We start from the raw sequence: 71,552 nt of genomic DNA on the forward strand, positions 1-71,552 counted from the left end.
TCTAAATCACTGGATTTGCACGCTAATGAATCAGTTCAGAAACAGCGTTTTCCTTACTTTCACTGTCTGCAAATTTTTTTCATCAATGGAACTATGTTTTATCAGTTTGTGTGGGAGTTTGGTCGGTGACATAGATTTAAAAATCTGATTCTTCCAAGCCTACCTATGGAGATTCTTGGTACAATTTATAAAATTCTCAAACGATTGTTCACAGACACAGGAGAAAGCCTTGCATAGGTTACTAATGGTTCATATTTTGGGGCTTTTCTTTACAACTGAGAGGGCTAGCAAATTACTTAATAGCTGAGTTTTCTGATGTACTCTCCAGGAACTGGTACCCTAAATACAGTCCCATTGTGGCAATGCCTTAATCCAGCTTCATATATGTTTTGCATATTATGTTGTTGTCTTCCATTCTTTGTTGTTGTTGTTGTTGTCTGTTTCAAATGCAAGCTGTTCAGGGTAGGAACAGTCATAGAATCATAGAGCTGGAAGAGACCTCAGGACGTCATCAAGTCCAGCCCCTTGCCCAAGGCAGGACCAATCCCAACTAAATCAACCCAACCAGGGCTGTATCAAGCCGAGACTTGAAAACCTCTAGGGATGGAGATTCCACCACCTCCCTAGGTAACCCATCCCAGTACTTCACCACTCTCCTAGTGAAATATCCAGCCTAGACCTCTCCCACTGTAACTTGAGACCATTGCTCCTTGTTCTGCCATCTGTCTCCCCTGAGAACAGCCTTTCTCCATCCTCTTTAGAACCTCCCTTCAGGAAGTTGAAGGCTGCTATCAAATCTCCCCTCACTCTTCTCTCCTGCAGACTAAACAAACCCCAATCCCTCAGTCTCTTCTCATAGGTCATGTGCTCCAGCCCCCTCATCATTTTGGTCACCCACTGCTGGACCCTCTCCAATGCGTCCACATCTTTTCTATAGTGGGGGGTCCAGAACTGGACACAATACTCGAGACGTGGCCTCACCAGAGCTGAATAAAGGGACTGAATCACTTCTCTAGATCTACTGGCAATGCTCCTCCTAATGCAACCTAATATTCCATTAGTCTTCTTGGCTACAAGGGCACACTGTTGACTCCTATCCAGCTTCTCATCCATCCTGGTCTACACTAGGACCTTATTCTGAAATAAACTGGTCCCCCCCCCCCAAGTTTGAATTTATTAACAGTGCATCCATACTACCAACCCTGCTTTTCATGAAGAGTCATGCTAATTCCGAAATAGTAATTTCTAAATAACATTAGAGTGGATTCTCCAGAGCCACTAATTCAAATTTATTGTCTTCTGTGAGGCTAGTCACAGGTCTGCACAGTGCTTTCTGGAGCTCTGAGTCCAAGGTAGTGCATTCACATTAATGAAGCCTGCCTCGGCCTAATTTCAGTGCATCCCCACAGCGAGAACGAGGAAGTTCGAATTTGTTAAATCAGAAGTTTTTAAGTCAAATGTAGTACTTTTGAAATAGTTTCCTAGTGTAGACATGGCCTTTCTAAGTGTTTGTACAAAATAAGGCTCTGATTCCCACTGAAGCCTGAGAGTGGTATTGTTCTGCAAAGAATACTAAAAAATACTTGGCCAGGAGATGGACTAGAAAATCTAATAGATTTTTTTCATCACTAACATCTGTTATTTTAGAGTAGTTTTCTTTGCCATCAGATCATTGTACTGGTACTTCTTGGTGGTGCATTCAGTATTAACGGGTGATGTATATTATCTTCTAATGCAAGGTTCGGCGACCTTTTCAAACCAAAGAGCCAAACAAAATTCAGAACTTGCGGTCAACAAAGAGCCAGCATAAGAATGTCCATATGCATGACTGAAAATATACCACTTAATATAATTGATAATCGACATGATGATTCATAACAGCATAAATGAAACATTGTACTCAGACTTTATTGAATGGGACTTCCGCTGTAGCACCTTTTCACACATTACACATTTTTAAAATTTTGAATTCATTTTCCATTTTAATTTAAAAAAGTTGCCTGTATTTGGGGAATGATGAAAGAGCCATATTTGGTTCCATACTGAGCCATCGGTTGCAGACCACTTTTCTAATGCAAGTATTTATAAACCTAACTCCCCACCCCAGTGTTCAGTTTTCAATCAAATATCCAGTTGAAAAGGGACCCTCACTAGCCTGGTAACAATGAGCAAGTGAGGGAAGGTGGAGGACAGCAAGCAACAGAGGGAGGAAGGATGGAGTGAGAAAGTTGGGACCTTAAAGAAGAGGTGGGACAAGGATGCTCAGTTTTGTCTGATCAAAAAATTGGCAACCCTGCACATCTTCATGCCTTATAAAGTGCCTAAATTGAACTTACCTATCTCATGGGTGCATGTGTGTGTATATATATTCCTATATTCTGAGTCCCTATATTGTTACACTTTGTGTTTAGGTTTGGGGGGGGGGGGGTTTCCCTGATGGAAAACCTACTTTTATATTCTGCCACATGAAAGTACTTTTGCCTTCATGTGTGGCAGCACTGATTACAAAGCCTAGGAGATCTTTAATTAAATCGGTAGAGTTTTGTGTATTTCTTTCAAAGAAACCCATCAAAATAGCATTTGTGGCTCATTACAATTACAACAGTGATGTTATCATACTTGTCTTATTACACTGCTCGTTTCGATCCAAACTCTGCATGCCAGACGTACCGTTTTAACTTCTAGTGTCTCTGGGCAATCCTGGTTTGAGTCACATACGGAACACTGTATGGTATAATGATTGCATGGGCGGAGACGTAACTGACTTTGGAATCACTTAAAGAATAAAGGGCACATTCCCAGCTAGTGTAAATCCATGATCAGACCACTAAAGTCAATGGAAGTGTGCCAGTTTACACCAAACATAGGTCTGTCCCAATATGACAAACTCCAGTGAAGTTACATCAAGGACAGATGTAGCCCAAAGGTCATTATTAAGAGCAGGGTTCTACCCTCTAGTTCTTTTTAGAAGGCTTCAATTTGAGGGGGCCTTCTCCTGCAGTGGAAACTTAGCAGCTGTTTTTCTCCTCATTTTTGCTTTAAGGGGCGTTTAGAGTAACTTTCCCTGCTATTTTCCTATAAATTGTCTAGCTAGGGTCCAGGATGACAGGGACTTGCAGCTCCCGCAGAGTTAAGTATTATTTATATTGGTGTTCTTGAAACTGGAACACGTCACAATTCACATTTGTTTCACGGTCAAAATAAAAAGAAAATGGGGGTGACGGGGCTAGAATTTTACTCTAGAAATCTAGAGTTTTGTAAGTGACTACAAAGTGGATATGTTCCCTGAAGAGCCCCTGCATGGAATGAAGACACTTGTAACTTACAAACAATGAGTAGTCCTGTGAGCTCATGATATTACAATATTTTTGTTAGTTTCAAAGGGTGTGGCTAGACTGCATCCCTCTGTCGACAGAGGGATGCAGATTAGGCACATCGAAATTGCTAATGAAGCAAGGATTTAAATATCCCGTGCTTCATTTGCATAAACATGGCCACCGCTTTTTTCGACACGAATCTTTGTCGACAAAAAATGGCAGTCTAGATGCAGACCTGTCGAAAATAAACCCTTTTTCGACAGATCCTGTAAACCTTATTTTTTGAGGAATACAGGATCTGTTGAAAAAGGGTTTATTTTCGACAGATCCATGTCTAGACTTCTGCTTTTTGTCGACAAAGCTCCATGTCGGAAAAAAGCAGCCGCCACGTTTATGCAAATGAAGCATGGGATATTTAAATCCCTGCTTCATTAGCAATTTCAATGTGCCTAATCTGCATCCCTCTGTCGACAGAGGGATGCAGTCTAAACGTAGCCTAAGGTGCCACAGGACTATTCATTGTTTTTAAAGTTGCAGACTAACACAGCGGTCCCTCTGAGAGTTTGTAACTTACAGTTGAGTCTTCCTAAATATTGTCCTTCACAAGATGCTCATAGCCTGATGGTTTTCAGAAGCGCTGGCTTTAACTGCAGCTGGTCAGGATTTCTGTGAATCTAGCCCTAATTGTAGTTTCAGGTAGAGTAATTGGATAAGATGACTGCATGTACCTTGACTCTACTTGGGATCATTATTCCTGGTTGCATGCATTACCGTGCCTAGCAATGCTAGTGTTCTGCAAACGTCCATTATGTCATTATTATCATGCTCTGTGAAAATGGGATGGGGATCTCTTTGCAGAAGGACATAAAACAACTAATAATAATAAAAAATGCCACAATAGCTCTGGGCAAAGGATAACTCAAGCATTAAAAAGCTTTTTTGGATAATGAATTCCACTGAAAATTGCTGGTTTGGAGACTTAGTCTGGTGCCACTACAGGGAGCAATCCGTCCCTCGCAGCTGTGGCAGAGACGTAGTCCCAAAGGAATGAGACCAACACTTCTTTTCAGATAAACGTTATTTGTTCTTCAGAGAAAGCTTGATCCTGGGCAGCTCTAACTCTCTCCAGCTGTCACTGAAATCACATGGAGTTGCGAGTTGCCAGCACCTCTTACGATAAGGAACAGGGCCCCAGATCTTAGAGGTGTTTAGGCACCTAATTCCTATTTGCATGAGTGGAAGCTAGGCACCCACATACCTTTGAGGATCTGGGCATGGCCCTATCAGAGGTGTTAGAATCCTACGGTTGGAAGAGATCTCAGGAGTCACCGAGTCTAGCCCCCTGTCCAAAGCAGGACCAACCCCAACTCCATCATCCCAGCCAGGGTTGTGTCAAGCTGGGACTTAAACACCTCTAGGGATGGAGATTCCACCCTCTCCCTAGGGAACCCATCCCAGTGCTTCCCCACCCGCCTAGGGAAATAGTTTTTCCTAATATCCAACCTAGACCTCCCCCACTGTAACTTGAGACCATTGCTCCTTATTTTGCCATTTGTCACTACAGGCAGTCCCCGGGTTACATACAAGATAGGGACTGTAGGTTTGTCCTTAAGTTGACTCTGTATGTAAGTCGGAACTGGCATCCAGATTCAGCCGCTGCTGAAACTGATCAGTTTCAACAGCGGCTGAATCTGGACGCCAGTTCCGACTTACATACAGATTCAATTTAAGAACCCCAGGCATCCCCAAGTCAGCTGCTGCTGAAACTGATCAGCAGCTGATTCCAGGAAGCCCGGGGCAGAGCAACTCTGCCTCCGGTTTCCTGTAGTCAGCCGCTGGTCAGTTTCAGCAGCGGCTGACTTGGGGACGCCTGGGGCACAGCAGCTCGGGTGCTGCTGGGTTGGTCCAGTAGCGCGGCCGCTCCTCAGCACTACTGGACCAACCCAGCAGCACCCCAGCTGCTCTGCCCCAGGCGTCCTGATTCAGCCGCTGATGAAACTGATCAGCAGCGGCTGAATCAGGACTCCTGGGGCAGAGCAGCTGGGGTACTGCCGGGTTGGTCCAGTAGCGCCAAGGAGCGGTGCTGCCGGACCAACCGGCAGCGCCCCACCTGCTCTACCACAGGCCCCGGGCTTTGCTCCACGTCTCCCTAGTCTGCTGGGGGGGGGGCACTAGCTGCGTCCTCCCCCAGCAGACCAGGGAGACGCTGAGCAAAGCCGCGGAGGACCCGGGCCGGACCCGCGGCGCTTCCAGATCAGCGCCGCGGGTCCGGCCCGGGTCCTCCGCCGCTTTGCTCCCCGTCTCCCTGGTCTGCTGGCTCCCCCAGCAGACCAGGGAGACGGGGAGCAGCTTTTCTCGCCCTGGAGGAGGCGGGCGGCGGGACCAGGCGTCCTGCCGCTCCAGTCCTCCGGGGCGAGAAAATCCCCGTTCGTAACTGCGGATCCGATGTAAGTCGGATCCGCGTAACTTGGGGACTGCCTGTACTGAGAACAGCCTCTCATTACCCTCTTTGGAACCCTCCTTCTGGTAGTTGAAGGCTGCTGTCAAATATCCACCTCACTCTTCTCTTCTGTAGACTAAAGAAGCCCAAATCCCTCAGCTTCTCCTCATAAGTCATGTGCTCCAACCTCTAATCATCTTTGTTGCCTTTCGCTGGACTTTCTCCAGTGTGTCCACATCCTTTTTGTAATGGGGGACCCAGAATTGGATGCAGTACTCCAGATGTGGCCTCACAAATGCCAAATAAAGGGGAATAATCACTTCCCTAGACCTGCTGTCAATGCTCCTACGAAAGCACCCTAATATGCCATTAGCCTTCTTGGCTACAAGGACACCCTGTTGACTCATATCCAGCTTCTCATCCACTGTAATTCTCAGGTCCTTTTCTACGGAACTGCTGCTTAGCCAGTTAGTCCCCATCCTGTAACAATGCTTGGGATTCTTCCATCCCAAGTGCAGGACTCTGCTCTTGTCCTTGTTGAACTTCATCAGATTATGCTGGTCTATGTGATTGACTCCACACATTCATATCTTCAAAAGTTCTTTAAACTTTTCATATGTCTTAAGACACATCCAGCCCTTTCTGAAGGAATGGAAAGGAAGGATAAATCTGGGGGGTACATCTCTGGGACTGGTGATCAGGGAAACTTGTTCTTGGTCTCAGCTATAGCACTTTTCTGTGTGCCTGAATTGTTCTTTCTGTAAAATGGGGGTGATGATCACTAGCTGTGATTGTATTTACAATGCAATTGGCCTAAGATAAGATCATGGTACTATTGAATTAGGCATTGTAAAAACATGTAGTGAAAAATAGTCCCTTCCTTCAAAAGTTCATACGCTAGATGAGAGAGAAAAAAGACTCAATAAAGTCACCTGCAGGGAATAGAACTCTGCTCTCCTAAGTCCCAGTCCAACATGGCATGGTCTGATCCAGTTTCTTTCCCCCCTACAAATCACTGTGAAGTGGCTGGAGGGTGTTTATAAAAGTAGAGAGTCTTAACTTTATTTTGTAAACGTTTGAGGCTATCCTACGCTATTTCCCCCTGTAATTCCGATTCAGCAGCTGCCTTGAAACTTAACCCTTTCTGCCTGGTGTAATTGGAAGCCTTTCCTCCACCCCACATGCACAACTCTTTCCTTCTCTAACACTGTCTTCACTTATTAAAACATTTATGTATTTAAAAAAAATAAGAAGCCTTGTTGCTGATTCTGTCCTTTTGATGATTATATTGATTTTAATTGTCATGTGTTTCCTTGTATTAAGTTTCCGATGTTCAAGGAAATCCATGCTGGATAACCAGTGACATGTGGGCACAATCAGTCTCAGATAATTTAGTTTTACCACCGTGTATAAACACTGTGCTGAAATTGTCACTCTGATTTAGGTGTCAAATTTTTCCTGTGGGTTTTGCCCCCTACTCTTCCCCCCCACGCCTTTTTTTTTCTTTTTTCCTTCCTTTCTTTCAGTCCACAGCTCCCCCTCTGAAAGGGTAGTGGTGAGCTGCTTTCACCAAAGACTTCACCAGCTAAGTGGCATGCACATTCAGTTTGTTTGAGGCCTGTGAGCCAGCCTGCAGATGCATTCTTGGCTGTTGCTAGAAGTAGTGGCAGTTTCAAAACTGAGATCTTTTTTTCTTCTCCCTCTTGCTTGGGTTGGGGAGCCATTTTGTGCACTGAAAATAGAAGTATCAGTAAGCAGCTCCAAGGGACTTAATCCCCCAGATGCAGATGAAATCAATTAAAAAATTTGAAACTGGCAGCCTCTTATATTTTAATTACACAGTGCGGTGATACTCTGCCGAAAGCAATTACATTGCAGATCTTCCCACACACAGACAGCCCCCGTTGTGATCCATAAAGACTGGTGGTTAAATGAATCAGGAACTGCTATGCTTTTCAAAAATGTATTTTCATTCAGTCTTTGAAATAAGACAAAGTTTCAGCATTTTTGGACAGAAAGTAGGGGGTTGAGGGGTTTTTTTTTTTTTTTTTTTTGGCTCTGCACAATGAAAATTCCTCTTTGCTGAGGGCCAAAAGATAATCTCTATATATTTTTCATTCCTGTTAATTCGTCCATTTCTTTTCCTCCAAGGATGCTCTTCTGCTCTTCTGGCTCTTGACTAGTAAACAGGCGACCATCGGAAAAGATATGGCATCCAATGAACGATGCTACTAAAAAGAAAAAAAATATTTCCCCAGGTTGAACGGGCCTGGAAGCCTAGCCTTTCAAACTGTGGTTGAAGTGTTCGGATCCAGTTTGTGCGAGTGATATCCCTGGCCCGCCCTTCAAAATTAGCCCAGATGAATGGACCCTTTTGTAGTAGAGAAAGAAACAGACAGGAATCACAATGATCTCTTTCTAGCCAGGCCTCCTGTAGCTACGAGAGAGTCAACAACCCTGCCTGCTGCTGTAGGAGAAGGAAAACAGCAATTTCTTAGTGGTTTCCTTGGCATGTTGGGAATTGCAGCTGCTCTCCTGTTACCTCCACTTTGGACCTCAGGCCTGCTTCTTGCCATTAGCCGCCTTCCATGTATTAAAGCAATATTGGAGTTAAAGGGCATGAATAAATAGCATTTCATAGCAAAGGGCTAGCACAGTGGTTTCCAAACTTTTTGGCATCGCGCCCTCCTTTTTCATTTTTGAGAAACCCTCGCGCCCCCCTCCCAAAAAAATAGCAGCAAAACTTGGGGTGGGATTGACGGGGGTGTGTGTGTGTGTGTGGCTGGGTTGCCTCACGCCCCCCCTGAAATTTCTTCATGCCCCCCAGTTTGGGAACCCATGGGTTAGTACATCAGCAGAGTTAATACCAATAGATTCATTGCCCATCTCCAGGTAGGGGAGAGCTGCTCGCCCCCTACAGAGCCTGCCGAGGCAGCAAATTGAGAGAAGAGGGATGACGACTGAGTCCCAGGGTTAGCATGCCCCCCCCCCCCCATCATTTATGTTTCCCATGTGTGCTTCCTGAACAGCATCTCACCACTCCATGGAAAGCTATTCTTCTTTCCTGTTATTCTAAAACTTAAGTACTTTGCACGTGTGGGAAGTATTATTAAATAATAGCTTGGCGGAAGGGCTGCGGTTGGAGTTAATTTCTTCCAGTGCGCAGAGCATCTTGTTACACTTCCCTCAAGAGTGTCTGTCATCACTGCATGGCGTGTGTCGATGCCACTTGTCACACAACATCCAGCCTGTCCCTCGAGAGCAGTGGCAGCCCACGTGCAGCCATGTGTGGCCCTTGAGACATTTTGTTTCCTGTTGCCCACACGTAGGGTTACCGGATTCCGCCGGTTTCCATCCCTATCGTTTTTTTCCCTACTGGTGTTGCTCCAGTGACACACCCCCACACAAAGCCAGGGCACGTGACGTGAGGGGCGGGCTGACTGCTCACAACTCTGTCTGGGAGAGCCGTGCGCTCCCTCCGCGGCCAATCACAGCGCTGCTACGATTCCGTCGACACCCCCTGTAAGTTCTAGGTACGCAAGCGCAGTGAGCAAAATGGCCTTATCCCAGGAAACCATCTTGGTTCCAACAGTCGTGCAAGCCACTGAGATGAAGGAGAGCCACCCGTGCGACCCACTCACTGGGTTGCCCTTTGCTGCTCAAGAGTTAAGATCTGGCACAAGAGGCCGAAGCCACCATGTCTTTGAAATGAATACAGTTTGCACGTCTGTATTTCTGCTTGGGTATCCTTTTAGGGATAAGAAACAGAAAGCTGCTGGTGTGAAGCTACATACCTGCCATTTAAGCTGTGCCGATTCACATCATCTGAAATGCTAACCACACATCCTTAAGGGCTGATGGACATGAGAGCCGCATCCATATAATGAAAATGGCACTAACTCCTGTGTGGATGCTCCCATTTCATTTTAGGAGCAGTTGGGTACTATTCCTGACTCTGCCACTGGCTTGCTGTTTGACCCTGGGGAAGTCACTTGGCTTCCCCGTGCCTTAGTTTCATCTGTAAAATAGGGATAATGATACTAACCTCCTCTGGAAAGTGCTTGGAGTGCTACAGATGGAAAGTTGTATGTCAGAGCTAGGCAGTTTGATTTCACTTAAACCTCTTCCTAGTCAACTTAAGCTAAACCAAAAAACCTTACACTCCTACCAACATAAAAGTGGCCAGATATTTTTTTTTTTTTTGGCCAGATTACATTTGCACTCTAAGTTAGACCACTGTAACTATTTCATCCAGAATGTGTCCTTTGTCAAAGAGAATATGCCCATGGAAGAATATTCCCATGTATTTCCTTCAAGCACTTTTGTAAAAGTAACATGCTATGCAGTTGAGGGTTGGTTTTTTTAACGTAGATTTAATTTTGAAATGAGTTTGTGAAGAGCAGCAATGGGCAACCCAGGCTAATGAATGTTCCTCCTTCATCTCAATGAGCCTCAAGCTTCTTGTAACCAAGACAGGCTCCTAGGGTAGGGCAGTTTTGCTAACTCGGCTTGCGTACCTAACATTTGCAGGGTGTGCTGATGGAACCCTAGCACCTCTTTGATTGGATGCAGAGGGAGCACACAGCTCTCACAGTCAGGCTGTGTCTAGACTGGCCAGGGGAAAATCAGCAGCTTTTGCGGAAAAACTTGCCAGCTGTCTATACTGGCCGCTTGAATTTCCACAACAGCACTGACTTCCTACTGTAAGAAATCAGTGCTTCTTGTGGAAATACTATTCTGCTCCCATTCAGGCAAAAGTCCCTTTTGCACAAAGCTTTCGCGCAAAAGGGCCAGTGTAGACAGCTCAGATTTGTTTTCCGCAAAAAAGCCCCGATCACGAAAATGGCGATCGGGGCTTTTTTGCGGAAAAGCGCGTCTAGATTGGCACGGACGCTTTTCCGCAAAAAGTGCTTTTGCAGAAAAGCGTCCATGCCAATCTAGATGCTCTGTTCCGCCAATCTAGACGCAGCCTTAGTGTGGTGTGCAGTCAGCACGCACCTCAGCTCCCATGCCCTGGCTTTGCATGCATGTCACTTTCATCATACCGGTAGGGAAAAAATTATGTAGATGGAAACCAGCAGAATCTGGACACCCTGGCTACGTCTACACTGGCCCCTTTTCCGAAAGGGGCATGCTAATTTGACAGGTCGTAATAGGGAAATCCGCGGGGGATTTAAATATCCCCCGCGGCATTTAAATAAAAATGTCTGCCGCTTTTTTCCAGCTTTTAGAAAAGCCGGAAAAGAGCGTCTACACTGGCCCCGATCCTCCGGAAAAAAGCCCTTTTCCGGAGGATCTCTTATTCTTACTTCAAAGTAGGAATAAGAGATCCTCCGGAAAAGGGCTTTTTTCCGGAGGATCGGGGCCAGTGTAGACGCTCTTTTCCGGCTTTTCTAAAAGCCGGAAAAAAGCGGCGGACATTTTTATTTAAATGCCGCGGGGGATATTTAAATCCCCCGCGGATTTCCCTATTACGACCTGTCAAATTAGCATGCCCCTTTCGGAAAAGGGGCCAGTGTAGACGTAGCCCCTGAGAGTGGACAATGGGGAACAAAATATCCCACAGGCCACATATAAACCCCGGATGGGCTACAGGTTGCCCACCACTGGTGAAGAGTGTCAGGTAGGCAGACTGAAGGCCTGATGTAGTTTGTTGAACTACCAGTGACATTGACATGGGGACGGATGTGGATAAACAAAAGAGTGTCCCATGGAGAGCAACAAAATTGGAAAAAAAAAGTTTAGTAAACTTGACCTATGAGGAAAGGTGAAAAAAAAGTAGGCATATTTTAGTCTTGAGAGAAACTGACTGGGGGGGGTGGATCTAATAAGTCTTCAAATATGTATAAGGGCTAAATATATGCTAAAGAGGACTGTGACCAATTGTTCTCCATATCCACTGATGGAAGAACAAGAAGCAATGAGCTCCATATGTAGCGAGGAAGATTTGGGGAAAACATCCTAATGATCATGGTAGTTAAGCTCTGGAGCAGCCTTCCAAGAGAGGCTGTACAGTCCCCATTCTTGGAGGTATTGTAAGCACTGACTGGACAAACACTTGTTGAGATGGTCTAGGCCTCTTTGGTCCTGCCTCAGCAAGGGGTGGCTGGACTTGATAACTTCTCCAGGTGACTTCCAGCTGTACTTTCTATGGTTTTATGCAAACATCCTTAGCCAATGCACCCACCACTCTGTACTAGAGAAGGCCCTAGGAATTCAAGGACAAGTCCATGGTCATTGCCATAGTGATTCCCGTGGTGTCAATTTCATTCCACGGGGAACTGGCATGAGACATACTCACCCAACTCATTTCACCCCGGACACCAACAATATTCATATGTTCAGGGATTTGGGTCCCTGCTGACTTGAGCCAGGTTCAGAATAGGGAGCTCGTGGTTATAAGGTTTCTGTCCCATTATCAAATCACCCAGGGTGCTGATTTTGTTGCTAGGGAAGGTCCAGAAGAATTGACTAGCTGGCCTTCTTGAAGTCCTTTCCTGCTCAAGCGGTTGTATTTTGCTTCGTTTGCATGTGTTGCGTTTGTGTGCTATAAAGTGTGGTGTTTCAGGCTAATGCTCTTGATCAAGATGTTTCTAAGGTGGTAAGCACATTTTCATTTGAATGGTGGACTTTAAAATTTGACTTGTATCATCCAAGACATTGCAAGTTGAGATTGTGATTTATTTTTCTTTGCATGGGATTGAAGTCTGCATCATCTAGGGAGACAGGAAACAAAGGTTTGTTCTTTCTAAAGATTTATTTTGATGCATCTGCAACAAGTCCAGGAGAGAACAGAGTCAAAAGCCTTTTGGGTGTGGGCCTGGAACAAAGCACAGTTACTTGAGATAAACAAATAGGGGGAAAAGACTTATCAAAGAAAGAGTTAGCCATACACCCAGTTTCGAATGGTACTTGAACAGACTGGTTAATTTGGTAACTTGCACCTAACTGAAGTCAGATCGACTTCTGCTGAATAGAAGTTCTGGAGACCTGAAGACATAGGGCTAAAGTCATCATCCCATCCATCTGTCCTGTACCACACATCTTCCAAATCTCTAGAAAGTAGCACTACTTTTCGGTGTTGGCATGGAAGATCTAGGATCTTCAAATTAGAATATCAGACTTAATCCTTGGTTCTATACCTCATTGCCACTGATTTATTTTTAGTCATGGGAAAATTATTTAATTCATCTGCCCCTTAGTTCACCCATTTATAAAAGGGGCTAATAATATTTACCTGAAATTGATGTTCATAAAAGGCTTTGGGATTGCTTGAATGAAAGACACTACATACATAAAAATATTATAATATACATGCATGAGACCATTTCTCTGTCTCTCTCTCCCCATTCACTATGGGTGCAACATGTCCTGTATATAACAGGATGCATTTTTTTGTTTTAAATGCAGTCTTTAGTGTCTGCACCTCAGTTTTTTCATTTGTAAACTGATCATGCTAATTCTCACCGACTCTATGGGTGGTCATGGCAACAAATTTGAAAAATCTTTGAGACACTTAATTTGATTAAATCATTGAGTTTATATCCACATTCAGGCTATGTCTACATTGCAGTTCTTTTTTGGAAAAAGGTGCGCAAATTGTGAACTGCAATTTGCATACCTTTTTCTGGAAGAGGCTTTTCCGACATTTGGCCCATCTACACGGGGCCAAATGTGGGGAAAACCTCTTCTTTTGGAAGAGCCCTTATTCCTCATAAAAGGATGAATACAAGGCTTCCGAAAGAATGTGCCCGCTTTTTCAGAAACTTATCTGAAAAAGTGGATGCGTTCCCTGGACGTAGCAGAATTTTTCCAGGATACTGAAAAAATCTGTAGTGTAGACATAGCCTCAGGGAAAGGAAGAAGTAGTGGACCATTCATTAGAACAAGCTTAAACTGACAAAGAAAAAGAATGCAAGGGTAGATATGAGGGTTGTCACCTAATTGGTGACCTGAGAGCAGGGCAGTAGAGTTCAAACAGATGACCAGAGAGGCCAGAAGAGGTATTATGGGAAGAGTGTGGGAGGCCAGTCACAATGTAGTATCCACAGAGCTGGTTTACTTAGGGTGGGTGTGTCTAGACTACAGGGTTTTTAAATCATGGTAAACCTCATTCTGCGAGGAATAACGCCTTTTTTCGAAAGTACTCTTTCAAAAAAAGGTGCTATTGAATGCAACTGTGCTTTTTGAAAGAGAGTATCCAGACTCTTTTTCGAAAAAGTGGCTCGCTTTTTTGAAAAATCTGCTTGTAGTCTAGACGCTCTCTTTCGAAAGAGGCTTGTAGTCTAGACGTAGCCGGTGTGTCTACACAGCAGGGCTTAACTAGAAATAAGCTACGCAAATTGAACTACGTCCATTGCGTAGCTTATTTCATAATTGGGAGTGTCTACACAGCACTTATTTTGAAATAGAGCACTCTTCCTCCAACTTCCCTTACTCCTTGTACAATGAAGAGTACAGGAGTCGGAGTAAGAAGTCCTCCAGCTCTACAGTATTTCGACATTATTTCGAAATAACTGCCTACTATGTAGACACAGACATACAATACATCTACACTGCAACGCTATTTTGAAATAACTAGCGCTATTCTGAAATAACTTAGTCCGAGTCTACACAGCAGGCAGTTATTTTGAAATAGTGTCAAAACACTGTCAAGCTGGAGGACTTCTTACTCTGACTCCTGTAACCCTCATAGTACGAGGAATAAGGGAAGTCAGAGGAAGAGTGCTCTATTTCAAAATATGTGCTGAGTAGTCAAGTATCAGAAGGGTAGCCGTGTTAGTCTGGATCTGCAAAAGCAACAAGGAGTCCAGTAGCACCTTATAGACTAACAGATGTATTGGAGCATAAACTTTCGTGGGCAAAGACCCACTTCGTCAGATGCATGTAGTGGAAATTTCCAGAGGCAGGATTAAATTTTCAGGCAAGAATCGAGATAACGAATAGAGATAACGAGGTAAATTCAATCAGGGAGGATGAGGCCCACTTCTAGCACTTCTAGGATGAGGCCCTCCTCTTGAGCTCGTAGTGGCAAAGATAACAATATTCAGTGGTGTATATTTAGGGTGGACATGGGGGGGGGGGTCTGAAATAGCAAGGCTACTCACTAGGTCTCCTTGGATTGCTGGGAAGACCAGCCCAGACTCTTTAATGAATTCTGATCAGTGAGGACAGATCACAAATAACGAGTCACCCTCCCCCACTAGCAGGGGTGGAATGTTGCACTTTAATCCATCACACTTCTGTTGGACTAGGTGTACAAGAGACTGGTGTACGTTTCTCTTCCTAACTCCTAGTGCATATTGTATCAGGCTGGTAATGAGATGAGCCTCCCTGCTTGTAATAAATACTAAGTTGCAATAAATGTTCATCTCAGAGATCTGTGAGTATGAAGGGCCTAGTGCCACATATATGCAGGGATGTTTTTCCTGTTCTCAGTAGTCTGGAGAAGCTGCTAGATAGAGCTTTTGCAAAACAATATGCAGGAGTGATAAAGAAACACTTCAGTATTTATTTCTGTTAGGCTCTTAACAGTCCTTAATAGTACTCTGGCGTTTACTCTTTATTACACTTTCTTTGGCCCAGTCTACACTGGCAACTTACTGTGCAGTAAATCAGCCCCAAGGTCTGTAACTTTTGTGGTGTCCACACTAGCAAAACACACTATCTACACAGCACCCTAAACTCGAAATAAGACACACAATTTGCCCTATGCAAATTGCATATCTTATTTCGATTCTATTTCAAAATAGAATCAGAGGTATCCTGAAATGGCTACCCTGCGTTTTAACAAGCCGCCCATTATTTTGAAATATTTTTCAAAATAACGGGCATGCTATTTCAGCATCTCTTGTAACAGGGTTAAGGGATGTCTTGAAATAGTTCATTATTTCAAAATTTGGCACTGGGTAGACACACCTTTTTTCAAAAAAACTTCCCCTGTGTCTAGACTACTGCCGCGTTCTTTCAAAATTAAATCGAAAGAACACAGTGGTTTTTTTTCATCTGCGGTAAACCTCATTTTACGAGGAAGAATGACTTTTTTCAAAAGTGCTCTTTCGAAAAAAGGCATTCTTGAATGCAAACAGGGTTTTTTCAAAAGAGAGCATCCAGACTGCCTGGGTTCTCTCTTTCGAAAAAGCGGCTCACTTTTTCGAAAGAAGTGGTTGCAGTCTAGATGCTCTCTTTTGAAAGAGGCTTGTAGTCTAGACGTAGCCCTACACAGCAACATTATTTTGAAATAACGTAGGGTGTGTCTACACTGCAGGGCTTAACTCGAAATAAGCTACGCAAATTGAGCTACGTCAATTATCTGTCTTATATTGAAATACCTGATTTCGAAATAGGGAGTGACTACTCAGCAGATCAGCTCCAGATCAGCTGCCACTATTTTTTAAAAAACCCTATAGTCTAGACACACCCTAGATGTAACCTTAAGGAACATCTTCACTGCACCAAAGGTATCCCAAAATAGTTACCCCACATCTACACAATATTGTTTGAAATAATGGCATGCTATTTCGCCATCCTTAAGGTAAACCTTATTGCTTGAGGGAAGGGACGGCTCAAAATAGCATGTTATTTTGAAATTTGGCACTGTGTAGACACACCAAATTTCAAAATAAGCTATTTCAAAATAGATTCGAGATAAGCTACGCAATTTGCGTAGCACAAATCGCGTATCTTATTTTGAGTTTAGGGTACTGTGTAGACACACCCCTAGGCTACGTCTACACTGGCCCCTTTTCCGGAAGGGGCATGTAAATTTCACCTATCGTAGTAGGGAAATCCACGGGGGATTTAAATATCCCCCGCGGCATTTAAATAAAAATGTCCGCTGCTTTTTTCCGGCTTTTAAAAAAGCCGGAAAAGAGCGTCTACACTGGCCCCGATCCTCCGGAAAAAGCGGCGCTTTGAAGTAGGAATAAGAGCCTCCGGAAAAGGGCGCTTTTTCCGGAGGATCGGGGCCAGTGTAGACGCTCTTTTCCGGCTTTTTTAAAAGCCGGAAAAAAGCGGCGGACATTTTTATTTAAATGCCACGGGGGATATTTAAATCCCCCGCGGATTTCCTTACTATGATAGGTGAAATTTACATGCCCCTTCCGGAAAAGGGGCCAGTGTAGACGAGCCCCTACAGTGCAGCAACTGTGGAGCTAGTGCACACTAAGGGTATGTGTACACAGTGCAGCTCTTTTGGGATACCAGAGGTATCCTGAAATGGCTACCCTACGTTTTAACAAGCTGCCCATTAGTTTGAAATATTTTTCAAAATAACGGGCATGCTATTTCAGCATCCCTTGTAACAGGGTTAAGGGATGTCTTGAAATAGTTCATTATTTCAAAATTTGGCACTGGGTAGATGCACCAAATTTCAAAATAAGCTATTTTGAAATAGAATCGAAATAAGATATGCAATTTGCATAGGGAAAATTGCGTGTCTTATTTCGAGTTTAGGGTACTGTGTAGATAGTATGTTTTGCTAGTGTGGACACCACAAAAGTTACAGACCTTGGGGCTGATTTACTGCACAGTAAGTTGCCAGTGTAGACTGGGCCAAAGAAAGTGTAATAAAGAGTAAATGCCAGAGTACTATTAAGGACTGTTAAGAGCCTAACAGAAATAAATACTGAAGTGTTTCTTTATCACTCCTGCATATTGTTTTGCAAAAGCTCTATCTAGCAGCTTCTCCAGACAACGGAGAACAGGGAAAACGTCCCTGCATATATGTGGCACTAGGCCCTTCATACTCACAGATCTCTGAGAAGAACATTTATTGCAACTTAGTATTTATTACAAGTAGGGAGTCTCATCTCATTACCAGCCTGATACAATATGCACTAGGAGTTAGGAAGAGAAACGTACACCAGTCTCTTGTACACCTAGTCCAACAGAAGTGTGGTGGATTAAAGTGCAACATTCCACCCCTGCTAGTGGGGGAGGGTGACTCATTATCTGTGATCTGTCCTCACTGATCAGAATTCATTAGAGTCTGGGCTGGTCTTCCCAGCAATCCAAGGAGACCTAGTGAGTAGCCTTGCTATTTCAGACTGCCCCCCCATGTCCACCCTAAATATGCACCACTGAATATTGTTATCTTTGCCACTACTAGCTCAAGACTAGTATAAGCTGCTGAAACAAGTATGAGTTATCCAATAGTGAATAAAACTGACACATGTGCTCCATACTTACACAGAAACGAAGGAAATCAATCTATGCCATTGAACTACTCTTTCCCAAGCATCATTGGCTGACACTAAAAGTTGTGCCTTTTGAATATCCTTTGGGCAGTATGTCGTATAATCATTCTCTCTTGTTTACTATGCTGTGGAAGATCTTCAGAGAAGATGATATACCCAACATGCTTGCAAAGTCAAAGCCCCTGTGCATGAAAATTCCTCAGTGTGGGTCAGGATTTTTGGCTAAAAACCTGTAAAGATGAGTGAGGGAAACGGTTTGAGGCAGAAATTACAAAAGCACAAGAAAAGGAAGGCAAAAAGGCAGCTTGTTTCAATGACTTTCTTCCTGGGACTGTGTTAACTTTGCCTTCCCTAATGCACAGCAGAGCTATAAGTGAGTTTAAAGGAGGATGATCATTAATGATTCCTATTCAGTGAGTGGGGACAATTACAGATGTTTTTGCTAAAATGTGACATGAAACCATTGCTGGCTTTCTGTTTTTATGGAGACAATTTGTTTTATCCTTGTTTTATATTATGCATCACTGAAATGATTAACTAAAGCAAGGCCAACCCTGTGTAACTATATTACCTCATGCAATAATCAAGTAGCTAACAAGAACCATAGCAAAATGAACTTAAAGTAATGGCATAAGTGTAGCTTCATGCACCAGATCAGAGGGAGCTGAATCTTTCTTTGCAAGGCAAGAAATTGACTGAAGCTAAAGTTTGCAACCTTGGGTGTCTTAGGCTATGTCTAGACTGCACCTTTTTTTTTTTCTTCAGAAACAGGCACGCAAATTGTGGTCCACAATTGGCGTACCCTTTCCCGATTGTTTTTTCAGAAGAGGCTTTTCCGAAATTTGGCCCATTTACACTGGGCCAAATTTCAGAAAAGCTTCCTCTTTCAGAAGAGCCCTTCTTCCTCGTGAAATGAGGAAGACAGAGCTTTCGAAAGAGTGCAGCCCCTGGTTGTGGTGGAGTTTTTCTAGGATACCTTCAATACAGGCAGTCCCCGGGTTACATGGGTCCGACTTACATCGGATCCCTACTTACAAACGGGGTGAGGCAACCCCGCATTAGCTACTTCCCCCCAGCAGACCAGGGAGACGCGAAGCTAGCGCCCCCCCCCAGCAGACCAGGGAGACGCGGAGCGGCTTTTCTCAGCAGACACCTCAGCTTGAGAATAAAGGACTGTGGGAAGTGAGGTGTGGGAGAATAAAACTGAGCTCTGGAGAAATGTTTGGCTAGAGTTTCCCCTACAATATGTACCAGTTCCGACTTACATACAAATTCAACTTAAGAACAAACCTACAGTCCCTATCTTGTACGTAACCCGGGGACTGCCTGTATTCCGGAAAACTCCATAGTCTAGACATAACCTGATTATGGCACCCAGAGTAAAATTTTCAGGTTCCTAAGTCACTTAAGGGGCTGTTTAAAATGTATGCTTAAATTCATATGTAGACACTGTCTCCAATTCATTTTGTTAGCCAATGCCCAGAAGCTCAAAATGATGGCCTGATAGATGCCTAAAAATGGATGTAGGGGCCTTATTTTAGAACATACAGGTTTGGAGGGGCAGGGAGATTGGAGAGAATGGACCCTAGTAATCGAATGTCCATTGAAATCAAAGGAAAGATTCTTAGCTGACTTCGGATGGGCATGTGGTCAGGGTCTCTGTGAAGAACACCACCTGTAGAAATGACAACACTTCATCTTCAGCTGGAAAGACTCTTGCAAATCAAATCCCACTGGTACAATTGTTTCAGTGCTTCTTATCAGTAGATCTCAAAAGAGGGTCTGCATCATTTATCCTCATTTTACACGTGGGAAACTGAGGCACAGAGCAATGAAGTGATTTGCCCCAGGTCACCCAGTGGACTAGGGCCAGAGACAGGAATGGAACTCAAGCCTGAGTTCCAACCTAGTGCTTTATTTAGTAGGCAACACTGCCTATCACAAAGGCTGCTGGAATTACCTTGTGGATTTCATTCAGAAGTTTATACACACTTTTTGCAGTATTCCTTCAACTCTACATTTATCCACAATTTTGCTTAATCCTGCACGCACCGACGACAACAGAAGTTTTGGATTATCTTCTACAAGTGCAAGATTTGGTCTTTAAGCTTGGTGAAAATAGAGGAAAACTAGGTGGGAAGGAAAAAGACAAATATACAGATAATAATGCAGGGTATGTCTACACTACAGGATAAGGTCGAATTAAGAGCTGCAACTTCAGCTACGTTAATTGCGGAGCTGAAGTCGAAGTACCTTAACTCGACTTTTGGTGCTGTCCACACTGCAGGAAGTCAAAGGGAGAACAGTCTCCCTTTGACTTCCCTTACTCCTTGTGGAAGCAGGACTACCGGCATTGACCTGCATGCCCTTCTCAGTTAATTAGCGTGACTTCACTAGACCTGCTAATTTGAACTCTGGAAGATTGACAGCGGCAGCTTCTATCTTCCCTGTAGTACAGACATACCTGTAGGGTGTCTATGGGAGGTGCCCCAGCAAGTCGTCTTTTTTCTTAAGTGTTATACTAACTACAACTTCTTAGAAACTAAAATTTGAATCAGTGTGGTTAGAGAGAACCTAATTTTAGACCTCAGGGATGATCTAGATGGTGCATGGTCCTGCCATGAGGGCAGGGGACTGGACTTGATGATCTCTCAAGGTCCTTTCCAGTTCTAGTGTTCTATGCTTCGATGATCCCTTATTAATATGTGTCATTTATAATGCGGCTATGCTTTTGAGGCCAGATGGTGCACAGAGTGTCAAACCTTAGTAAATGACAGCTCCTGCGCCACACGGCTTACAGTACTCTGCAACAGTGTACCCAAAATGTCAAAATACTTTTCAAGCGCTCATTCATTAACCCTTTCAACGCACTTTCAGCTCTTCATTTTACACAGTTAAGGAGATTGTATGGATCCGCCGGGACCGTAAAATCTTTTGTCCCAGAGCAAAGCCATGGCAAAATGAAGACTGGACCTGAGAACACTTGACTCTCGGGCCTATATTTCTGCTTTAAGGTACATTTATTTGTAAAATGCACATTAACAATGCACTCAGATAATGCCAACGTGTAATCAAAAATGGACCATGGGGAGGGTCTCTGTAGCTTGACCATATTGAACATATTCATAGTACAGTGAAGAAATGGTCTAAAAGCAATCAGCTGTTGCTCCCAGACAACATTGCCTCGGGGCTGCTGCCAAAGTCAATGAGGACATAATTTATCAGTCACATAAGTGCCAGAAGAGTGGCTCAGAAGCTATTACAACTTGTGCAGCAGACCCTGGAAATATCCCTTTCTGCTGTCGTTGGTCTCCATCACTGAGCACCTCACAGTCTTTAACATATTTGTGCGACAAAAGGAACTGTTGTTACCTCATTTTACACATGGGGAACTGAAGCACAAAAAGGCTAAGTGACATGCCCAAGGTCATACAGGAAATATGTGTCAGAGCAGGGACTTTGAGCCCAGTTCTCTCTAGACTTACACTACTGCTTTAATTAGTGGACCATCCTTCCTGCTGCTGCTGCTGCACCGGTTAATCATCAGAAGTTACTGCTTTTGCCAATTGGTCCCCGTTGCCTTCTGATTCATCCTTGTTTGATTGAGACTAAACCCAGAACCTCATCTACAACACAGAATAGAAATGGTCAAGAAATCCATTAAAATTGGGGAGGAGGGGGTGTTGACAGAAAAAGAGGTTTGTATTTAAATTACTATTTTTTCCACAGGAAATATCATATTTCCTCAAAAAGTTTTACAAATATGTATATTTTCAGTTTTGCAAAGAAAAGTCAACTTTTTTCACTAAACAGGTGAATAAAATATCTTCCATTATTCACATTTTTCCTCCTGGAATAATAATAAATAATAATAATAATAATAATAATATAATTAATAACATTTTCCAAACAGCTGTAATGTAGGCATATAGGGTCTGTTGCTGCAACCCATTACATGCAGGCATCAAGACTATATTCATTGACTTCTGATGTTGATATTTGTTGAACAATGGCCTTCCCATGGACATTAAAACAAAAATTTCATAGAGAAATGTCACATCAAATTATTTTCAAATGATTCTCAGTGTGTCCAGTTTCCATGCAATAATGAAAATGGTTTGTATGGGTTCATGAATTGGACTGTAACTGTTGGTTCCATGGAGAATGATTTTCAGCAATCCACAATCTAACAGGACTGGAGTCAGCTTAGTAAGACACCAAGAATGGCACCAAAAAATACACCATTGTCTTGTAGTAGGAGACACGGCATTGCACAAGTGAGTATCTATGCCCACTCTGTACTCAACTTCCTTTTCTTCTGAGAGAGACACTTTTTCTTCCATATTAAAAGATTTCAAGACATTAGTATGCATAGCTCTCCTGGGCTCTAGCAACTGTAATACCCAGATTGTTTCCCTGAAATCCTAGTGCAAAATCACCCTCAGCTGTCTCCAATGGACTCTTTCCCCAGATCTTATGCAAGTTTCTGTGTGGGTTCTAAGTTCAGGGCAACGAAGGGGGTGGACGATGGAGGAGGACTGGAGACAGGACAGGGACACTTGGTTAATCTTCTTCACAGATAAGATAATATAGCCCCAGGTCTGGATTTACACCAGGGAAACTGAGTGCAGAATTTGGCCATAAAATTCTGCATGTTCCCTGGAAGATCAGCCAGTAAAATTATTTGGAATAAAGAACCTTTCCATCTGTCAATAATGGTTCCCTTTAAAAAATAAATATATATAACCACCACTCTGCTCTGGACCACAAATGATCACTTGCAGTCTCCAAGCCAAACTCAGTGAATTTAAAAGTTCTAGCTAGTTTGTTTCTGCTTTAATTAACCTTGAGCCAATAGTCCCAGTGACTTCAGTAAACCCACTTGGCTAAGACAGATCTGGCTCTGCTGTAGGCGTAGATGCAGTGTTCTAACTTTGTACCCTATTCATGTATTGGCTTGCACCAGATGGCTGGGGGGGCGGGAAGAAAAGATAATATAGCTGGGTGCCTTAGCTATCTCTCCATGGGGAATTCAGCTAGACCACTGGGTGAGGGGGTGATGTATCTTCCCATCATCCTGGCCCACCCAGCCCAGCCTACTCCTTTCACATGACCCACTGAGAGAGTCTTACCTTGATTGACAACCATAGGCTGTCCTTACTCTTCTAACCAAATCCTGGTAGCAGAGACTGCGTGTCTGACCACCCATCCAGTGAAGGAAGAGGTGATCCATGCAAGAAGCCTCCATGTCTCCTTTGGTGGACAGATCTCTGCAATGTAACAGAGGCCTATGGTTAAGGAATGTTGTAGATATATGGCCACAACTATCCTACAAAATTATGTTGGCCGGACTTACATTGTCATACAGCCCCCATAACAAATCATGTATATGTGTGCAACTGGCTCCTTATGTCAGCCGTGCACAGCTGTACCCGGTGCACACTTGTATGGCTTATGTGCTCATTTCGTCTTGCTGCTAGACCTATCAAATCATTTTTCCTCCGTCCACCTGCTGACTATATAACCTATTGTATAGTGTTAATTAACCAGTGTTCACCAGGGTAACCCCTGCGTGTCACTCCATCAGCTGATGTATAATAAATCCTCCGCTTGTTTTCACCTGCATCCAGAGTGTCCTAGCTTATTTCCAACAGTATTGTCTGCATGGACAGCTCCTGAAAGCCAGTAACAGCTGATGTAAGCAACACAGTGTCTGCACGGACACTGCATCGACCAAATGGCATTGACCATGACCCTACACTGTTCAGGGAGGTGATGTGACTAAATCCCTTTAGGGAGGTACTCAAGGCTGAGGGAGCCAGATATAAGTGACAACACTTCCAAAACTAGGTCGATGCAAGGCTGCTTTCCTCGACCTATTCATGTCATGTAGACCAATATTAGAGGCACAGACTTGGTTGAATTATCATAGAGGCGGGATTCCATATTTAGGTTTGCATTGAGACTTAGTTGGTATCTGGTTGCATTGTGAAGAAAGCTGAGGCTTGCACTGGTCATAATGAGTATCCAAACAATCTCCCAGAGCCTGCACTTAGAACCCCCTCTGGCACCTCGACAGCCTTCCCGAAGCTCAGCTCAGAGCCCCTCTCACACTCCAAATCCCTTAATCCAAGACCAGAGCCTGCACCCCAACCCACTGTCCCAACCTGGTGAACGTGAGGGAGGATGGGAGTGGGAGGGAGGATGGAGTGAGCAGGGGTGGGGCCTCAGAGAAGGGTCAGGAAGGAGATGGGGCAAGGGTATTTGGGTCTGAGGTAAATCTTGTATTGCACTTAAATTCAAAAAGTGATCTTGTGCTTAAAAAGGCTGGAGACCCTTGGTCTATCTTATGTGTGCACTTACCTGAACAGGTCAGCCTGTTATTCTGAGACAGAATAATGCCATCACAGTTATCTATCTTGGGTTCTGTCTATGGCTCCATAACATGAATGGGAAACTCTTTAAGGACTTTGTTTAGCAAGCTGATTGCCAATTAATTGTTTCCAGGGAAGACCAATCCAGGTTAAATTGGATTATTATAGAGGCATGATTCCATATTTAAGTTTGTATTAAAACCAGGATTTAATGACTTGAGTATACATTAAAACATCACTGAGCACAAAAACTGAATCGACAGGGTACTAAATACCTTCTGTGTTTTGCTCATCAATCCCTGCTCTGGAGAAAAAATGCACAGTTTCCACAGTACATAAAAATTTGGAAAGTCACCTCTGAAATTGAGCCATTTTCCTTCATTTCCTCGACACAATGCAGGCAAACCTCACCTCACCCCTTCAAACCTATCTTAGAAAAACCATTTAAACAAATCAGATAACAAATAGAAAACATCAGTTTAATCAACAGGGAGTAATTATGGGATTTCCCTCAGACACAACAACGGAGCCATTGTATTCGCCTCTCTGAACAGTCAGCAAATTGTGGTAGGACAAAGCTACAGTGAATTAAAGGCTTTTCGGGAGCAGATACGATTGCTGTTGGTTACTAAAGAACCCATGTCCTCTGAAATCCTCTCTGGTCTGCTTCATGCTAAATTCATGGTAGTGTTTCTAGCCCAGTGTAAAATCTTAAAAATCAGAACCAGAGGGGATGAGGCAGGGGGACTTGCCAGACTGGAGTGACTTGATTTTATGCAGATTTTTCTCATTTTGCATGCTAGTGATTTTCTCTAAGCAGGCAAGAGGAATGCTTATTAGTAGATTGCTAGCACCTCCTTCTGAAGCAGCCAGACTTGGCTGCTGTCAGAGAGGACAATGAAATAGATGTGCTGAGCCAATGCAATATCTGCTTACAAAATAATCGCTAGCCTGGCTTAGAGGAGAGGGTACTGAACTGGGAGTCAGGAGACCTAGTTTCTTATTCCCATCTCTACCAATAACTTCCTGCATGACGTTAGTCTAATCACCAGGGCCTGGCTTTTCAAAGATATCTAGGCAACTAGCATCTGTTGATTTCAGTGTCAATTTATGCGTCTCCAGAACCTTCGAGGATGTCTAGGCTTTATTCTCTCTGTGCCTTGATTTTCCCCTGCAAACTATTGCCATTTAGAATCCTAACATATAATTTGGAAAGTACTTTATTCAGACAGAATTTTGTTACAACGTTGCAGTTATTGTTGCAATAAATATTTTCATAGGTAAGTGATTTACAATTTGTTTTGTTATATAGGACTGGAAGAGTCCTCAAAAATCATCTAGTCCAGCCCCCTGTCCTGAAGCAGGACCAATTAAATCTAGAACATCCCTGACAGGGTGTCTATCGAGCTTGTTCTTAAAATAACATTAATGACAGGGGCTTTCCACTACCTCTTTTGGAAACCTTATTCCAGCATTTACATGTCCTTGGAGCCCTGCACAGATACAAAATTGGCATCTGCACCCGCATCTATATCCGCAATAATGAGCCACGGAGATCTGCATCCACAGCCACAGATGCAGATACCCCTGGATATTCGCAGGGTTCTAGATACAAAATTTGTATCCACATCTGCATCCGTGCTCACAAAAATGAGCTGTGGCTATCCACATCCACAGAGGCAGATACCTGCAGATATAAAGCAGATATCCAATGATTTGGCAGGGCTCTACCTATCCTGCTAAGCAGGATTTTTCCCCCCTATAATATTTAACCTAAATCTTCCTTGCTGTAGGTTAACCCAGTTACTTCCTATCCTACCTTCAGTGGACCTGGAGAACAACTGCCCTTAATATATTTGAAGATTTTTATTACATCCCTTCCTGACCAATCTTCTTTTCTCAAAACTAAAAACATGCCCAGTTTTGAAATCTTTTCTTGGCAGTTATGACAAATCATACTCATTTCTTGGGCTTAAAAATGCCATTAATTGTTTTAATTATAACAGGCACCTTGAATCATTTAAATTGACTTTGGCCCTCAGCCAGTGGCCATTGGAGTAAACGGGAGATGGACCATTCATTTCACTGGGAGCAAACTCCAAGCTACACGGCATCTGCACTGGCAAAGGCTACTAGAATTCTGCAGTAACCTTTTCTCCTCTCTCCGACTTTCCCACTATACCCACAGAGCATGTGTCATTTTGGGACTAGATGCACCTGCCAGTGAAGTTGCGGGCAGGGAGGGAGCAGGGATTATATGTGGTTTTAAATCCTAGGCCAATCCACAGCCTTTGGGAAACATTTGGATCATCCTTCCTACCTGTCTTTCATCCAAATATTTGCATCATACAGGGCCGTGAGTCATTTCCTGACATGCTACATACCTTAACATGTCCTCCTCTGACTGCAGGTCGAGTCCAGACTAGGTTGATGAATTCCCTTGTTTTATAAAATAATTGCTTTGGAAATATGGTCTGTCAATCATAGTGAATTCAGGGGAAGATGTGAACGTGTGGTTAGGAATTGTACTTTATTATGGATGTGTCTTTCGGCTTTTAGGGTCTGTTCCAGAACCCCAGGAAAATCATAGAATCAAGCAATACTAGAACTGCAAGGTACCTTCTGAGGTCACCAAGTCCAGTCCCCCATCTTCACAACAGGGTCTAGCACCATCTAGATCAGGGGTGGGGAAACTTATCCCCGGGCTTGCCTGGATTGGTCCTTGAGGCTTCCCACTCCCCTCAGCATTGGGGGGGCCAATTCTGGTGAGGGGCAGGGTGGGGTTTTTTTGCTTGTTTCTCACTTGGGTGCAGCCCCTGACTGATTTTCCTGTGGGTCAGTGGTCCCTGACCCCCCAAAAAGGTTCCCCACCCCTGATCTAGATCATCCCTGATAGATGCCTAGCTAACCTGCTCTTAAATATCTCCAATGACAGAGATTCCACCACCTCCCTAGGTAGTTACTGGAAAGCTTCCCCCGGTGACTTCAATGACTTAGCGATCCTGGAGCGAGGCAGACAACTTTAAACGATGATATTTCGTTGCGTCTGAGCATAGAATCCGAAAAACGCTGCGCCAGCCTCCTCTTTTACAAATGCTCAGCTGCCCTCGCTGCAAACCCAACAGTGCCAAATTGATCCTCCCAAACGAAAGCGTTTCCCAGCTAAATTGCCACAGGAGGTTGCTACGAGGTAAAGTAGCTAAAAAGTATTTACTTTTTGCTGTATGTAAAGTTGCCGAGGCGAACTAAACCCCACTTTTCCCGTGGAAAGAGGAAAGCTCTAGGAATTCAGCTTTGGTAGTGAATAAAACAGCGCAGATGCAAAGACCTGTGTTTAAGGTTTACTGTGCTACATCACAGGGCTGGCCAGATTGCGTGGTAAAACACGATCATTTTAATCTTCGATTCGATTCAGCCAGTATTTTCTGGCTGAGTATGTACTATAATAAAGCGGCGGGATTTCTGATAGCATAGTGAAGAAAATAGTTGAGCTCAAGCTTAATTGTAGGATAAAATTGCCCCGGGACCATGATTTCTAGCAAAAACTTGTCCGTTTTCTTTGCTTGCTTGTATATGCAAGATAAAAAGACCACAATTTTAGAGGACATGATTTTCGCAGCAGAAGCTGTTTCAGTTTTGGATCTTGTGCAAGCACATTGTTTGCACCAAGTAGGCACATCAATAATAGCAGCACGTGGAATTAACCCCTAGTGTTTGGAATTTGGCCAGCAGCAAATCGGCGATCGGTTTAAGAACAGGAGCCAGGAAACTGACCAGCGAAAAGTCATTGATTAAGTGTGCACATGGCGCATTTTATCTTAAAACCTTGTGGACTATGGGCCATCGCTCGGGAAGGCAACATGTAGCAACCACCCCTTGCAAAAGAGAGGCTGTGATATAGTTCTGGAGTGCTACGTTTGAAAAAGCACCGTGCAAATTCCAGCCAGGTAACCCCCTTTGTTTCTCACACGTTTCCTCCCCGAGCCATGACTTCCTTTCAGGAGAACCACAGCCTCCCCGCACAGACTAAACAATAGCTCGAGAGTTTTCTTTACCAAGAAAATCAACAGTTCAACAGGCGAAAGTCACTGTCACCCTCCAAGCGAGCTGTGTGGGGAGGGGAGAAGCTGGGATGTGGCGGAAGCATAAGGCACCTGTTGAAGGCTATTTACGGATTAGCCAAGTGCTGACAGACAAATTGGCAAGATTAATAAGAGCAATCAGGGCTGTGTGTGGCTGGAGTTGTTGGCTGACATTAATGTGACATCTCTTTCATCTGCTTTTGCCTCACGTTGCATAGCTGGTATGCAGCATCATTAGTGTCGCTGGAAGCTCCAACTCGAATTCAGTGTGATCGGATCCTGGAGCTAGAAGAGGTGCAGCGAGTGAGGGGGGGGGGGGGGAATCCCCATTTGTGCGCTTAGTGGTCGCTTTTATTATTATCAGGAAACCTCCCAGCCTAACTATACTGTGCACGCGGCTAAAGACTCTTTGACACAAATCTGATCGCGACAAGCAGAAGAGGATAGAAACACCAAAAGTTCAAAGGAGAAGTGGTTCTCAAAGCTTTGTTCTTTCCGGAGGGCGACGGGCTGGTGTTTGGGGTTCAACTCGAGACATGCCTGCTGTACTTGGATGTAACTGGAGAAATTATAGAGTTCCCTAGAAAACACGTCCCCGGTTTTAAATAGCCAAACCAAAGGGAAATAATAGAGCCCACCTTTCCAAAAGAGACTTCAAGTCAGTCGAGGTCATTCAGAAAAAATTAGGCCCAGGGGTTTCTACCACGTAGTTTTGGCTGATTTCTGCATCTTTCAAAATAGGTTGTCGTTGCTTCTCCGTCGTTGAAAAGAAAACTCTTAGCAATACATTAGCCTGTTTTTATAATGTATTGTTCAGGGACTCAACCTGAAAGAAAGGGCTGGAGGGATGCGGTAGATCTCACAAATAGAGCATCCAGCGAGGAGCGCCGTTGGTACCAAGTGAAATTAGAAACACTTTTTCGTGAGAAATCTTAAGAAATACAACCTAACAGCTAACATGCAACTGTCATTCGTGGATGAGTTCCCTGGGCTTTTAACACATCTCAAGAAAGCTTTGTTTTCTTCCTTGCCCCTCCCCCCCCAAAAAAAACAATGCACAAGTTTTACTTGCAACTTCAGTTCGACAAAGCAATCTCTCTCCTCCCTCCTACCCCCTCTCCCCCCCCCCCCCAAGGAGAGGTTACTGTTTAGATGTTTTTGTTTTTTTGTTCAGTTACATTCTGGCCTGCTAAAGTTTCACGCTCCTTTCTGAACTTTTGTTGATATCCTCTTCAAACGGGACTTGTTTACACTGGGTATTTTCTTTGTAGTTTAATCCATGAGGGAACACAACAGTCACAAAACATATGGATCTAAAACGGCTCTGACCCAGCCCTGCAATGGCTTCATTTGGAGAACTTTTTGGGCACAAAAAGAAAGCAGGAAACTAGCGGGGGACACACATACCTATACAGAAAAGGCTGGCATAATGTGTGGGCATTGCATTATTTTTTTTTACCTGAAAATGGGGGAGGGGAATCCAATTGATTAAAATAAATCTGCGCGCAAGAGAGCACACCAGGTGCATTGGTGTGAACGCAGGAAACATTCGATTTCGGTGCAGTCCCTATTAAGGTGAGTAGATTGACTGAAAAGTCCACGCGACCAACAGTCTGGCCCTGCAGTTAAGGTAAACCTGGCAACATATTGTGTCAAGTCTTGGACGTCCACAGTTATTACTGTTTCAGGTGTGCTCCTCAAAGGCTGCCTGCTAATATGGCCCCCGGAGGCCAGGAACTCTGATCTCTGTAGGGGAAACTTCTGGAGCAGTGTGTAAATGCCCGGTCCTGCCTTGCCCATCAGATTCGGACCCTTTGACTGCCCCGAAAACGTTGCACATCTGAATGCTTTTCGTGCATCTTTCGTGCCCACTTGCATTGATTCCCCTCCTCCCCCAATCCAGACTTTTAAACAACAGCAGCACCGAAGCTAGTTTGTCCCTGTGCCCTTCTTAAGAACTGAGGGAAAACATCTGATACGGCCTGGAGCAAAACAAAGGCAGCAATAGCCAACACACACACACACACACACAATGCAAACGTATTTCTGCGCAAACGACAACACTCGCATTTGCTCACAGAAAGTGATTACTTACACGGTGCGTTTACCAATCGACCCAGCAGCAAAACTCGAAGCATTCAGTGGTCTGTTTGTAATCTCATCCTTTTTCATTAACATAAACACTACTCAACAAAAATATACATGGCCACCTACTAAGCCAGTAAAGTGAATGTAGAGACCATCTCCTGGCTTTCAGCGAGCATATTAACTGGCCTTCGTGTGTGAATGAATATGTGTGTACATGTCCCTCTCTTAATCATTCTTCCTTAGATAGATTTACAGGATTTTTAAATATATGTAGGCATTCGTTATATACTAATACACACACACATTTATACGCCACAACTGATCCTCAACCCCATCTGCAAAAGTCTAGTTTGGTGTGTTTATTTCTCTCAAGGAAAAAAATTGTATGTATATATATATATATAATGTGTATATAATGTGTATATATGTATAGATATAATGTGTGTGTGCCTCTAACGAAGTGGGTTTTTACCCACGAAAGCGCAAATCTATCTGTAAGTCTTTAAAGTGCCATAGGACTTTATCTGTCTGTCTGTCTGTCTGTCTACACGCATTGACATTCACACGCAGCTACTCAATCCCTATACATCAAAACGTTAGTAGGTGATTTTATTTAAATAAAATCCTTATTCTCGTTCGCATTCCATTCTTGCCCCGCAACTGCGGACGGGTCTAGGATTCAGGAGTCAACGGTGTGTGCAGAATTCAATCTTTTGAGGAAAGCTCCTTTGGGGTAGGTTGCTTTGCTTGTATTAATAGTTCTGGGGAGGGAAACGGATCAGAAACATCTGAAACTGCTCCTTCTGCAGCAAAGTGATCAGGGTTTTTTTTTTCTGACCCTCCGTCTTCTTTCTCCTTCCCCTTTTACAGTTTTGGAGGGAAATTTACCTGTGCCCATGTTTGTCTAATGATATCTGCCTATGGGCACATGCTATTATTCAGCAGAACTTGCAAATACTGTTGTTTTCTTAAACCCGATGAATCCGGCGCGTTCCGTCAGAACCCTGGAGAACACTTCCAATAAATAGCTTCTTTTAATTAAGTGAAATCTGTGTAAATCAGACACCTGGAGTCTCTGGTCCTGTATAGGCTGAAACTCCTTACAACTCTCTGGTATCCCTGAGCTAATTTCGCCACGCAAGACTACTGGTGTTAACCTAAGCACGTCTTTACACCGCTATCACATCTCTCAGGAGAGCTTCATGCCTCTGTGAGTAGGACACAATTTCTCCCCAGATGCCATAACGTATAGACAGCGGTGAGGGTGATTTTTAGACACTTTAAGTGCTTAGCATTTCGCCCCCTGGGTTTTGTAATAAATAGATACAGAGGTGCCTGCGACAATCTGCCTTCCTGTGATTTCTGGTCTCACTGTGAGGCGGTTCTAAACAACTATTTCTCGCTCAGAACAATTCCTTTACGCTGCTTGGAATTGAGCCCTTCGGCTTTCCAAGACATCTTGGGACACTGAAAAGTCTCATCTCCCGTGTGAATCGAACGCTCTAGTTCCCACACCGCGTAATAGAATGGAACCGTCAACAAGATTCCAAAGAGAAGAGGCAAACCCAGGCGCAGCCAGGAGACGGGTGCGGATCATGATTTTACACCCATGATCCATCCATCCATCTCACGATGGCTCTGCTCTGTAGAAACCCCGAATCCAGGCCGCGTTCCAATCACGTTCTGCCTTATCTCTCGCCTGGTGTTGGAAATTTAGTATGATTGAGGTGCTTTGGAGAGTATAGCGAAGTAAAGAGAAGGGAACTGATGTGAATAACCCAGCACAACTTCGCCCTCCAGGGTCGCTTGAAACACAAGCTGAAGCTCATGGGTTAGAAAAGAAGAAATCGGTAGCTTGAGAACCGGCGTAAAAACTCTCTCTCTCTCTTAATGCAATTGTTGGTGGGATTTTCAAAACGGTGAGCCGAGATTATATAATCTCCGGCCACAGGGAGAATGTAGTAGCTATTGCAACTGTGTCTGGAAACGAATGTGGCAATTCAAAGTTCAGTTCATAACCCTCTCTGTATGCGCAGATTGCTAAAACTATTTTAAACAACTTCCAGCAGAAGTTAAAATGTAGGACAGACAATCTCCCCCAATCCTTCCTCAAAGGATACATTTCCTGATCGTCTATGATGTCTTGTATTAATGTTTTTCAAACGTTCATATAATATCATTTCCAGGGGAGAATATTCAGGATTTTTTTTTGTTACCAATAGAAGACTCAGAATGCCAGGAAAAAAATAAACTCAGTGCAAAACATGACTCATGTATAATTCCTACACTGGTCTTATTCCTTGAAGCTATAAACCCAAACTACATTTTTAAGGCAGTTTGTTTCCAATACTCTGACACAGACAAAAAAAAGTAACCCTAAATTTCTGCCTCGCGCTCTTTGACCTGCAGATTTTAATGGGAATAGCCGCAAAATTGCATGTTAAGAACTAGAGGTAAATGTTAAGAACTGGAAATTCAATAAATGGGAAGCCTAGCTCTTTCGTTCTCCAACCACTGAGATATTTCAAAACGTGTGACTAAGGAAAAAGCGATGGAATGTAAGGGTTGGTATTTTTTTGCATGTTCAATACATTTCTCCAAACATTTCCTGCCACGGACGGAAAGACACACAAAATGCAAGCCTAGAATGGGAAAATGTAATCCATCGCGCCCTATAATTAGATTGACTCATGGAGAAAGCAGCGTACTAAGTCACCCCAGAAACAAATACGGGTGTTTTGCAGAAACGCTTGCATCTGCTTTTCTAGATTTCATGTTTCATTTGATTTAACCCCCATCAAAGCCTTTGAAGCTGTTTTCCTCCGGAGTGTAATTTCTTAGAGGGTTCTTTTGCCCTAATTAAAAAAAGCAAAGCATATAGACTTAGCCTGACACAGATTCTTCAAAGGAGATAACTGTGTCGATGATTATTTGTATAGGAAACGAACAATGTGATTGTTCTGTTTCTAAGAAGCACTGCCAAGTTCGATACAGACTGGGGTCACGGGCTTATAATAAATTGTGTCTGTTTGCATAGTGGGGACTTGCTAATAGCACTTCCCTATTAGAATTAAACGCTAAAACTGAACGTTTAATCTTCCTGGCGTTTTACACCGCAAAGCCACCAGCTTTCGCCTGAACAGATGAACGACAAAAGGGAATCAATTCTTGACCTCAAAGTGGGGGTGAAAAAGTGAAAGGTTAAAAAAAAAAAAGCCGGGTTGAAAATAATTTCTACGGGAGGGCCCTGGGTTAGATTCCAATAAAACTATGGCTTAGCCTTAGAGAAAGGAAGGTGAGAAGAGAAAATTGCGATTCCCTAGGTAAGGAGAAGTCAAAAGGCGTTTTGCCTTGTTGGTACAGTAGATAGGCGCGGAGCTCTCCCTTAATTGTTGTCTATCATTTCAATGTGAGATTTGTGATAGAAACAAGAAAGGAAAAATCACGCCTCCTCGAGGGTTAATTGGCTGCATCCTCTAAAACCAGTGCAGTTAACTCCAGGCGAGTGCGTAGTGAGATTAGCCAATTCGGTGTATGCCCAATATACACCCATTGGGAGATATCCAGACTCAGTTGAAATCAGTGGGAATTCATAGATATGAATGGGGCCGTGGAGTTAGCCACTAGCGACTAGGCTGAGATTCGGACCCGGACAACTATTTCCATCTGCCACATTATTCAAAGGGGCTGGGGTGGGGTTGGAATAGAATCGGGATTCGTGTCTGGGTGACCCTTTGCGGGTCCTTCCGCACATCCCCAACGTCACTGTAGCAAAATAATCGGGAACAACGCCGAGCTGGACACAGCTCCTCGCAACTCACTCGCCAGCCCATCCTGGGCGGAGGGGAGAGTGGGGGGGAAGGTGTGTTGTTATTCCCACTTGGCAGACGGGGAAAGTCTGACCCGTGCGGTGGCGTTCAGGAGGGGGCCCGAGGAGAGGGGTTTCATGTGCTTTCCCCCTGCCCCTCTGGCCCCATGAAAGCCAAGGGGGTGGGGGAGAAACATGATTCGAAGGAGAGATGAGGTGTGAACGGGATCCAGCCCACACTAATGCCAATGATTCTCGGAGGACCAGCCTTTACTCCGCTTCCTAGTCCGGTTGACACCCAAGGAAGCACAACTGAATTTCTACCGATGTGTATGTGGATACACGATCCCGGCACCCAGCCCTGCAACTCCTCATTGCAGGAAGAGCCCTGAGGATTCAGGGGAGCAGAGCCTTTAGCTGCGGCGGGGCTAGCGGATGGAGTGCGAGCTATTCCCCCTGCGTGAGGGGTTTGCCACGTAGGCCCCTGCCATCCTGCTCCATACTCTCCCTTGTCTGTTGTTCGGTGTGTTTCTTTCCATTCTACCCACTGCCAATCACGCTCCTTCAAAGAGTCCGAGAAATGTTCCTGCCCCGAGGAACCTTCGCACACATTTCCCCATTACCGAGGCTGGATTCCTTTAGAAACCGGAGTCTTTAAGCTTTCAGGAATCAAAGTGGGCACGAATGACAGGCCCTCTCTTTTGCCCTCAGACAACAGTCGGGCGCTAATGGCTCAGCACTCTGTCGATAGTTCTCTTCCTCAAGTCTAGACAGAGTTTGCTAGAGAGCTTGTGTGTGTGTGTGTGTGTGTGTGTGAGAGAGAGAGAGAGAGAGAGAGAGAGAGTGTGTGTGTGTGTGTGTGAGAGAGAGAGAGAGAGAGAGAGAGAGACCTTCCCTGAGCAGGTGGCTAACTCCGGCCGGTTCCAAAAGATGCCTTGCTTGCTTAGAGCTGTGTATAGTGAGAATTTCCGAGGGATAGCTTTCCTTACGCCCGTTACCAACTTAGGTACACCTGTATTAGACTGGCCTATAGGAAAGAAATGGAGAGTAGAGTTTGCACTGGAATGTATTTTGACAGATCGTTTGGTCCAAACTCTCCTGCTGTTTTTATTCCAAATCCATGCGAGCACAAAAGCGAACCTTACCTAGCAGAGCTATAGCATGCATGTATTTACACGTGCGTTTGGGGAGTGGCTATTTAAAATGCCATGATGAGTTCTTGATGATTGCTAGCCACAGTTTTCTCTATCTGAAGGGATTATTTGGGTTCTTAGTGTATGCGGTGTGTCAAAACTCTGCGATTACCTCCCGGGATTAGTCTAAAAAAGTTGGTATTTGTGCATGATTAATGTATTACAGTTCAATACACGCTATTATCCTTAGCTATTCAAGAAAGTTCATTGTATCAGTTTATTGGAACAGTATAATTCTGCATCCTTCCACACACATCCTTGGGTTTAAGGATAATACATTACAATACACTATAGTAGGTAACCTCCGGAAAGGGAAAGTGGAGAACGGAGTATTTGTTTTAAGGATTTGAATTCTAGTAACGAAAGGTTTTTTTTATTCAGATTTCAGGGGAATTGGTTTCATTCCATGCCGCACATCCAATTTTAGCAGCCCAGAGACACAACTGACATTTTAGAATTAACGCATCTCTTGTCTAGAAATGAGATTTTGTTTTTGAATGAAAGGGGATTTCTGCTGAGCTCCAGGTAACTTGAGAGGTTTTGACGGGACTTCCCCATCCATATTAGCACCTGCGTGTCCTTTTTAATTATAGTTACCGTCCCAGGGAATTATGTCAATAAACAATGCTCCCTCTCTTTCTCTCTCATACACATGCACAAACACACACACAAGTGGGGAGGGGGGAGAGAGAGAGAGATCAGAGTTTGTAATCTCTCCCTAGAGTGCTAGCATGTCAGGGCTCCGGGGAAGATTCATTGACACTCATGGAACTTTTGGACCCAACGTTCCACTTTCTTCCGCTTCTTTCACTGACTCGACAAGAGAGAAGGGCGCTTGACTGCAAAGCCCGCTGGCGGGTCTCTAACGAAAGGACTGCAGGCGGGATAACATTTCCCAGCTATGCATGGACCGGGACTGCCTAATAGTCCATGCGAACCCCACCTCTGCAGCTAATGACGTCCCTATTGCCTTGCATGCAGTGGTGCATGTGCATTCGGGGATGTTCTCTGAGTATGGGCAATCAGTTTGGTGTCAGGAGCAAATCTGGTCATTCGAATCTATTTTTTTCCCTCATCAGCCACATACATATAACGGCTTGTCTTTAACTTTTCAGAGGCATATTGACATTTCGGTATGATTGTACAAACACACTGCGCTCCTGGACCACAATATATAACGTATTGGGAGAACCAATTTGGTATTAAAACTTAGGAAGATTCTAATCATCAAACAGAGCAATTACAGTCCCATATAAACGAACTCCTGGGATTAGTTCTGTAACCTGTTTGGTTATTTTATATTTTTTGGCTCCCACCGTTCTGTTTAATGAACAGAAAAACCAATAGGCTTATTTACCCCCTCCATAGAATGGAAGTATTAATTCTTTTCACTATATATGCATATTAGAAAGCCCCTTTCTCCTGTCGCTTAACCGTGAATAGGTACAAAACAGCGCTTTCTTTTTGGTGCCAATGAAATGGTGCGAGCTTTGTAAAAGGGAAGAGAGGGGAGTTTCTTGTGACACAGCGAATAAACTATTTTCCTTGACCATACGCAAAAAATGCGGCTATTTCCCTAAGACACAAGCAATAAAAATCTTCCGTCGTTGATGCATTTTTACTTTTGCCCTATTCCAACTACCTCGGATGTAGATTAGGGCATTTCAAATGCATTTTTATTGAAAAGAAAAGAAAAGAAAAGAAAAGAAAAGAAAAGAAAAGAAAAGAAAAGAAAAGAAAAGAAAAGAAAAGAAAAGAAAAGAAAAGAAAAATTCAAGCTTCATTCGGGGGGCGGGAGAATATAGTTTATGAAGCCCTTGCGCCCAAAGGATTCATGTTGTTCAGGCGACAAAAATAATCTCCCATCTAATGACTCTAGTGCTGTTTTAACTTCATTCAGCAACCAATTTGGGTCTCCCATTATTTGCCTTCAGCGTGCAGCGCGCAAAGGAGATTACTTATCTGAAACATTCGTGGGACTTGTTTCTGGAAAAACAAGCAAGACAATTGGATGGTTAAGAAAGCTCGCTAGGGTTATAACCGCTCTTTGCCTTGGCAATCATCTTATCGGTGTGCTGCTTTGATCTATGTCAAAATTTATTTCCTCCAAAAGGCTATTTTAACCCTGTTTTGTCAGCGTGTCGCTCTGTCAATAATGCAGCCCCTTTTATGCGTGGCGTGCACGGACGCAGATGATTCTGAAAATAGAGCCAAAAATCACGGGCAATCATGATTTTCTTGCTGGGCTTTTCCGTCTGGTTCGCCAGCGGATTTGCTGGAGAGCACAGCAGGCAGCCCAGAGGAGCAATCACCTGGAAGGAGGTGAACAGGGAGCTACACACGAATGCCCGATTCCGCAGGCTTCCTGGGCACTTTGATTGCAAGACCAGACCTAAAATCACTTTCCTCAAACTATCTGCCCATCAGCAGACCCCTTGTCCCCGGCTGGAGCAGGAATTTGACGCTGCGTTGCAGTCTAATCTCCTTCTCGATCTGAGACTATTCACAGATCTTTGTTTTTTTCTTGCCTCCCGCTGCCTGACAGATCCGCAAATGCGTCCATGCGATAAAGCGCCTTTCACTCTAGAATCGCTCCAGCCTGGAAGTTCTGGACAAAGCTCCTTTTGAATCTGACTGGGCACAGTGGCTAGGCCAGATCTAGCAAAACTGCAGTCTGTGAAGGCTGGGGAGAGGGGACTAATTCGTTGTATCAAGAAAGCACCAGGGAAGGGTCTTGATCTCAATCGCACTAAATTTCAGTGGGGGGACAGAATTGCCTTGGAGAATGTCATCTCAGGGTGCTTTTAATCACTTCCTTGCGGGCCATGGAGGGTGAGGGGATGGGATCTGGACTTTGCAACAAGTTGAGGCTTTTTTTCGGGGGGGGGGGGCATATATAGCGAGGCAGGCAACCTTAGCAACTTCTCAGGGTAGCAATTCAGTAACACCCTTGGCACGCTGCGGAGTTCGCCTGGTGAAACTCCCCTCCCTACCTCCCTACACACATGCACTATTTATGCCGTAGTAGGCTACGCAGTTCTGAGTTCCAGCCAGGGAGAGAGAACGCTGGAAGGAAAATATTCTAAGTTACCCACCCGTTCGGAGATATAAATGCACGGCCATATTTTTAAAGATCCCCTCTGTGGGAAGCGATTGTGAATTGGTTCTAAATAGGAGCGATTGAAGGTTAATATCTCTGAAACTTTGTTTCAGGGAATTTCCTGGCCAGAAAACTCCCCCTCAGCCCCCTCAAAAAAAAAATCTTGAGCGAAAGAGGGCTGTAAATTCCTGCGCTGTAATGTTGTCAAATATTTCATTGAAGAACGTCATGGAAAATGTGTGCTTTGGGGCAACCGCAGGACCAAGCAACGAAAAAGCACAATACTTTTTTTTTCTTGACCAAAGCTTGAACTTCTTCCTAATATACAGCTGACAGGAGGCATGAAGTGCTGCATATCTCCGCCAAAAGAACCAAGGGCAGCGGGGTCGAGAAAATTGGGCAGCTGTAACTGGTGGAAAGTCTCCCCCAAACTCGGGATCAGGCTTCACGCGCCCCCAGAGCCCTTATGGATTTCACTCCATGCCAATCGATGCTTGTAAACTCCCACTAATGTGTGTTTTCAGCTCTAGGATAATATGCTATAAGGCCGTCTAATGTTGCTCGTGAAAACCGTATTTCTACGGTCATAACACGTGTCAGGATACGGGGGTGTACACGCTTGTGTGCATACCTAGATATACCACGCGACGGAATGGAAAACAGAGTTCTAGATAAATGAATAAAGGGGTCAAGAAGACTCTAGCGTTAAAACAAGGTGTCCTAAGAGACCTCCATGTTCTTGCAGATACAGACGAACGCTACTCCGCTTCTAAGACCCATAGGAAAATTTAAGAAACAACTAGTGGTCCTGTAGCACCTTTTAGGGTATGTCTGCACTGGGAAGCTATTTTGACATAACTCCCCATATTTCGAAATAACCAGGCAGGTGTCCACACTACCAAGCCCATTATTTCAAAATAAGAGACTTGTTAATTCAAAATAACAACTACTGCTTGTGAAGAGGAATAATGCTTATTTTGAAATAGTTATTTTGGGAGTTACTATTTCAAAATAATTTCCCAGCATAGACATAGCCTAAGGTCCATGTCTACACAGCAGGGCAAAAGTTGAATTAAGATAGGTGACTTCAGCTAAGTCAAATGCATAGCTGAAGTCAAAATAGCTTAATTCAGCTTTTGACACTGTCTACACAGCAGGAAGTTGAAGGAAGAACGCTCTTCTTTCGACTTCCCTTACTCCTTGTGAAATGAGGGTTACAGGAGTTGGCATAAGAAGCCCTCCTCTGGACATTATTTCATAATAATAGCTTACTGTGTAGATGCACATTTTGTTATTTCAAAATCACTCATTCTGAAATAACACTGCTGTGTAGTTGTACTCTTAGGGCATATGTACACAGCAGGGCTAAAATTGGAATAGGCTATACACATTCAGTCAATTAAACAATTATGTCTACACAGCATAATAGCTGACATTATTTCAAAATAACAAAATGCACTTATACACATAAAACCATTATTTCAAAATAATGGCAGGTTGGAAGACTTCATACTCTGACTCCAGTAAGCCTCATTTTTGAAGGAGTAAGGGAAGTCAAAAGAAGAGTGTTCTTCCTTTAACTTCCTGCTCTGTAGACAGCTCAAAAACCAAATTAAGCTATTCTGGCTTCAGCTATGCAATTGACATAGCTGAGGTGGTGTATCTTTAATTTGACTTTGGCCCTGCTGTGCAGACATACCCTTACTCCTTGGCTAGTCTACACTACCAGGCTTTTGCGGAACACCAGCTGGCCTCCAACTGCCAAGCGTCCACACCTCAAATGAGCTCTTGCACAATTAAATGGGCAGCTAAACTGCAGAACAGAGGGCTTTTCCTGCCACAGGTAAACCTCCTTTTCTGAGGCATAACTGCTTTTAGCACTATAGCTATTGTGCAAGAAGGCAAGTGTGGATACTCCAGACTTCTTGCACAACAAACCCCTATTGGAAAAAGCACAGGTGCTCTGATGGCCATTCTGTGACTGGCCATCAGAGCTTTCTTGCACAAGAGCATCCATGCAGTGTGGATGTGCTCTTGTGCAAGAAGTTTTTGAGCAAGAACTCTTGCACAAAAAGCTTCTTGCACAAGAAGCATGTAGTGTAGACGTAGCCCTTGTGAAATGAGGCTTACCATGAGTTGGAGTAAGAAGTGCTTCGGCTGGACATTATTCCAAAATAAAAGCTTGTGGTGTAGATGTGCCCAAAGCCCTGGTCTACACTAGGGAGTAGTTTGGAAATAATTTCCTAGTGTAGGCATGCCCTAAGGTGATACAAGTCCACATTTTTGTTTTTTTACTTTTTTTTAAAGTTACAGATTAACACGGCTACCCCTCTGGGACTTTCAGACCCATGGAATTAGGGTATGTCTAGACTGCAGGGTTTTTCCGGGATACCTCCAGCAAAATGATAAATGAATAAAGGGGTCAAGAAGACTCTAGTGTTAGAACAACGAGGTGTCCTGTGAGACCGTCTTGGTTTTGCAGGTACAGATGGTGTCCCGGAAAAACTCTGCCACATCCAGGGAACGGTTTAGTCCTCTGCTTTTTTTTGTGTGGAAGAACAAACATGCTTTTTTGGAAGCCCTGTCTTCCTCAAGGGATCTTCAGGAAGAGAGGGATTTTCTGAAATTTGGTCCAGTGTAGATGGGCCAAATTTTGGAAAAGCCTCTTCTGAAAAAAAAAACCCGGAAAAAGGTATGCAAAATGTGTGCCTTAAAAAAAAAGTGTAGTGTAGATCTAGCCTGATTTGGAGATCAATGAGAGTTATAGGGAGGGTGAAAATAGGCCCTAAGTTTTTGGGTGGCTTCCCACATGCCATGATTGGCTTAGGGAAACTGTATTGGTTATTAATGATGTCTCTTAGGGTATGTCTACACAGCATGCTTATTCTGAATTAAGCTATTCTGGAAGAAATTCTCCAAAATAGCTTATTTCAAAATAGCAGGTCTTCACTATCAGGAAGCCTCAAAATTAGTCTGAGGCAGCCTTCCATAATATGGACCTCCAGTTAGACCGCCCAGGAGGCACTGGGGAGTAATTAGTTTGAATGGCCCTAGGTGAGTTGCTATTTTGAAATAGCAACAGTGGAGAGTCCAGTCTCCAGCTGTTTTGAAATAGCTGTTTCGGAATAGGCGTTATTCCTGTGGAATGAGGTTTACAGACGTCGGAATAAGCCATCCGTTATTTCGAAATTCTTTCAAAATAACGAATTGTGTAGACGCTGGCATTGTTATTTTGGAATTAGGGCCCTTACTCCGAAATAAGGCTGCTGTGTAGATGCACCCTCACCTCATGGACTCGCATTCTGAATCCTGTTCTGTCCCATAGCCCTCCACGCGCTGTCTTTAACCCCTTCTTGCCAAGGTGGGGTTGCTAAAGCTGGCTCCCTTGCCTGGTTGGTCTCCAGGGAAATCAGCGGCTCTCCGGGGAAGCTTGTCTTTTCCCTCACATATTTCCTCCATGAACTCACTTGTGGTGCGTTTCGCGTTTTTCCCCCCGTCTAGGGAGACGCTACAATTCCTATGGTCATGCCGGAAAGCGGCGATGGGTTGTAACACGGATGCTGGGCCCCCTCCCCTCCTTTTTCCCCCTCCCCCTTTCTTGAGTTGCATTTTCCCCCAAACCTCCACCACTGAATCTGCTTTTCCTACGTGTCATTGAGGCTTTAAAGGTGGTTCTGGGGGAGCAAGTGTCTCGCCCCCTCCCCCCCGTCTGGTCAGGTTATTACAGAGATAGGATGCCAAAGCACCCCGCAACTAGTTCCCCCTCCTGTCAACACCTTCTGGGCTGGGATATTTACAAGTGAACAAAATGCCCCCTCCTCCCTCCGTCTGGAACCCAGCCCTATCAGACTCCCCCCTCCTACCTTATGTAAACGTTTAGGGATCAATTTGCACTGGGCTAACGCAAGGAGTTAGGCGAGCGAGGCAGCAGGATCGCCTCCAGAAAGCGAAGGGGGGGGGGGAGAGGAGGGGCAGGGCTTCTCCGACTGCAACCCCTGGTGTTAATGAAAAGCAGGGGCAGCGGAGAAAAGGACGCGCGCGCCTGTCTCTGCCCTCTCCATGGGTGGTCTGCGCTCGGATAAACACATGGGCCTCTTAGCAAAGCAGCACCCAACTGCAACCGTCTTCTTACAACAATCCTACCTATATACATTTCCATCCTCGGGTTACAGGCTGCCTTGTCGCCGAGTCGAGTTCACTTAAGCAATTAGCTAGTAAAAATACCTTCAGCGCAGGAAAAGGAAGAAAGCTCAGATTTGTCTATTTTTACACAAAACATCGCAGATGGGTTTTTTTAATGTCTTTTGGAAATTAATTTTAAGACAAAAGGGTTATTTAAAAAAAAATAGAAAAATGACAGGCCCCCACTGGAATGATTTTTAGCCTGGTGGGAAATCTGCCTCCAAATTTTTTTGAAAAGACGAAAATTGTTCCAAATGATACTCTCTCCCCACCCCCCGCATCTAGTTTATTTTCCTGGCGGGGCAAGAAATAAGGAGGGGGCGATCTTGCCTTTTTAGTATGTTTTATACAAGAAAATAGCTTCCTACATGAATCGCCAGCCTGATATTTTTCTACAGCAAGAATTCAAAACTAAGAAACCTTTATATCCCATTGTCCCTTAAAAAGCCGGGTTTGGCCGTATTTTGAACAATGTTTGACTCTTTATAGCCAGCAAACCACTGAAGCTAACAAGTTCCTAACAATTTGGTCCTTTCAGTCTGTAACAATAGTGACTTTCTGAGGGCTAATTTACTGTAAAATAAAATCCCTCTGCTACATACAACAAATCACGTATTGGCCTTCACTCCCAAAATCTGTTATTTACTAAATACACCGGCTAGATTCCCACATAAAACGATGTAATATTTCTCCTTTTCCCACAGCTAGGCCTATGAAATACGGAATAGATTACAATATTTTTTTTAAAGTACGTTTACTAGATAAATGCATTGGAAACAAAATTTTTACACTCCCAAAAGTCACTGCGGGAAACAAAGTAATTAAACCAAAGATTATTTTATTTTAAAGAAAAATTGTTTCGTTAAAACCATCGAAGGATCATGTTTGCTCCCGCTAATTATTTTTTTCTGATACAGTAATCAAGATGCTTCCTCTTGTAAATTACCACCATCATTTTAAGTTGAACTGCAATACAATCAGTAAAGCCAGAATGTCATTGTTAATGTCTCCTGATTAGCGTTCCAGAAGCAATTTCAAAATATGTTGCATTCCTTTTTAGAATTCCGGAATGGACATGTATAATCCGGGCTCTGCATTGTTTAATTTCGGACTTAATTCTTTATACGTCTTTCATGCAAAGAGGGAAGGAGAAGGATTAAAACGCCTACCCTGCGATTTCATATTTTAAAGGAATCAAGACATCATAATTTGAGCTATTGCACAATAGCTGCAATGGAGAAAAATAGCTGAGATGCTCACAAGGAAATGAAAAGCTGCCTTAAGGACCATTATTCAGTAGCCGAAATTTGGGATATATAAGCCTAAAGACATACGCTCGCTTATTACTGAAGAAGGGAAGAAAAATCTGATTAAAAACAAAACAAAACCCTGAGCATAAGCACAGAATATGCTTTGTTACCCCTTCTGTTCTGTACCTTTTCAGGTATAGAATGGTATTTTAAACCATGTGTCTTCCAGCTCTGAGATGGAGAAGGGAGGGCGGGGAGAGAGGGGAATTGTCCTACTCTGATCAATACCAGCTTTTGGGAACGTTTCTGTAGCTGGGGGAGTGGAGGAAGGCCATATAGAAACAGAGAACTTTGCAGTTACATGTGGATTATCCTGCAATCCAGGCCCTGAACCAAATCTGTTTACGAAACAGTTTTCTTTCTCGCTTGCAGCTCAGGTCATTTTCTCAGCTGTGAAATGCCAGCCTCTGTAGTGCCTACTTTTCAGCGACGCGTCACTTGTATTTTGTTGTTGTTAGTGTGTCGCAAGGGCCAGGTACACACAACTATAGACCCCTGCGCCCTCACTGAGCTGCAGAAATGCGGGCGTTTCCTGTGGAAACATACGTTCTGTTACCCCTGCAAACTCCGGCGCTAGCTTCTGAATTTTGCAAGGGGAAAAGAGGAGGAAAAAAAAAATCCTGATGTTAAATCCCTGTTGGCGGTATCATAGATGTGTCAGGCGCCCCAGAGGCTAGTAACGACTGGCTGCAAATAACGTTAACAGCGATTTTGGAAACCCGATCCGTATCTATCTTTCCTTTAAAAGGTATTAAATTATCATAAAACCCCTTAAAAGCGAATCTGGGCAGAAGGGGGAATGAAAGGAGGAAGGAGAGAGGGCTGAGGGTTTTGCAGCCTTACACGCGGGGTAGATACTTTGCAGAGCCGAGAACAAGCAGCAGAAGAAACTTGGATTTTTTTCCCCCCGTACTATCTGGCCTTTGCTTCTTCCCCCCACCCCCACTTGACAAGAAAGAAAACGGCCACAGCCAGCACATCTGCTCAGTTTCTAGCGCTGAACTGTGAACGCCAAACTCCTCTAGCCCCCTCCCCTCCCCCACAAGCCCCTCTTACCGCTTAATTGTGCAAAAGTTACCACGCGCGCCTGGTAAGAAGGTGACAAAAGTTTAAAGTGACTTACCTTGATGAGTGAGTGACAGCTTTACTGATGAAAAGATGGTCGGACTGAGAGGGGGAGCGGGGGGGCTCTGATGAAGTGGAGAGTGACTCTGTGTGTGGGTGTGTGTTGCCACCCATTACTTCGAGGATCAAAATGTGGGCACCGCTTGAAAAATCGGCACCTATTTACAGCACAACAACAACAACAACAAGAATCTAAACCGACAACAAAGCAGGCAAGCGGCGCTGTTTTATAGGGTGCAGAAAGGGGCCGTATGCGAACTACCGAGGAGTTTTCTTTCTGATTTCTTTTTATTAAAGAACCCCCGAGAAGCTGTTTATATTTCGCTGTATAAACATCCTGCCCATGTTCCTGCCTATCTTCAAAAGAAATAAGAAACGGGATTTGTAAGCGGGTGAGCTTCCATCCCGTTACATTTCGCATTAGATTCGCACTCCAGGGTGAGGCGCATCCCCCCCCCACCCCCTCCGCACTCCCGCCCCAGTTCCCCGTTTGTGTACAAACAGCCCTGGTGGCTTCGCCAGCCAGCAAACAGCTGGATTTACCGGGCTCTACGGGAATAGCCCGGGGAGCAGGAAGTGACTGATGCTGCTGGTTGCTTTGTGTGTGTGTCTCTTTTAAATCCCACAGGCGTGTTGAGTCGTCTCCCCCCGCACCCTTCCCCCCTCCCCCGTGCACCCCTTTTTGACTTCTCTTCTGATTTCAGCACAGAGGCGGGCATAGAAAACTTTAGACAGCTGAGAAAACCGCCTGGTTCCGAGCAACATGGGTCTTCCCCGCCCTCCACGGGGCTGGAAAACCGGGCCCGGTTCGGGACTCACAATGTGGCTACCTGCGAGGCCAAACCAGTCCAACACACCGCCCCTCTCCCGCCCTCCCCCCCACCCCCGCTCCCCCACCTGGGCACGCGGGGAGACGGGATGGACGCCCAGTTGGAGACGGAGCTGCCTGTGAGTCACTGATGTCCGGGTCCCTTTAAGCGCCCACCCGAGCTGCGCTTGAGCGGAGCGGGGCGGGCGGAGGGGGAGGAGGTGGGGGAGTGGGTCGGGGCGGGGAATTCCTCTGGCTTCTTACGTCTGACTGTCAAGCCCCGACAGACGCCGCGGACCAGAGATAAAGTTAAAGGCGATCTCCGGGCTGGGGGCAGAATCCAGACCCGCTGAGATGAAAAGCAACTCGCAGCCGCCGAGCTGAGGAGGCGGTGGCGCAACTGGGAACCGGCCTCTCGCCGCACCACGTAGGGAGAGACAGCCCCGGGGGCTGCGCGCTACGCCCGGAAAGCCGCCCCGTCCCTCACCCGGGCGGCGGGGCTCGGATTTAGGGGCAGGGGGGGGTCGTGTGTGTGCGCGGGAGGGGGCGCCACTCCCGTGTGTTTATTCCAAGAGGAGGGGGGGTGCTTGGAAATACCCCCCCAGCTAGAGGGAGGGGGCATCACCACCCCCCAGCAGCGAGGCCGGGGGAGGGAGGGGGCCGCCGCTGTCGATGACTGCAGAGGTGCCGCAAGCGCAGCCCCCTCCTCCCGCGGCGCACGGCGGCTGCAGCCTCCTACCCTCCGCCCTGGAGAAGCCGCCCGGCTCGGCCATGGAGGCCGCCTCCTCCGCCGCCAGCAGCACCCCCGGCGCGGGGGGAGGCGGCGGCGGCGGCAAAGCCAAGAAGAGCAACGCCGGGATCCGGCGGCCGGAGAAGCCGCCCTATTCCTACATCGCCCTGATCGTCATGGCCATCCAGAGCTCGCCCTCCAAGCGCCTGACGCTGAGCGAGATCTACCAGTTCCTGCAGAGCCGCTTCCCTTTCTTCCGCGGCTCCTACCAGGGCTGGAAGAACTCCGTGCGCCACAACCTCTCGCTCAACGAGTGCTTCATCAAGCTCCCCAAGGGGCTGGGCCGCCCGGGCAAAGGCCACTACTGGACCATCGACCCGGCCAGCGAGTTCATGTTCGAGGAAGGCTCCTTCCGACGGCGGCCCCGCGGCTTCAGGAGGAAATGCCAAGCCCTCAAGCCCATGTACAGCATGATGAACAGCCTGGGCTTCAACCCGCTCTCGCCCGACAGCTACAGCTTCCAGGGCTCGGCCGGGGGGCTCTCCTGCGCCCCCAACAGCCTCTCCCTGGACGGCGGCCTGGGGATGATGAACGGGCACTTGTCCGGCAATGTGGACAGCATGGGGCTGCCGGCCCACTCCGTGCCCCACTTGTCTGCCAACGGCGGGCACTCCTACATGGGCAGCTGCACCGGCTCCTCCGGGCCGGACTACCCGCACCACGAGAGCTCCGTGCCCGCCTCGCCGCTGCTCACCGGCGGCGGGGTGATGGAGCCGCACTCGGTCTACTCCGGCTCCGCTTCCGCCTGGGCCCCGGCGGCCTCGGCCGCCTTGAACAGCGGGGCGTCCTACATCAAGCAGCAGTCCTTGTCCCCCTGCAACCCCGCCGCCAACCCGCTCTCCTCCGGCCTCTCCACGCACTCCCTGGACCAGTCCTACCTGCACCAGAACAGCCACAACCCCGCCGAGCTGCAAGGTAAGAGCGCAGGGGGCGGCCGGTGGCCAGGGGCGCTGCAGGCCACAGAGCGGGCGTGCAGCATGGGTGCAACGTGCCTTAGTGAGCTCACGCGAGCCGTGCAAGAGGCCCTGTCCACGTGTGAGCCTGGCAACACGACCTGCTAGTGCTTGCACGCACACCCAGACTCCCGCGCCTGGGCACGCACTTCATCTACACACGCCTATGGAGGTCCTGCTATATACACCGCTTTTCTCCCGCCGTTGTGGACACACATTTCATGGCCTTTTGGGGAGGGGGATATTTGTAAATCTATCCTGGCGCTCAGTGTGCAATTCGGTAGGTAAGTAGAGTGATGTGTGTGTCACATTTTAGTTCTCTGGCGGGTTCCAGACTCCATCTAGCAGTGCAGGCCTCAAACAGGGCAATCCCCCCCCCCCCGGATTCCTCCAATTTGGGGGTTATTTCTTTGTCGCCTTCTCGCAGCCCCTATAACAAACATTGGGAATCAAAGTCCCAGAGCGGTCGCTGGGCGAGCCTGTCACTTTCCAAACAACCAGTAGTCCTGTGGCTACCCAAACCAGATACACGTCTGAGGAAGTGGGTCTTTCGCCCACGAACGCGCATGATGCTGTCTTTGTGATCGGTACGGGGCCACAGGACGGCTTGTTGTCTTTAAGCGGTAGGCATGGCTAGTGTGCTGCACTGAGGCGCGCTTGCGGGCGAAGCAGATCGATCAAGCTGACTGGTTGTGTAGACAGAAGCACCCGCACGTGAGCAGCGAAGTGGCTTTTGCAAACCGGGAACTCTGCAGTGGCTTCGACTGGGGGGCAGTCCGGCTAGGAACCGGATGTTCCGATAGATGGCCCAGACCCCGAAGTAAAATAATGTAGAGTCCTGGGTCCTGCCTTAGGTTAGATTCTGCCCGGCCAGGAAGAAGGTTTCCTCTTGCAAGGGTGAAATGAATCTACGCACCCTGCAAGCAGATGCAGGCCCTTGTGTTGGGGAGACCGGCGGCTTTTTGGTTTGTTTTTTGCAGGGAGGGAAATACCCCAAGGGAGGGGAATGCGGTTTGGAGGAGCCAGGGGATGTTGTGGCCGGGAGTAAGGCCTGAGCCAGCCTGGGAGAGGGTCTGTTTAAAACAAACACGCGGGTGGCAAGGCGAGTGTTGAGGGCAGCGGCCGACAAGGTCACAAACCATGAGGTTATCTCAGGCCCCGCGGCGGGGACAACCCCAAGATGCATTGAATTTGCAGCACTTTCCCCTGGCAGGGAGCTGCTGGCTCCCTGGCAGTCTGGGGGGGAGGGTTACCCCGAATTCCAGAGGCCAGGATTTCACCGGGCGTGAGGCAGAAAGCAGTTCCGCCGGGGTCTGTTTTTCCAGGCGTGTTTTTCCGCTCGGAGGTTGGTGCTTTCGCGTCCCGTGAACAACTTTGTGCGGTTAAGGAGGGAGGGAGGCGGGCGGCGGGCCCCGAAGAGGGGGGAATGTTCTGAAATAATCTCACCGGATCCGAATTAACCCGTTCCACCAGGCATTAGGAAACACAGGACCCAAACCGAATCCAGACTTCTGGATCCACTCCGCGAGTGGCAGTTTTGTTCGGCTGAGGTCCCGGGGTCTGTGTTGCTGTAGGCAGGCGAGGAGTTCATTTTGGATTTGGGTGACTGCCTTCATCCCATCCATGCTGCGCTGCCGTTTCAGGGCAAGCATTACGGAACAGCAAAGCCAGAAGGTTTTAACACTACACCCCAGCGTTGCTGCTTGGATAGGCCTAAAAGCCAGGGTTTTCCTGTGGCCTGACTTCGGTTTCAACACAATTTAGCTGCCGAGGCCTTTTAAAAAATCCCTTCCGAAGTATTCTTCGGAGGAAAAAAAAACACCTCGATGTCTCTTTCCTTCTTATTTCTCTCACCTTTTCCATCGAGCGTTAATTGGGGGAACTACATTTTTACACATAGTTTGAGCCCGTCTGGACTTTGAAACGCGGGCCTGCGGAGAAACCTACCGTCCTGTAGGCAAGATGCGAATTTCTCTCGGACGCCAGAAAATAAGGGCGAGCAGGAATAGCGGCCATGAAATAGCATATCTTCCCCACTCTCCTTGCATGGCAGGTGGAGCTTTCAGCGCCCTGTCCATGTAAAAACACGATTAACCCGCCGTGGCTTTACCAGGGGAGTAATCCGGATTAATAATTGAACACCAACTGCGAAATATAATGAGGTGAGGCAAAATTCCATGGGACTAGTCCGGATTAAACAGTCCGAATGAACGGCAAAGTGTCCCTGATTCGAAAGGGAGAGGCACAGCGAGGGGGGTTAAAAGACACTGTTTGGAAAGACCAAGCCTGTCAAAAGGGCACCAGGCTTTGGGCGTTGTTCACAAGGATCTGTTAGGGAGAAGGACTCGGTTCCCAGCTGATTGATTTTTGTACAGAAGGGGCTGGCGAAGGTTGTTATCCTGGTTTACATTTCCCTGGTTTGCTGTATTGTAGCGCTGCTTCGCCTTTGGTTTGAGCTTGATTTCCATGGGAGTGCGGCTGGAAAACCCAAGCCTTCTTGAGCTTTAGTTCTTGTTCTTTTCGGTGTCAGCGCTGCGCCGTGGCAGGAGCAGGGGTTAAGGGTCAGCAGCCCGATAGGTCCCATTGGAAATTAAGGGGCCTTGCCCCTCCCCGCCCATTGCCTTCCACGGAAGGAGCATCGGGCCCGCAATCTGTACATCAAGGATGCAGCAAGTAAACACACATCTTAGAAATGCTGCTGCTTCCTTAGCTAGCCAGGAAATCTACCGCCCCATCCTGCCATTCGCAGGCGGGCAAAGCTCCCATTAAAGTCAATGGGAATTTCCTCTGAGTAAGGACTGCAGCCCTCCCAGCCTTGACAGCACCTGCTTGTGCGCAACAGAACTCCCCTTGGGATGAGAACGCAGCCGTGTTCCGCTTCCAAACCTCCTCCCAAGTGCTCCCCACCCAGCACCCCTCCTTCCCCAGTTTCTTCCTCGAAGCATCTCTATAGGGTCCCCCCTCTAGCCACTGCCTGAAGGTCCATTTTAACGGTGACCCCTGCTTTCTTTCAGGCATCCCGCGGTACCACTCCCAGTCTCCGAGTATGTGCGACAGGAAAGAATTTGTCTTCTCTTTCAACGCCATGGCCTCCTCCTCGATGCACTCAGCAGGGAGCGGTTCTTACTATCACCAGCAAGTGACATATCAAGACATCAAGCCGTGTGTTATGTGATATCAGGCGAAGAAGCCGCCTTTTTTGGGGGGGATCCTGTAATCAGGACACCGAGAAAACTTTCTATGTGGAAGGGGTCTCCCCCAAAGACCCTCTGTGCGGAAAGGGCAGGAGTTAGATTTGTTTCACGCTGGAGGAACAGAAGGGAATAAACAGCCTGGCGTTTGGGAACAGTTGGAAACGAATTAACACTAAGCTAAAGAAGGAGGAATACGGGCGCCTTTTTGGAAAGGGTAAAGCGGCCACGGGGGGGGCCTGTCTCTTTCCTTCGTTCGTAGCAGCGCTCCGGGGCTGGGATCTCAGTTTCCAAGATGCACGTGTTTGTTTCTTTAAAAAAAAAAAAAACCCGAGTTCTTAACAAAAATAGATGGGGTGAAAAAAATCCCAAAAATTGTATTTTAGTCTTAAGAGAAATAACACGGGTGGGTTTTTTTAAACCCACCTGGGAACAATTTCATGAAAGAGTTCGGGAAGGGTTAGGTGGGAATGATCCTTAAAACCGGAAGCGAAATCTTTTGGGAAGGAGACTGGTGGAATTGTGGCACTGGAGGGTGGAGGAGTCGCTAAGAGCCTTCTTCAGAACACGGTTGGGATTTCTGGCCACGGGCTCTCCCAACCTTAAGGGAGAGGTAATAAGTCCTCGATGGGCTTGGCTATTCCCTTTACTGGTGTGGGAGGCCTGTCCTGCCCCCTCCAAGCCAGTGGGAGTTTTGTCATTGACTTCCACGACTTAAAACGCCACATGCCCCGTTTTCATGTGGTTGCGCATTTGTAGCCTGCTCTCCAAATTGTCCTGTTTTGTAGTTACCTTCTCACCGCTGGGTTAGGCATGTGCGAATCCGCACTATCCACTGACTCAACATTGGCTCATGAGGAAGTGGGGGGGTTAGGCGCAGCAAAACAACCCCCAAACTCTCTCCCATTGGCTTTCACCAAGTCTCCGTGCTGTTCTCTGCTTTAGAGATTTTTCTTTTTCTTTCTTTCTTTCTTTCTTTCTTTCTTTCTTTCTTTCTTTCTTTCTTTCTTTCTTTCTTTCTTTCTTTCTTTCTTTCTTTCTTTCTTTCCCTGCAACCCCGCGTTAGGTAAAATCTCCCCAAAGGGAGCAAGTGGCCCGCCTAAGACTGCAGGATCAGAACCGCTGCAGAGAGAATAAGGCACTTTGAAAAAAAAAAAAATTAGCAAGGCTCATTCTGTTATTTATTCAACTTTTTTTTTTTTTTTTTTTGCTAATAATCGAGACACCAGTAGCCTCCGTTGATCAGTATTAAAGTGGTGTAACTTTGTTGGCAATATTTGCCATATAGTTTTTTTTTAGTTATCCATTGTACATTTTTTTTAAATGTCTCTTCTGCGTGTAAAGACAACCCACCCTGTGTTTTATATAAATATATATATAATGAAGGGTTATTTCCTCCCCCTCCCCCTTTTTTGGCCTGCCTTTGTACAGTTCGGTGACACCTATTTTATTTTTCTTCTGCACTGTATTAAATTGTAATTGCGATTTTTTGCCCCCTTTGTGTACGTTTGTCCTTAAAAAAAAAAAAAAAAAAAAAAAAAGCCCGAACCAAAATAAAACATGTATGTTATTTGGACATGGTCTTCACAATTGTATAAACAGCAAATAAAATAGCATGCGGTGTAATACATGTTAAGAGTCTGCGACACCTCTTTGGGGGACACTGGGCCCCCTATCCAAAAAGCTATGGGAATCTTTCCACTGTCGTTAGGCTTTGGATACCCATAGAGTGCCCAACTGAGAGTTATTTTGGGGGGGCCAATGGGATGGTAGGGTGAGCAAGGAAAGCGTAATAGGACCCTTTATTACAACGCGATCTCCTCCCTCCTCCAAGGACCATAGCTCAGGATAATTTATTGGAATATCCACATTTTTTTTAACAATTTCACATTTCAGTGCAAACTTGAAAGGAGCTGCTATTGTTCTTGGCCTCTGCTTCTAATAAGTCCTTTATCCCCTAGTCTAAATTCAATCCCCTAGTTTTAAGGAAATATTTACAATCAAAATAGTAATAATTTTGAAAATTACCCGGGGGCGACTTTTTGCAAGAAGCAGCTGAAATATGATTTTTTGACAGGTTTCTTTTTTTTTTGTCCGAAGGAATTTCGCGTTAATGAAGAGAAATATAATTCAAGGCTTCCATTCGTTTTTATCCTCCTCCCCGCATTGTACAGTGGGATTTTTGGATCTGCTAGCTCTGCAGCCTGCTTTTTCCTATTATAAGGAACTCAAATGGTGTGTTTTAAAAACACAGGTTGGGAGATGACAGAGAAGAGAAATAGCCATGGACAGAGATGTCCTAAATCAAATGTTCTGGTTTTTTCTTTCTTAGGACCAGATCTACAGCCAACTGACTTAATGGGTTTGGGATGCAGCCCTTAGTGAACAAGCTGAAATTAACTAGCTTTACTTTTATAAAGCTCCTTTCCCTCTATGGTCTGATCTCTAGACCCACCGCAGTTTCAGGCGCTCCTGAGCGCCCCATCCCCCGAAACTGGTTCTTTTCAAACTTGACATTTTGGACGGGGGCGGGGAAAACTTATTTGGGGTTCGGTTACATTGAAATGATCGATACAATCGACTCAGGCAATCAGTGGCGCAAGCTGCTGTCTCTCAGGGCAAAACAAGGGACTCCTGTCTCGTTTTCGGTAATTCGGAGTGAATTCATTAAAGCGAAGTTGTTCTGAAAGGGCTGTTCTTTCAGAGCCCTCTTCCGTCACCTCAAGCTCCCGTTCTGTCGCCTTCTCTCAGGAGAAATAATAGAGGGAAAAGGGGGAAATGGCGAAAAAAAAGAACCATCAGATCAATAGGCAGAGAAAACGCCATACTAACCCAAAATCTCAGCAGTCCTCTTCATCCTAACCCCTCCCCAAAGCAAACTCTAACCTCAAAACCGGCCACAGCAGATCAAGCACAGCGCAGAAGACTCGCAAGTTTATTGCCCAAAGGAATAAACACAACGCCAGTAAAAGGACAGATCCTCTGCTTTGCTCCCGGGCTCTCAAAAGTCTGCTCGGGGGCATGGCCTACCCCCTCCCGATTTATTTCCCTCGTTGCTTTGGGGTGCCGGGAACGTGACGGGGAGGGAAGCGGGGAGCAAGGCCGTTTGCATTGTCCTGTACTAGTGAAACTGACAGGCATTCTTTTTATATAAACTGTCAATTCCCAGGAATTTATGGGTGACTTTCTTTAAAGCCACGATGCTTTCTTGAATCGTCTACGCTCAAAGTAGCGAGAGCCCCTCACGTCTGGGCTACATGATTAACTCATCTGGCCAGCCGCGGAGAATTAGTTAGGCTGTTTTCTTAATTTCAGGAAAGATGGCGGGGGGGGGGGGGGGGGTGGAGGAACTCAGACGGGGAACCTTGTGTGTATGTGTATGTGAATAGATAGAGAGAGGGGGTGTATGGGGATAGATAGATTGATAGATACATGGCTTGTATGCGGATAGATAGATACATAGATTATATGGGGCTCGATAGATAGAGGGGGTGTAAGGGGATAGATAGATTGATAGATACATGGCTTGTATGCGGATAGATAGATACATAGATTATATGGGGCTCGATAGGTAGAGGGGGTGTAAGGGGATAGATAGATAGATAGATCTGATTGTGGTGTTATCGATCCAATTGTACAGAAGTAAGCTGACCAAACTTGACTGCCTCACCGAATACACGCTTTGCTCTGAAGAGCCCGGAGGCTGGGCAGGATCAGTGGGAAGGTCCAAACCAGCCGCAACTTTCCCTGAATAAGCACTGGGCCCCGAGGCTGAGAAAGATGCTGACTGCAAGCGTGGTCCCACTCCCCACCCCCCACCAGACAGGGACACCGAGGCAGGCCGCGCCTGTGATCTTAGGGGCGGTAGCTATTTTCCTGAAGGCCAACTCCCTCCCCTCCTCCTCCAGAAAGGACCAGGGATTGAGCCCCCCCCCCCCACTCCGAAAGAGATCGCTGCAGCGACAAAACAGCCTAACTTCGAGAACCCCCTCCCCAATCGGTCGCCATGTGGGTGGCTGTTCTAAGGGATCAGCAGCCTCCGCCAAGGCTTGTGATCGCCACTCAGCGCTCATCTACCGCACCAGAGCGCCGTGCAGGAGCACAGGGCTATGAGCTCTCCCTCCTCCGTGTGAAAGTGTTGCTCACGCACGCACAGCGGTGTGGCACAGCCAGAAATAGCCCCACGAGCTGGGTCGCTGGAGCGAAGCACTTGAATGCAGAGGGCTACAGCGCACCCAGCTAGACAGACCCCCCCCCCCCCCCAGCAGCCAGTCTTTCCTAGCTAGCTAAGTGGATAGCAGCAGATCGCTACCGACAGATCAACTTATGTATAAATATAGGTACCTATAGGTAGCTGTCATTCAGTTCTCGCGCTCTCTCTCAGGCTATGTCTAGACTGCAAGCCTCTTTTGAAAGAGCCTCTTTCGAAAGAGAGCGTCTAGACTGCACGTTGAACTTTCGAAAAAGCGGCTTGCTTTTTCGAAAGAAAGCATCCGGTGAGTCTGGATGCTCTCTTTCGAAGAAGCCCTATTTACATTGAAGAACGCCTTCTTTCGAAAGAGGAACTTTCGAAAGAAGGCGTTCTTCCTCGTGAAATGAGGTTTACCGCCATCGAAAGAAAAGCCGCGTTCTTTCGATTTAATTTCGAAAGAACGCGGCTTGAGTCTGGACGCAGGGGAAGTTTTTTCGGAAAAAGGCTACTTTTCCTGAAAAAACCCCTGAGTCTGGACACAGCCTCAGAGGCTATGTCTACACTACAGAGCTTTTTTCCGAGAAAGGGCTGTTTTTCAGAAAACGCTTCACTTACCTCCACACTGCAATCGCATTCTTTCAAAAAAATAAAATTGAAAGATCAGGGTTTTTTTCCCTGACATTGGTAATCCTCATTCTACCAGGAAGAAGCCTTTTTGCGAAAGAGCACTTGTGGGAAAAGGCGTGTGTGGAAAGGGAAGAGGGAGTTCTTTCCAAAGAAGAGGAAAGAGGAAAAAACACAGGCTACTCCATCTATAGCAATCACAGCTACAATGCCAGAGCCGGTTCATTCAGTGTGGACGCTATCTGTTGAACAAGCAGATTGCTTTTTCCATGCACTTTTGCAGTGTGGACACTCTCTTTTGGAATAATTTTTTTCAGTAGATCTCTCCGGGAAGAGCTTCTTCTGAAAGAAGCCTGCAGTCTAGACATAGTCTCTCTCTCTCTAGCTATAGAGCATATACATAGAGGATCTAGGTCATATATCACTTATGTAGAAACCAGAAGTATAGCCATGTGTTTGGCTACAGAACAATGTGTGTGTGTATAGAACAGGGTGTGTGTGTGTGTGTGTGTGTGTGTGTGATACGTGTTTGTGTGTGTGTATGTGTGTATTGGACACAGCTGCTCATGCATCCAGCCTGAACAAACTTTTTTTTTCCTTCCGGACCCAGTTGGAGAAAATACTTAATGCCTGTAACCCAGAGTAATGATCACTTTTGACCAGAGTTCAGGCTCCAGGATGGAGCTGTGGGGATGAGGGGTTTGGGGGGAGGGCGCATATTGTGAGTGAAGGCTTTGCCTAGAGTGTGGACTCTAGGGGGGGGGGAGATGAGGGGCTTGGTGTGCAGGGTGGGGCAGAGGGGTTCAGTGTGTGGGCTGGAGCATGGCGGTGCGTAGAGGGGGTGCAGGGTCTATCTGGGAGTGCAGGCTTTGGGGATGCAGGAGGGGTTTCTGGGTTGGGGGGGCTCAGGCTGGGACAGGGGATCGTTGGGGCACCGGTTTACCTCCAGCAGCTCCAGGTCAGTATGCAGTGGGTTGGGAAGGCAGGCTTTCTGCCTGTTCTGGCACAGAGGACCACATTGCACCCTGGAAGTGGGCAGCAACAGGACCAGCTCCACAGGCTGCCCTTGTCCCAAGCTCTGGCTTCACACTCCCATTGGCTGGTTCCTGGTTTGTTGCCAGGCAGGGCCAAGCACAAATGGACGGAGCTCGTTTTGGGCTTGGTTTGAAATGGGATGGGCTCCATTTTTTGGCTTACTTTGCTTTTTTATCTCAGTGACAGTTGATTACTTGCTTCCACCTAGGAGCAGGGGCCTACTGCTGACTCCTTCCAGGGCACAGCATGCTCCACAGTGCCAGGACAGGCAGAAAGCTGCCTTAGCACCCCCACGGGTCACCTGGTCACCCTACAGCAGGGGACACAGGGCCTGTCTTTCTGCAACCCAGTCCTGCCATCCGTAGTTTGAAAATCACTGCCATGAAGGGCATAGTTATTACTAAGGCAAGCTTTTACTATCGCCAGGAGGAACTCACACAAGATAAAAGGCTGGCCCAGAGAATTCTAGGGCTGGAAAAGACCTCAGGAGGTCATCGAGTCCAACCCCTCGTCCGAAGTAGGATCAACTTCAACTAACTCATCCCAGCCAGGGCTTTGTCAAGCTGGGATTTAAAAACCTCTAGCAATGGAGATTCCACCACCTTCCTCGGTAACTCATTCCAGTGCTTCACCACCCTCCTAGGGAAATAGTTTTTCCTAATATCCAACTTAGACCTTCCCCATTGCTCCTCATTCTATCGTCTGTCACCACTGAGAACAGCCTCTCTTCATCCTCTTTGGATCCTCCCCCCTTTCAGGTTTTGAAGGCTGCTATCAAATCCCTCCTCACTCTTCTTTTGTGGCACCCTCCAGGGTATACGCAGACACACACACACACACACACATACACACACTCACTCGCACACACAAATTAATCCACAGATCTGCCCGTAGACACAGTTCTATTGGTGGCATATGTTAAATCTCTGTGGGTTTTAGCTGCTGTTTTAAAATAGACTATTCAGGGCTGAGATTTCTTCTGACTCTTTACAGATACCGCTCCCTATTGATGGCATTTCTCTGAGCAGCCCTGCGAGTACTGGGCCATGTACCATCTAGGGTCAGGGATTTTACGTCTGAAGCAAATGGCTTTACTAGGTGCGCTGGAGATAAAGGTCTCGAGGTTAAAAGTTCAAACTCCACCAAGTGGTTCTTTTCCTTGAAGTCTCCTTATCTTCCCCAAGATTCATTTTCAGCCTTCAGCTTCATTTCAGGCTTGCCTTTTGTGTATACAATAAATCCCTGGAAAGTCTGGTCTTAGGGTGGGGAGAGGGGAGCGGGTGCACCTTGCAGGCTGCAGGCCAGTTTCCCAGAGGCCTGAAGTCCATTCCACAGGAAAGTTTTGCATGGTTAATTTTTTTTTTAACTGGAAAAAACCAGAACCACCACATACCATGGACGCCACATATTCCTCAAGCCACTGAGCGCAGTCTAAACAGACGGGCAGCACTCCATCTCATACACCTACAGGCAGGGAGAAAAAAGATAAACCCTCAGAGGCTGCTATACCTCTGGCCCTTCACCTGCCGCAGAGCAGCCTGTTCCGCTGTGTGAGTTGCCCCAGTCAGATAGGAAAAGAATGCCTTGAGAATAACGCTGCCCTTCATGGGACCCATAGGCCTGCATTCATGATCCACTGTCTCCACACATGAGCAGACACCAAATACAGGAAGGCCCAGGGGCTCAAATCTGTTTAGACTCACCTCCCACCAGGAGCCTAGATCGGTACGTTTGAAAGATCTGGGCCTAAGAGCTTAGACATAGACTCACTAGGCAGTTCCATCACTAGGGGAAGGCCTGGCCCCTTCGCCTGGGAGACATCTGTGCCAGAGGCTGTTTGTAGGTCATTGAGCTCCACCCAACTTTGATGCCAAGCAAGTGGCCTCCAGTTTTTCACCTGCTGGGGTTACACTTCTCCCTCGGCTGAGCAGCAGAGACCTGATGGGCACTCACCACCACCCCTAGCCAAAAGCAAGCTCAGCCACCACCACCTCTTGGTTTCAGAGAAGGGTTGAGTTTGATTAGGGGCATGTTCCGAATGAAGATGAAGGTCACTGGAGAATCTCCATCCCTGGAGATATTTAGAGCAGGTTAGACGGGCATCTATCAGGGATGATCTAGACAGTGCTTGGTCCTGCCGTGAGCACAGGGGACTGGACTTGATGACCTCTCGAGAGCCCTTCCAGTTCTAGTGTTCTATGATTCTAAGGTAGAATCAGATCTCTAATGAAGCAAGCGCTGATTAAGCAGGGCAAGAAAGAGGAGCAAAAATGCCACATGGACCTCCTGTCTTAGGCTGTTACGCTGCATCCCCACTCAGTCCTCACCTTGCTGCATGGTTTCAAGCCTCATGGGGCCTCCATGAACAAGTCTGATCGCTCTATTTCACTCCAGCCCTGGGTTTGGTAGGGCAGGGCATGTCCCTTGACAAGGAGGGGCTGCTAGTTGTAAATGAGGAATAAAAACCAGCCCATGATTTCAAAGCCCTTCATGGGGCTTAGAGGGGTTTAGCTTCAGGGTACGGCCCCCCCTAGGAGAAAAAGGGGGCAGCAGAGCTGAAAGTGACTAGGGTCAGTAACATAGCTAGGCGCAGAAACAGTGAGCGGCAACTTCAGGGTTAAATGAGGAAGCCGGCCTTCCAATAGAGGCTTTTAATACAGCGCTAGCACCATCTGCTGTCCACAGTGGGTGCAATTTTCAGGGCTAGGGCGGAAATGAAAAGTTCTTGCTAGGACTGCCTGAAAGTCATAGCCTGATTTCTTCCACTCCAGCACACTATCCAGAGACTGCTACCCTGGCTCAAGCAAAACCTTCCTCCAAAAAAGCTGTTCCATTTGGATGACTCTTTCCATTTTTCCAGCCCACTTCCTCCCCCGCAAAAAATCCTCCCCTGCAAACAAACTAGACATGCAATTCACTTTGCTCAGTTTAGTTTGGGATGGTAGCATTTGGCTGTTGTTGGTGTCCAAGCCCTGAAGAGCTGCGTGTCTGTGTATGCATGTGAGTGTTTGTGTGGGTGTGAGTGTTTTGTTTCTTTTCAGATTTGTCATACTCCCCCGCCCTCCACCTGAAAATTTGTATAGGAAAAAAAATCACAAGTGAAACGGGTTCATTTGAAAATTTTCACAACTGGCCGTAGTCTATCTTTGGAGCCCTTCACAGCTACTATTAGCAGAGCTAAAATGATGTTAACTACAGTGGGAAATTGTAGACAAAAGGTAACATTTTAAAAAGCCTGTAAGAGACAAGCCTAAACTCTGTTTTCAGAAACTATTTAGGTGCATAGATGCCTAAATTTCATTGCCCTTCAGGCACCTAAGAACCTGCTACTTTTGAAAAAGTCTCTCTTTTACCCACCTTTTGTTTCTAATATCTTGGGACCAGCAGGGCTACAGCAACCTTGCACAGGAATATTTAGGCTCCTAAGTCACTTGGGCCCAGCTCTACAAGGGAACTAATGAGATTTAGGCACCAAATGCCTTTGAGATGCTGGAGAGGTGCCTGAGGTGTCTTTCTTCCATGCAAATCTGTCGACATGGAATTTTCTTTGGCAAAAATGTTTGCAGAAAGAGAATGTGCCATGAATGCTCAGGCAACTATGTATTTTAACAGCAGACCTGTATGCACAGTCATGATAAAAACTGGATTTCGAAGTCATCCTTAGGGACAAGAAACAGCAATATGTGCATCAGGTATCCATTCAGACAGCATGGATAGTGAATTACGAGTAGCAAAAGCTCAGAGTAATAGTGGTTCTCAATAGTTCATGAGATTTATATTTAATAATATTAGCGATGGTCAATAATTTGTTAACATAACCATTCACTGCACAGACTAGAGACATAAACAAATGAGTAAAATTCAAATGCTCTTCACAAACCATTGGTGATCAGAAGAGGAGGCCTTAGTTTTAAAATAAGTGATCCATAAATAAACTCCAAATGATCACCCAGACCCATAAAAAAAGTATAAAGGTCAGAATACTCTCTATTAGGAAGGCAGCTGACAATACAGACTATTAGTATGATTTGTATTGTTGTCTCCTGTAGTGGTCCCTCCCAAACAGATCCCATTGGGATGGATGTTGTACCAATAGAAAGAAAATGACAATCCCAAACCCAAGTTAGTTTTTTCCTTGATTTTGAAACAATACTACATGATCCTGAAAGAATGAGACCGGGAAGATCTGATTCTGATCTCATGGTTTCATAGTGGGTGTTTACACTGCAATGTAAGCCTGGGGTTAGTAGAACTCAAGTTAGCAGATCCTGGGTTGGTTAACTCATTTGTAACTCCAGGTTAGAAATAGTTCAGCTTTGGGACTCCAGTGTCTATTCTGTGTTATGAAGGATGGTGTCCCAGACTTTGTAGCACTATCCCAAAATATGGCTATCCTAGTCCTTTGTTCAAAGTGCAGTGTGGGAAAACGTGAGTGTCCACCAATCTTGACTGTTCAAAGAGCAAAGAAATGCCCTCTGGGATAATGGAATACTTTTAGCAGAATCCTAGAGCATAAGTGCTGTGGGGCTTGAATCCTGGGTCCTGAATTGGCTGAGGCTCAGACTTTCCACCCTAAAGGGTCCTGTGTGTAGACAGAAAGGGTTTAGACTTGAGTCTAAGGCCATGTCTTCACTAAATGGAAGTTCAACACTGCTGCGATCCATCTTTTGGAGTTCAATTTAGTGGGTCTAGTTACGACGTGCTAAAATCGAACTCAGAGGGCACCCTGGTTGGTGGCTGGTACGCCTGCTTTTGCAAGGCACAAGGGAAGCCAGTGGGAACATTTCCTTCCATTGGCCTCTTGTTGTGGGGACATCGTAATTAATGTAGCTGGAGTTTGGTATCTTGATTCAACGCTCTTTTTTAGTGTAGACCTGGCCTGAATTCAAACCCGGGGCTTAGGCTGCAGTGTAAACACCCAGAGAGGATTAAACCTAGAAAGGATCTTTAGAATAGTTACTTTAACCTCCTGTATATCACACAGGCCATTACATTGAACCAAAATACCACTGTGCTAAGCCAATTCTTTTGTAGATTGCTTTTAAATTGGTGTTACTCAGGCCCGGCCAAAGGGTTTGTGATGCCCAAGGCAGGATGCTGAGAGCAGGGCCCCAGGCCTGGCTGGTGGATGGTGAATACTCAGCAGCGCAGGGCCCCGAAAGTGTGGTGCCCAAGGCATTTGCCTTGCCCTAGGGCCAGGCCTGGGGTCACCTCATGGACATCTGCAGTGTAAGGGTCTGTCTACACTACAAAGTTAATTCGAACTAACAGCCGTGAGTTCGAATTAACTTTGATAGGCGCTACACATACAAACCGCTAGTTCGAACTTAATTCAAACTAGCGGAGCGCTTAATTCGAACTAGGTAAACCTCATTCTACGAGGACTAACGCCTAGTTCGAATTAAGCAGTTCGAATTAAGGGCTGTGTAGCCACTTAATTTGAACTAGTGGGAGGCTAGCCCTCCCCAGATTTCCCTGGTGGCCACTCTGGGCACCACCAGGGAAACTCTTCTGCCCCCCTCCCAGCCCTGGAGCCCTTAAAGGGGCACGGGCTGGCTACGGTGCCCATGCCAGGTGCAAGCCTGCCAGCACCCAGCCAGCAGACCCTGCACCTGGCACGGGATGAACCAGCCACCCGCTGCCACCCAGCCCTCTGCCTCTTCCCGGGACCAGGCTGGCGGCTACTAGGAGCCTGCCCAGGTCCGCAAGAGGCGGGCGCCCGCCTGGTCTAGTGCGGAGATCGTGGACCTCATCCACGACGTCCGCACTAGGCACAGGAAAGTGGCCATCTAGGGCAGGATAGCTGCCAGCCTGGCCACCCAGGAGCAGGTGTGCATGAAAATCAGGGTGGTCCAGTGACACCCCCGACCCTGAGCTTAGAATGGCCGTACTGGGTCAGACCAAAGGTCCATCTAGCCCAGTAGCCTGTCTGCCGACAGTGGCCAACACTAGGGACCCTGGAGGGGATGGACCGAAACAATGACCAAGCCATTTATCTCGTGCCATCCATCTCCAGCCTTCCACAAACAGAGGCCAGGGACACCATTTCTACCCCCTGCTAATACCACTCCATGGACCCAACCTCCATGACTTTATCTCACTTCTCTTTAAACTCTGTTCTAGTTCTAGCCTTCACAGCCTCCTGCAGCAAGGAGTTCCACAGGTTGATTATTTGCTTTGTGAAGAAGAACTTTCTGTTGTTAGTTTGAAGCCTGCTACCCATTCATTTCATTTGGTGTCCTCTAGTCCTTCTATTATGGGAACTAATGAAGAACTTTTCTTTATGCACCCTCTCCACACCACTCATGCTTTTATAGACCTCTATCATATCCCCCCTCAGTCTCCTCTTTTCTAAGCTGAAAAGTCCCAGTCTCTTTAGCCTCTCTTCATATGGGACCTGTTCCAACCCCCTGATCATTTTAGTTGCCCTCCCTCTCCCACCCTCTCTCTTCCCCTCTCTCACCTCCTTTTCCCAGTCTCCCCGAGTTTTGTTAAATAAAGAGAGTTTCTATTTTTGAACACACATGTCCTTTATTTTGTACATCAGGAAGGGGGACTAGGGAGGGGTAAGTGGAAGGAGGTGAGGGAGGAATGGGGTACAAGCCCCCGATGGGGAGGACTGGGGTGGCTCTGCGGGCTCCTTGGGGTGGAAGCTCTCCTGCAGCCACCCGATTGATCCCCCCCCCCCCGGATGGCAGCCTGCAGCAAGTGCAGCCGGGCTGATGGCCGAGTGCTGTGATGTGTTGAGCGTGGGCACTCAGGGGACTCTAAGCCAGGACTACTTTGCAGGCGGGGAACCCCTGAGAACTGTCTGTCCGAGGTGGGGGTCGGGTCCCTTTAAACACAGCCCTCGGCTAGCCTGAGACCGCAGCTCCACGCTCTAAATCCTAATCTGATGCCCTGCTGGCACTGCTTCCGGCCATCCTTAACCCCGGTTCAGGGTCCACTCTGTGTGGACATGCTAGTTCGAATTAGCAAAATGCTAATTCAAACTAGTTTTTAGGTCTAGATGCACTAATTCGAATTAGCTTAGTTCGAATTAACTAATTTGAATTAAGTTAGTTCGAATTAGTGCTGTAGTGTAGACATACCCTTACTTCCTTATTCATGTCTTTGTCAATGAGATTAAAATTAGGCCCAGCGACTATAAAAATAGATATAATCCTTATTTAGCAGAAGCTGAAATTTCACTGCACTCCATGGCTTCATGCAAATTACTGCAAAAATAAGCAAACATACCTGGGAAAGCAAGATGTCAAGGAGCCTGGGAAGGTTTGAAGGAACCTGTAGCACCAGGATTTCACGCGTAATAAGAATTGCTAATACGATTGTATTTCTAGTGGCTTGTAGAGAAATGACCCCATATATCAACTGCTTGAGTAATCACTTCCTGCAGCGGATGAAAACATTACATTCTGGAGCCACATTTTACTGGAAACCATCTGAAAATGTGATCCTCCATTTAAAATGTGAGCACTAATCTCCTTGAAAAGATTAAACTAATCAGCCAAGCGGACTGTTCAAAATCACTATGAAGTGACAGCAAAGGAGTTTTGAACATTAATGAGCAGCAATACGGATCGTGTTTGCAAGGTTGTTTAGGGAACTGCATCTTTTCTCTTGGACTTTCTCATGCAACATTCTTAGGGCATGTCTACACTGCACTAGAACTCGAAAAATTGTGTCTCTTATTTCAATGCTATTTCGAAATAGCCTATTTTGTCATTTGGTGCTGTTCCAAAATGTCCCTTGCTCCTCGTAGAATGAGGTTTACAGGGATGTTGGAATAGCACGCCTGAAATAACGGGCTTGCTGTGAAGATGTGGGAGAGCTATTTCGGGATACTCTGGTATCCCAAAATAGCGTTGCAGTGTAGATGTAGCCTTAGGCTACGTCTAGACTGGCATGATTTTCCACAAATGCTTTCAACAGAAAAGTTTTTCCGTTAAAAGCATTTGCGGAACAAAGCGTCTAGATTGGCACGGACGCTTTTCCACAAAAAGTGCTTTTGCGGAAAAGTGTCCGTGCCAATCTAGACGCCATTTTGCGCAAGAAAGCCCCAATTGCCATTTTCGCGATCGGGGCTTTTTTGCAGAAAACAATACCACATTGTCTACACTGGGCCTCTTGCGCAAAAGTATTTGCGCAAGAGGGCTTTTGCCCGAACGGGAGCAGCATAGCATTTCCACAAGAACACCGACAATCTTACATGAGATCGTCAGTGTTCTTGTGGAAATTCAAGCGGCCAGTGTAGACCGCTGGCAAGTTTTTCCGCAAAAGCAGCTGCTTTTGCAGAAAAACTTGCCAGTCTAGACGCAGCCTTTAGAGAAGGATCAACTTGGCTGTACAGCTAAGCGGTGTCATAATATCAGTAACTGTGGCTCTCCAGCCATGGTTAGCTGGTGAATGATGATCTTCCACGTGGTCCAGCAACCGGTAAGGGGGGGATCCATGCAGCGAAGAGTAGCCCAGTTCAGGACTATTTTCGGGTTTTTAGAAGCTATTGGAACCATCTGAAGTCTGTCTGTATCTTGTGCCGCTACTCTTTGTCTTTGTTGCATGTGTCTTTGATTCAAGGTCAAGTGTACTCAAATTTGTGGATGACGCAAGACTTGGAAGGGGAGCACACATTAAGGCTACGTCTACATTGGCCCCTTTTCCGGAAGGGGCATGCTAATTTTTCAGATCGTAATAGGGAAATCCGCGGGGGATTTAAATATCCCCCGCGGCATTTAAATAAAAATGTCCGCCGCTTTTTTCCGGCTTTTAGAAAAGCCGGAAAAGAGCGTCTACACTGGCCCCGATCCGGCCCGATCCTCCAGAAAAAAGCCCTTTTCCGGAGGATCTCTTATTCCTACTTCTTGTGGAAATGCTATTCCTACTTCGAAGTAGGAATAAGAGATCCTCCGGAAAAGGGCTTTTTTCCGGAGGATCGGGCCGGATCGGGGCCAGCGTAGACGCTCTTTTCCGGCTTTTCTAAAAAGCCGGAAAAAAGCGGCGGACATTTTTATTTAAATGCCGCGGGGGATATTTAAATCCCCCGCGGATTTCCCTATTACGATCTGAAAAATTACATGCCCCTTCTGGAAAAGGGGCCAATGTAGACGAGCCTGCACAGAAGAACAGAGCCATGCTACCAAGTGACCTGGCACTGGCAGAGCTATGGGGTTGCAGACATTGAGGTGAGGTTTGAATCTGCTCAGTGAAGCCCCCTGCTTTTGGGAACTGGAAATAAAAGAGCTCAATATACAAAATGGAGGGAAGAATCCAAGCGACTGCAGCCGTCCTATAGAAATGACCGTGTTGCCCTCCTGTCTCCTTAGAGATCTCCTGATATTCCTTAGTAGTGTACCACCACGCTGGTGGGAGAAGGAAAGCCACGAGGTCAGGACTGAACAGTGAGGAGGGTGGGTGCCCATGACATGAAAAAAAGCACAAGGCCCATGGCACTAATGCTTTTTAGCAAGCGCGCCACTGAAATGACGTCGTTCCATTGACAAAGCCATGTTCATACCTGCTGGATTTCAAAGCATGTGCTGTACATAGGCAGTGGAAGTGTGTGTAGGGGGAGTGCTGCAGCATCCCCAGGTTTTATACCCAGGTTCCCCGTGTCTGGGGCTGGCCCTGCTGCTGACTCCTCCAGCCCGGGTCCTGGCCTCTAAGTGGCCCCCGAGATCCTGCCACCCTGGCATCCCACCAACCCCATCAGCCCTTGAGTTTCTGTCACTCACCGGATCCAGGGGCTCTGCTGGCCCTTGGAATCCTGCTGCCTCTGCCAAGGCCTCCGCAGTCCACCAGCCCCGCGGTCCCCCCGCCAGCCCAGGGCTCTGCAGTTGCCCTCAGCTGTGGCAGTGAGAGTTGCCAACTCTCCTGGACTGGACAGACCAGATATCATTTGCAGCAATGGAGTCCGGTCTGTGCCACCCGGGAGAGCTGGCAACCCATCTAAGTGGGAGGGGAATAGCAGCTCAGCACCTCCACCCCAAAAATAATTCCAGCACCATTGGATGTACAGGTTACCAATTGCATCAGCAAATCTTTTTTCCCATCCTTGAGGTGCTGCCATCTGCAAGACAGAAGGGGGTGACTGGTTAATAGCATTACATAATCAGAGAGGCCAGACAGAGAAGAACACAGGAAGCAAAGAAAATGCAAGAATCTGATTAGAAGCCTGGGGATAAAATCTGACCCTTATAAAGAGAGCCAGGCGCGTGATTCTTTTGTCTGACAAAAACTGGGAAATAAAACAAATGACTAACTCTTCTCTAGCATTTAGCATCAGTAGATCTCAAGGTGCTTCCCAAGGAGAAGCCAAACAACACTTTTCTTCATTGTGGCAGTCCCCAACAAAATCAGATCCCAGGGCTTTTGAAAGGAAGAGTTGCAGGGCATTTTATGATCGCAGGGGCTGAATTAGTCCCAAATACAGTTTGACCAATAACTGAAACAGCCTCCTGAACAGGGCATACTGATGAGAACCAATAAATAATTGAGAGCACAGCATGCGAGCTGGTGGTATTCACTCTGGGCTGAGAACAAAGAACTTGCTGACCCTCTCCTCTTCCAAAGTGTTGGCGAAGTTACTTATGTTCTCAGGCCCAGATCCCCAATGTTAGTTAGGCACTTCATGTTTTTTGGGATTTTGTCACTTCACTAACTTTCAGGATCTAGGCCTCAGCGCCTCCATTCTCCCTTCTGTAAATGCGGATAACAGGCATGGACTTAAGGCCAGGCTGTGCTCATCTTGTTGGAGCTTTTGCCCATTTTAGGCCTTAGAACCTCCTTCGCCCACTGGTGTACTAGGCCCATAACTTGTGGCTGAGTTGCTTGGCTTAAAGACTACAAGATTCCATTTATTCTTGCTCAAACCAGCAAATGACCTGTACCCCCTGTGGAAAGAGGAAGGTGAAAATCCCCTAGCTTCTCTGTCAATTTGACCCGGAGGAAGAGTCCTTCCTGATCCCAGATAGGATGATCAGTTAGCCCCCAAGGGTACGTCTAAACTACATGGCTCCGTCGACTGAGCCATGTAGATTTGTTTTTTTGGCAAAGGGAAATGAAGCCGCGATTTAAATAATCGCGGTTTCATTTAAATTTACATGGCTACCACGCTGAGCTGACAAACAGCTGATCAGCTGTTTGTCGGCTCAGCATGCTAGTCTGGACGCTCCCCTGTCGACATGAAAGCCTTTTATCGACCTCCCCGGTAAACCTCATCCTACGAGGCATAACGGGGAGGTCGATAAAGGGCTTTCAGGTTGGCATGAAAGCGTTCAGACTAGCGCGCTGAGCCGACAAACAGCTGATCAGCTGTTTGTCGGCTCAGCGCGGCAGCCATTTAAATTTAAATGAAGCCGCGATTATTTAAATCGCGGCTTCATTTCCCTTTGCCGATCAGCCTAATCTACATGGCTCCATCGATGGAGCTATGTAGTTTAGACACACCCCAAGTGTGCGGACAAGACCCACCAGCCAGATACCTGTGAAAAAAAATTCTCTGTACTAATTCTGAGCCCCCCCCATCTACCATCTCTTCTCCCATCTTCATGGAGCTCTGTGAAGATTAATGAGGTAGGCCCATATCCTGCCATCATTTCTCCTATTGACTTCAGTGGGATGTCCATGCATAGAACAATGCCAGGATACGTCACTCTAAACATTCCTGACATGCTTTGAAGATTGACAAATGGAAAGTACTGAGTTTGTTACCTATGCAAGGATGGGAAAGAAACGGGGATATGTTATTTATCATAGAACAATACAGATGAAAAGATGGGAAGCAGTTCTGTTGGGACGATTATCTTCTGCAGGGGGCAACGAGGAAATAAAAGCTTGCAGAGCAGAAGGGCAACGGAGTGCTGGACATGCCTTGCTAACAAGCCGCGCTTTCAGAGGGCCAGAGAGACAGATGTTTCCTTCACTGAAACTGATATTGGTAAAGAATTTGAACTAGCGACATCGCAGAAAAAAGCCCAAAACCCCCACTAAAGAGCGCTTTCACTGTTGTGGATTTCAATGAAAGCGGGGTCAAAATGTTTCAAACACTGGAAATTTTGATAAAAGCCTCCCAGGCAATCAACAATTGCTGTTTTTCCCTACCAGCAATGTAAACCCATTGAATGGGTGTTTAAGAACTCAAATTTTTGCTGACACGTCCCTCCAAAAAATTCTTATGATAAATTGTTGCTATTGTTTGACATTCTGATAACCTGAGCTTGCAAGCTGCTTTTCAGACGCCAACCTAGGAGTAACCCCCATGAAATCAGAGAGGTCTAGGGAGAGCTGCCTTTATGGAAAAAAAATCAGGGCTTACCTGGCTTCCCAATTTATGAGGAGGCTGTTTTGTTTCTGGTTGCTGGTGGGGGTGTCTTTGGAAAACACCCCCTAATTCATCCAACTGACATTCCGTTACTGAAACCTTCACAGCAATAGGCCATGTTGACTCCCTGTTGCTTTCTGATTGAAACTGCGTGGCCATAGATGGCGCTAGGAAAATGTCATTATCATGTAGTTTTGGCACTGAATGGCTGCTAGCCATCTCACTTTGAGATGGTTTTCTTTTGTTAAATGCTACTAGCCAGAGCGGGGTGCGTGGCACTGTAATATGAGGCAGTGTTGTAATCTGCTAACAATCAGAGTATCAGGGTACGTCTAAACAACACCGCTCTGTTGGCAGAGAGGTGTAGTTTAGACACACCCTCAGTGTTCAAATGCTCCATGTCCTTGGTAGAGTCTCAGTTCTTTTGCTACTAGGCTTCCCGCATGGCATCTCTACATTCAGAAGTTACTTCAGATTAAGTAGGGTGTAAATGTAAAGCCAAATAGTTATTCCGGATTAATTCCTAGTGTGGACACCCTAATTCTGGTATAAGAGTGCCTTATCCTGCATTAGCTAAATCCACCTCTAGCGAATTCAGAATAAGGCTCTCTTATTCAACAATAAAAACATTCACACAGGTCATGTCTACACTACACAGAAGATTGACACTGCCACAGTCAATCTTCTGGGGTTCGAGTTAGCAGGTCTAGTGAAGACTTAGCGGGTGCTAATTCAAACTGAGAGGCTGTGTTTACACTGGCAAGTTTTTCCGGAAAATCATCTGATTTTCCGGAAAAACTTGCCAGCTGTCTACACTGGCCGTTTGAATTTCTGGAAAAGCACTGACGATCTAATGTAAAATCATCAGTGCTTTTCCGGAAAAACTATGCTGATCCTGTTTGGGCAAAAGTCTTTTTCCAAAAGACTTTTACCCAAAAGGGCCAGTGTAGACAGCATAGTTCTGTTTTCTGCAAAAAAGCCCCAATCGCGAAAATGGCGATCGGGGCTTTTTTGCGGAAAAGCGCATCTAGATTGGCCACGGACGCTTTTCTGGAAAAAGTGCTTTTCCGGAAAAGCGTCCTGCCAATCTAGACGTGCTTTTCCAAAAATGCTTTTAACGGAAAACTTTTCCGTTAAAAGCATTTCCGGAAAATCATGCCAGTGTAGACGTAGCCAGAGAGTGGCCCATCGGCATTGGTGTTCCCACTCCTTACGAAGAGTAAGGGAAGTGAGAGGAGCGTTTGCTCCTGTCGACTTCCCGAAAACATGATTTAAGATACATCGTCTCCAGTGGCGTAATTAACGTAGCTGGAGCTGTGTATCTTAAGTCGACTTTCCCTTTTAGTGTCGACCACGCCACGGGGAGTAAGTCCTCATGGAGACAACTCTCTGTATCTCCCCACCAATACAGATAAAGAAAGGAGGGATCATTCTTGGAAATTACTCATTTATTTTAACACTGACTATGGTTGCATGCACATTCAGGGCTGATCCTGCTTCATGCTCTGCACGTTTCGCTGCTATTAACGTCAAGGTAATTTGCTAGCCCTCAGCAACTCCAGGAGTTGCACAGCATCTTGCAGACTTGAGCCCTCAGTGACATCATGCAATAATAAGGCTCTCAGTTGTCCATGAAAGGAGGTGGAAAGAATGCACCAAACCACATGACAAGCAAGGACACAATAGAGATACCAGGCTGCCGAAAGAACAGAAAAACCTCATTTTAAATTGCTGCTAGCCTACTCTGTCTTTGGCTCCGGTCGGCTGTTGAACATTTCCTCCCGTGGTGGGTCAGTGAGTTGCATTCGATTAGGTGGTTGGGAGTGAAACACACATGAAGCCTGCATGTTAATGACATGCAATGGGCACTGTGACAGGGCTGAAGAGGACCCCTTGGGCTTCTACATGGCTGAGACCGACTTCACTGGGTCCAGTCCCGTGCTTTTGGAGGGGACAGAGCATCGGATGTAAGAGGAAGGGCAGGGGGCTAGCACCTAGCACTCTGGTGACACTTTAAAGGACTTGGGACTCCAGCTGCTGCTACGGCTGAGGTAGCAGCTGTCTCCAGAAGCCCGGGGCTCTTTTAAATTGCCAGGCCTGGAGCAAGAGGCGGCTGTCCCCTTTCCTTCCCAATCCACAGCCCTGGGGTAGCTGCCCTCTCCTGCATCAGCGGCCCTTCACTGCTACCACTCCGGTGCCCACAAATTAGCCAGAGACTCTTCTGTGTTGCTATCACTGTGCTTATTATTCCCACCATGAGCTTCCACTCTGCAGCCTCAGGGACAGTTCATTTTTTGCAGCTAAGCCAGGACTCCTTGGCTCCTCCCTTTCCTCTCCTCTCTCTCCCCATCCCCCCGACTTCCTTCCTGCCAGCCTTATATAGCCCCCTGGTTAACGAGGCCAGCAGCTACTGCTAAAGGCAGA

At 46.1% G+C, this 71,552-nt stretch overlaps 1 protein-coding gene and 1 long non-coding RNA gene across 4 annotated transcripts; one reads left to right on the forward strand and one right to left on the reverse strand.

Annotated features, from left to right (window-relative positions):
- Window positions 1-11,288: 11,288 nt before the first annotated feature.
- On the reverse strand, window positions 11,289-45,776 carry LOC102455450 (uncharacterized). 3 transcript variants are annotated; one of them, XR_012906640.1, is made up of 5 exons: window positions 45,215-45,681; window positions 23,087-23,224; window positions 21,440-21,580; window positions 17,947-18,184; window positions 11,289-12,473 (listed from the first exon to the last, which is right to left on the reverse strand). It is a non-coding gene; the product is annotated as an uncharacterized LOC102455450 (long non-coding RNA). The 3 variants fall into 3 exon arrangements; XR_001369216.3 differs by having other exon boundaries at window positions 17,947-21,580; window positions 45,215-45,776; XR_332994.4 differs by lacking the exon at window positions 17,947-18,184 and having other exon boundaries at window positions 45,215-45,671.
- Window positions 45,777-46,280: 504 nt separating this feature from the next.
- LOC102455204 (forkhead box protein F1) lies at window positions 46,281-52,997 on the forward strand. Its single transcript, XM_075939957.1, has 2 exons — window positions 46,281-47,729; window positions 50,782-52,997. The coding sequence occupies exons 1-2, from the start codon at window positions 46,697-46,699 to the stop codon at window positions 50,940-50,942; spliced, it is 1,194 nt and encodes a 397-aa protein (XP_075796072.1). The 5' UTR covers window positions 46,281-46,696; the 3' UTR covers window positions 50,943-52,997.
- The last annotated feature ends 18,555 nt before the right edge of the window (window positions 52,998-71,552 follow it).

Source organism: Pelodiscus sinensis, chromosome 12 (assembly GCF_049634645.1).
Source record: "Pelodiscus sinensis isolate JC-2024 chromosome 12, ASM4963464v1, whole genome shotgun sequence".
NCBI lineage: Eukaryota > Metazoa > Chordata > Testudines > Trionychidae > Pelodiscus > Pelodiscus sinensis.

Coding starts and splice junctions, on each gene's coding strand:
- LOC102455204 (XM_075939957.1), top strand. CDS start 46,697: ATGACTGCAGAGGTGCCGCAAGCGCAGCCCCCTCCTCCCGCGGCGCAC. Junction 47,730..50,781: donor CAACCCCGCCGAGCTGCAAG/GTAAGAGCGCAG, acceptor GCTTTCTTTCAG/GCATCCCGCGGTACCACTCC.